The sequence below is a fragment of the Myotis yumanensis genome, unplaced genomic scaffold (genome assembly GCF_028538775.1).
Source record: "Myotis yumanensis isolate MYYU_CA2020_CCGP unplaced genomic scaffold, mMyoYum1.0.hap1 SCAF_5, whole genome shotgun sequence".
Lineage (NCBI taxonomy): Eukaryota > Metazoa > Chordata > Mammalia > Chiroptera > Vespertilionidae > Myotis > Myotis yumanensis.
In genome coordinates this window covers 102,077,017-102,146,336 of record NW_027223756.1, presented here as the reverse complement: position 1 = coordinate 102,146,336, position 69,320 = coordinate 102,077,017, and the positions used below count along the sequence as shown (strand labels likewise).

Genomic DNA, 69,320 nt, shown 5'->3' with positions numbered 1-69,320 from the left:
TGAGACCTGTCCTCTGGCACTTCCTTGATCAGCTCAGCAGGGGAAGGGAAGAGAGAAAAGTGACCTGCTCCTAAGGGCTTCCTCACGACGTGATCATTTCTTGTGCTCACAGTTCACTGGCCAGAGTGAACACATGGTCATGCCTAACTTCAAGGGGAGGGGTGGGAAGTGCAACCTCACCACGTGCCTAGGAGAAGAATCAGGTTGGAGGTGCTCGAGGCTGATGGTTTCCGCCTTGGTGAGGCAGACAGCGAGGAGGTCCTGAGGGGCCAGGCCGGAAGGGACGGCAGAGCACAACACCTCATGGGGCGGAAGGAGCCTTGCTCATCCTCCAGTGTGGTGGTGGCAGGTGCTGGAAAGGGTTCGTAGAGAAGTTCACGTGGCTTGGGCCTGGGAGGATGAGCAGTGGCTCACCTGTGCAGGGAGCTGGGGCAGGGAAAGCATCCAGAGCCAAGTGCAGAGGCCTGGAATGGCTGTGAGGTCTGCACCTTGTGCAGAATAAGCCGTGGGCTTTGAGCGGTTCAGTGGGTAACGGTGAGTCTACAAAAGTGGTCTGAGTGCAGGCCTTGGAGGATGCCAACAGAGACTCAGAGTCTGGACTTTATCCTGTAAGCAACAGGGGCAGGGATGCTTGTAAGTAGGGAAGTGACATGTTCAGAAAGTGCTCTGGAAGTTAAAGTATGGTGGCAGGTGGCATGGTTTAAGGGCATATGAGATCAAAGAGAAGTGGGCCCACTGGGAAGCCATTCATGGTCATCCAGGTGGGAGGCCTACACTGAGACAGGACAGTCTGATGCCAGAGCTGTTGGAGGAGAGTCAGGGGACTTGTTGTGAGACAGGAAGGTGAGGAGGAGGAGCAATGTGGGCCATGCTCAGCTTTCTGACCTGGTGAGTGGCTGTGTGGTGGGGAGCAAGGAGAGGACATGTGCGGGGTGGACATCCAGGTAGAGTGGTCCAGGAAGGGGTGAGATGTGTGGACAGAGCTGAGAGGAGCCTGGCCGAGCGCCTCTGACACATGAATAATAGGGTTAGGGTTAGGGCTCGTGAGGGGATGCTCGTGGTAAATGCTCACTCCAGGTGCCTGTGAAGGACCTGGGCCAGGGGCATGAGATGAACCCACCGAGGCCTCTTTACCTGAAGAAGCGCAGGGTCTGGGCTTCCTCTTTGGTCTCCCACTGCCTCTGGGTAGCTGTGGATGGACTGCTGCATCCCTCTGGCCCTCAATTTGCTCTTCTGCACAAGAATAATGTCTGCATTGTAAGTCTGTGGGAGGCACATAAAAGTTTATTCTTTTTTAACAATATGTTTTTATTGATTTTTATAGAGAGAGGAAGAGAGAGAACATCGATGTGAGAGAGGCACATTGATTAATTGCCTTCCACATGCAGAAACTAGGTGCCCTTGATTGGGAATTGAACCCGAGACCATTTGGTGCTTGGGCCGATGCTCTAACCATTGTGCCACTGGCCAGGGCCGTAGTTCCTTATTATTGCTGAGTAGTTTCTGTTGTTTGGCTACACCAAAATTTGTTTATCCATTTACCCTGTTGATGGACACTTGGCTGTTTCCTGATTTGCAAACAATCCTGCTGGGAGGAATTCCAGTCATTTGCATCATTGTTTCCCTTTATGCAATGAGTCTTTTTTGTGGCTGCTTTAAAACGGTTTCATTGTCTTTCATTTTCAGCAATTTGATGATCACATTTCTGAGCATGGATTTCTTTCTTTTTTAAAAAAACACAAAAGGTCATTTAAAAAAATATTTTATTGATTTTTTACAGAGAGGAAGGGAGAGGGATAGAGAGTTAGAAACATTGATCAGCTGCCTCTTGCATGCCCCCTACTTGGTGCCCGCAACCAAGGTACATGCCCTTGACTGGAATTGAACCCGGGACCCTTCAGTCCGCAGGCAGATGCTCTATCCACTGAGCCAAACTGGTTAGGGCTGGGCATGGATTTCTTTGGGTTTATTCTGCTTGGGGTTCACTGAGGTTCTTGAATCAGTAGATTTATGTCTTACACCAAATTTGGGAAGTTTTCACCCATGATTTATTTAAATACTCATAGTGGTACACCCTTTCTCCTCCTCTGCGTTTCCCAAGACGTGGATGTTAGACCTTTAGATGCTATCTGACAGGTCCCTGAGGCTGTTCTTTTTGTATCAGCTTTTAAAGCGCCTGCTTTGCAGATTGGATAACATCAACTGGTCTAGCTGTTAAGGTTACCGACTCTTTCTACTTTCATCTACAGGCTATTCATGAGCTCACCCAGTACATTTATTTCCTTGATCATACTTTTCAGTTATAATATTTTCATTTGGTTTATTTTTTAAAAGCTTCTTTTTATCTGTCAGATATCCTATCTTCTGTTTGTTTCAAGAATGCTTGACCTTACTTCTTGGAGCACGGTTATAGCAACTGCTTTAAAATACAATAATTCCAACATCTGGGTCATCATGAAGTTGGTGTGTTAACCATCTTTTCTTTTGCAAATAGATCACAATTTCCTGGTTCTTTGCATATCAAACAATTTTGGATCTTATCCTGGACCTTTGAAATATAATCTATCATGAGACTCTGGGTGCTGTTTAAATCTCGGGGAAATTTTTTTCTCAGCAGGCAGTTAATTGGAGTGAGGTTTAAGTTACACGTTCCAACCTGCCCTCTGTGGGTTCTGGTTCCAGCGTTGGTTCATTTTTCACAGCTGATCTGGGTTCTTGGATAACATGTCGCTCAGTTCTCAGAGCCTTTGATGCCCTGCGTGGGGTCAGGCCGGTGCATGCGCAGAGGAGTTCATATACACGTGTGATGCCTTTCTAAGCGGCCCCCTCTTCACAGTCTCCTCCATGCTCCCTGCTCCCAGGAGCCCCTAGCCCAGGGGTGGGCAAACTTTGACTCGAGGGCCACAATGGGTTCTTAAACTGGACCAGAGGGCCGGAACAAAAGCATGGATGGAGTGTTTGTGTGAACTAATATAAATTCAAAGTAAACATCATTACATAAAAGGGTACGGTCTTTTTTTTTTTAGTTTTATTCATTTCCAACGGGCCGGATCAGGCCCGTGGGCCGTAGTTTGCCCACGGCTGCCCTAGAAGGCCAGAGCTGCAGTTTCTCCTCTCTGCACACCTTCTGTGGCTACGCGGTGGGAAAAGAGAGAGAAATAGCAAAGCTGAGGCTGCAGCTTCCCGCCAGGGGAGGAAAACCAACCAGCCAGCGCAGGGGGCATTTCCACTCTCTGTCCTTTAGGGGTTCTCTTTCTGCTTCTCAGGCAAGAAAAGGAGGGCTTGTCCTGGAGCAATTTTTGTTGGCACTCGGCATGCAGTTTCAGGATTTGTGCTGCCTTTGAATTCAGACCAGGAGATAAGGGGGGCCACGCCCCCAGGAGCCCACCGCCCGATCCTGTGTGCTGTGAGTTCTGGTTTCGTCTCCAATCTGTTTGATGCTACTTATTTTTCAGAGCCCCCAGAAAGCCAAACTGTGGGTCCAGTCCCAGGGTTTCAACTGCATTCAGAGAAAGAGGAGTGGACTGTGCTGACTCCATCTTCCTTGGAACCAGAATGTCTTAATTGTTTTCACAAAGATTAAGAGACATTTAAAACTGCGTTTAAATTTTTCCCCAGTAGGAAGCTTTGTTTGAATAAACTGGTTTGCTATTGCTAGACTCAGAATATTTCAGAGTAAGTCTATCAGGTTCTGTAATCAATCCAATTGGAATTATAATGGAGTTGTCTGAACGTGGTAGGTTAATTTGAGAGCCTTGGAGAGTTCTTCAGACGACCTTTATGTCCTTTAAGAGTGTTTGGCCCTGCCAGGTGGCTCAGGTGGTTCCGCTGGTTGGAGGGTGGTTCCGTGGACCAAAAGGTTTCTCTTGAGACAATTCTCCTTGGCTTGCAGGCCACTTACTGCCTTCGCTCTGTCCTCACATTCCCTCTCCTCTATGTCTTTCCCTGGTGTCTCCCTCTGTGTCCAAATCTTCTCTTTATAAGGACACCAGTATGATCAAATTAGGGCCCACCCTCCTGGCCTTATTTGAATTTAGTCAGTTCTTTAAAAGCCCCATTTCCAATACAGTCACATTATAAGGTACTGGGCATTAGAAATGCAGCATGGATTTAGAGGTGCACAGTTCACTCTATAACACTGTGATTCTATGATCATGTCTTGAGAAACAGTAACTTAACGTTTTTTTATTCTTCCCCCACCCCCAGCTTCATTGAGGAATGAATGACGAATAAGCACTGCATGTATTTAAGGTGTGCAGTGATGCTTTGATATATGTAGACATTGTGAATTCGAAACATCGGCATTCGTGTTGCCTGTCACTACCAGAACCAATAAGTAGAGACAAAGACTGAATCGTTATGGGTGCTTTATTGAGATGGCTGGTGATCTGAGAAGACAGCCGGTCCCCTAAAGACCGTCCTACATCTCACCTCAATCAATCTTTTTTTTTTTTTTTACCTTCACCAGAGGATATTTTTCCATTGATTTTTAGAGACAGTAGAAGAGAGTGGGAAAGACAGAGAAATATTGATGTGAGAGAAACCCATCAATTGTTGCCTCCTGCATGTGCCCCGACCAGGACTCAGGCCGGGGAGGAGCCTACAACCGAGGTATGTGCCCTTGACCGGAATGGAACCCAGGACCTTTTGGTCTGCAGGCTGATGCTCTATCCACTGAGCCAAACCGGCTAGGGCTCAAAGTCAATCCTCTTTTTTTTTTTTTTATTGATTTCAGAGAGGAAGGGAGAGAGAGAGATAGAAACATCAATGATGAGAGAGAATCATTGATCAGCCACCTCCTGCAGGCCCCACACTGAGGATTGAGCCCGAAACCCGGGCATGTGTCCTTAACAAGAATCAAACCTGGGACCCTTCAGTCCATAGGCCAATGCTCTATCCACTGAGCCAAACTGGCCAGGGTTCAAAGTCAATCCTTTTTATAAGGAGCAGGAAAGTGTAGGTGAGGGGTTTGGAATTCAGGGAAAAGGCTAATAGGATAACAGCTGCAGTCCTGCCAGTTTCCTGGCGTCCCTTCCTCTGTTGACCCGTGATTCTTTATCTGTGTCCTGGGTGGGGGATGTTCTCCCCTGGAGCACAGCGGCTCAGATACCAGAGCTCCAGATGAGAATCTGTTAGGCTAATCATAAAGTTCCTCAGTATCATCATCATCATCATCATCATCATCATCATCATTATCATCGTGAATGAAAGGGGCCACATGCTGACCTGACAAGCTCAGGGGAAGCCTGCATGGCAGTTTTGCAAACTCAGAGACCTAAAGTCACCACAAAGGATGGGCTGAAATGAAACGTTAACTAAAAGCAGTTATGGTGGCAGTTACATCCTAAGCTGGTATTTTCACTGACAAGGTCAACCTTTACCTTAACTGAGCCTATCTGTCTTTTTGCCCCTATGATAACATACCCTTGAAATGACTGGGTAACTTGTAACTTCCCTTTTTCTGGACCCCTTGAGGCACAACCTAATGTACCTGGGCACCAGGACAGATACCACAGATTCCTTCATTGTTATTGTTATCATGTTAATTGTTGACTGTTGACTATCCTGCACCCACCTAAGTATGTGTCTATCATTTTCCTTTTTATCCAATCACAGGGGTTTTCCCACTTTGCCTTCTCCCGCCTCTCTAGCCTATCACCAATGGATTTCATGTGACCCACCTATGTCCCCTCCTTTGATTGCAATGTATAAAAATAGACGAGAACCCCTCATTCTCTGGAGCATTACCCCAATCCGCTGAGGTTCTGCTTCCCGGCAATTGTCAACAGTTTGGCTCAAATAAACTCACAAAATTCTTTATAGGTTTGAATGTTTTTACATTAACATCACCAACCAAACAATTGTGGGAGAAAAAAAACCAACTGCCTTCTTAAGTGTTTTAGCGACGGCAGGCTTGTGAATTAAACTGACAAGTGAAAGATTAATAGGGGAAAAGGCAGATGGATTTATTAATTGTTAATTTTACATGCATGGGGGCATCACAAGGGGCATCACAGAAGGAAATGAACATCCAAAGGAGCAGTGAGATAAGAGAGGAGAAAAGGAGGGGAAAGGCCACTTACAATAGAGCACATGCTTCCTAGGGAAGAGAAATGGGCCTTTAGGACAGAAGGGAGAGATGGGAGCTGGTGATGGCTGTTTAGGTGTGGTGCAAACTTCTCACCTGTGATGAGTCAATCTTCCCTGAGGATGAAACTCCTGTGTGTGTGTGGGAGGGGGGGGGCGGGGGAAGGATTAGGACAATCGAGGTTTTTTTTTAAATGATCTGTTTTTAAGCAGATAATGGGGTTCAGAGAAAGCCTCCACCTGCATTTTCCTATCTTCAAATGTCTTTGTTATGCCACACAGGCACATTTTGTGGCATATTTTGTGTTTCTATGCAATCATTGCTTTACCTTCTCCCAATTTTGAAATAATTTTTTTTTCATACCATAAATATATCAAATTTAAATTTACTCAAGAAATGACATTGGAAACATTTGAAACCAAATACCTGATTTGTTGGAATGTTAACTTTTCAATGCTTAATATCTTATTCACCAGTTTTTTCCAATAAAATATTTGAATCAGACTTGAGAATCTGCTTCCCTACCCTGTACTTGGGTAAAGAACTGGTTTTGGTTCCAATATTATCTGCAAATGAGCAGGAACTAGCTATTAACAGACACCGTGTTACATCTCACATGCTCAGTCTAGCTCCAAGCCCAATGGAAGCAACTGAGATCAAATTTCCCACACTGTGGGCGTGGTGACATGTTTCAAATGTCTATACTTTTCATGGTGGAATATTTGCAGCTAGTATTAGAAATCTTAAACATTATTGGCAATGCCATGTCAAGATTTATTTATAAGAACATTAATTGCAGATTTGTTGTAATAGAAAAACTGGAAGTAACTAAAAAAGATGTTGAAAATCTCTCTATATAAAAGCCTAATATGCTAAGTGTCCCACCATTGAACCGTTCAACCACTCGACCAGTAGCTATGACGTGCACTGACCATCGGGGGCAGACGCTCAGCACACAGGCATGGAAACATGGAACAGACTGATGAATCTCAGAGGGAAGGGGGAAGCGGGGAGGGCGGGAAGAGATTAACCAAAGATCATATATGCATACTAAAGGCCCAGTGCATGGACTCGTGCACCGATGGGATCCCTCAGCCTGGCCTGCAGGGATTGAACTGAAACCAGCAGTCCGACATCCCCTGAAGGGTCCTGGATTGCGAGAGGGCACAGGCCAGGCCGAGACCCCACCAGTGCATAAATCTGTGCACTGGGCCTCTAGTAATTATATAATTATACAGTGAAATACTTTACATCCATTAGTAACGGATTATGTTAGCCAGGCATCATCTATGCCCAGGAGCCCTCCTTGTTCACATGAGGGCTTTCAGGACTCCCAGATCATCCACAGGAGTGGACATTTCTTATGTTGACTCTGCTGGCCCAGAACTGGTCCCCCTTCACCTGCCCCACCCCTTTGCCTATAGCTCCTGTAAATTCTCTCAGACTACCTCCGCCTCCCCCTCTCCTCTGCTTCACCTAAAAATGCTTGTAAAACTCTGGGACGAGGAACAAGCTGTCTTTATGCCCAGACATGCTGGTTAGGTTAGACTCTATGCTCCCAATTGGTCTTTGGCTCAATAAAACCTTATTTAAGAAAGACTTCAGTCATGAAAGTTAAAGATTTTCAGTTTAACGGGGGTGATATCTCATGTGGTTTTGATTTGCATTCCCCTGATGATTAGTGATGGTGAACACCATCCCATGAACCTGTTGGCCATTTGTAAGTATTCTTTGGAGAAATGTCTATTCAAGTATTTTGCCCATTTTAAAATTGGGTTATTTGTTTTGTTATTTTTGCTTTTGTTATTAAAACATAGGAATGCCTTAAAAAATTTGGAAATTAACCCTATTTGATTTGCCATATTTTTCACTTAAAAATTTGTTAGAGGGTAAATCTCATGTTAAGTGTTCTACACACACACACACACACACACACATACATACACACACATACACACACATACACACACACACATACACACACACACACCAAAAAGACACAAAAAAACTGTCGAAGGTGATGGATATGATTATTACCTTAACTGTGGTACTGGTATCAAGAATGTATACATATGTGCAAACTTATCAAATGGTATACATTAATTACATTTAGCTTTTTGTATATGAATTATACCTCAAAAAAGCTGGAAAAAAAAAGAAAATGATCTTTGAAAATCTATTTAATGGTGTAGAAAGACATGTGCAAAGAGTACACTCCTTTTTTGAAACCAGTGGGTGCATGTGTGTGTTCACAGAGCAGATTATAAATATACATCAAAATACACATAAGAATTGTTCCTGGGTAGTAGGATTCTAGGTTAGTTCAATGCTTTTATCTTATTTGCACTCTTTTAGATTTTCAGTACCAAACACATAATAATCTATATTACAAAAAGCCTGTAGCCATGTCGCCGTAATGCCGTAACGACCTGGGTCCTGTGTCCTGCCGGTGCGGCTGGAGTCAGTCTGGGTCCCGCATCCCGCCCAGCGCGGTGGGAGTCAGTCTGGGTCCTGCCGGCACGGCGGGTCTGGGTTTCATGCAATAATGCACGCTGGGCTTCTAGTCCTATATAATAAAAGGGTAATATGCAAATTGACCCTAACGGCAGAATGACCAGAACGACCACTGGACCAGTCATTATGAGGTGCACTGACCACTTCTTGGTCTCTTGCCCTGGCCGGCAGGCTCCGATCGCCTGATGACCACCCATGGCGGAGGTGGGGCCATCAAGTGGATGGAAACAGCCGACCTCTCGGTCCCTTCCCCCTGCCATCAGGCACCGATCACCCAATGGCGAACAGGGAGCCGGAGGTGGGTGGCGGCGAGGGGCAGTGCCAGCTGCGGGCAGCTGGGGAAGATGGCCCTGATTGCAGGCCAGGCATAGGGACCATAACCGTGCATTAATTTTGTGCTCCGGGCCTCTAGTTTAACAATAAGAAAACCACATTTGATTAAATGTTTGACTTTGAAAGCACATTGTGAGATGATCATACTCTATCAGAGTAAATAGAAAGCATTGTATGTCCTTTTTAGGAAAAGTTCAGATGAGTAAAACCTAAACTTGATGGTAGGCAGGAGACCAAGTAGAAAGAACGTACATATGAGCAAGGAGCAGAGAATATCAGAGAGGACCCCTGTGGAGGATAGAAATGACCTGCATCCGGTGGGCAGGTCGGGGCGTTGCCTTTGCAAGGACTGGCATCTCTCCCACACAGCACCGAGACTCCAGCTGAAGTTGTATAGGGTGCAGCCCTGCTGTGTTCCATCAGCAGTCACAGCACTGTCGTTGCAAAGCATTTTATTTCACCAAAACCTCACTTTGCTTCTATCCGATCCATTCCACAGATGAAGCGTGGGTGGTCCAGGAAGCTGACTGATGAGCCTTCACTAGTGAAAGTGAAGTCTTCTTTTCCAGATTGGTTCACGCCAGTGTGGGCAGAGGGGGAGGGAAGGAGGCTGAAGGAACTGGACACCTTGGTGTTATCACATCTCTCATATTTAGTGACGGGGACCCAATAGGGACCCACTTACTCGAGCATTTGGGGAGTGATGAGTTTATTCGTGATTAATAAATGGTTTATTGCCGTGGTTCTCACATGTTATCAGACAACAGGGAGAACAAACTCACAGAGTTTCTGCTTCAGGAGATGTGAGGTGAGGGCTGAGAATTCACATTTCTCACCGGCTGTCAGGTGCCTCAGCTATTGGCCTGGGGCCATGCTTAGAGAATCCCTGGTCTAGCTCCTTGCTAGTCGAAGGGCCCGCAGGAGAGGCATCAGCCGCTAGCTGGTTGGAAGGCAGAATGTTGACCTAGTTTGACAGAATCAGAACCTGCATTTAACAGGACCCTCAAATGATCCGTGTGGATGTGAGAGTCTGGGCAGCAGGGCTTTGGGACAAAGGTTCTGAAAAGTGAATTAGGTGAACCCAAAACCAGGAACAGTGTGAGTGAAACTCTATAATTTTTCTCAAGCTTCTGATGAAAACATAACATTTAAGTACTTGAGGGCTCTGAGCTCTGACGATGGGTAACAGTGACTTAAATTTCATCAACCTTGGAATCCTTATTTGATAAATATATTTTAAAAAATCGACACTACTCTGGCTGCGTGGCTCAGTTGGTCTGAGCATTGTCCCACACACCAAAACGTTGTGTTTGATTCTCGGCCAGATGCATACAGGAGGCAACTCCCAGGTTTCTCTCTCCCATCGACGTTTCTCTTTCTCTCCCTTCCTTTCTCTCTAAAATCAATAAAAACATGTGCTCAGGTGAGGATTAAAAAATATTGGAGTAGATGAACACATAGTTCCTGAATTCAGCAAGTCAATTTTGTGTTGGATGAAACTGAAGAAAACCAGGCACCTGTTCTGCACGCCACTGGGTGGAAGACATAATGAGTGAGATACTTCTCTTCCCACCAGCAACGGCTCAGAGTCAGCAGCCAGCTAATCGCCTGCCTTATCTCTGCAGCCAGCTTGTGCTCTGTGGCTCTGCTGGGCGGGGCCGGGGAGGAAGTGGGGACCAGATGGGCAGATGGGTCTGTCAGGCCCTGTCCTTCCCCTTGTGACCTTAACTTTGGAAAAACAGGAAGAACAATTGTTCTGTGGCCTACCTTGAACCACATCAAGACCCTTCCATTGCCATACTCATCTCTTTCTTTGTATTCTTGTCTTTTGAAGTGTCAGACCTCTGAGGAAAGACAGTGCATATGATTGGGTTTTTATGGCTGGGGGAACACAGATTTTCTTTTTCTTCTAAAAGGCTTTCTTCTTGAGTGCTTGGAAGAGAATAAAATATTGGGAGTCTTGACATCAGATTTCTTAGGAATAGGAAAGTCCCTACCCGACATGATCCTGCAATCCTGGAATGGCCTTGAAAGCCAGGTGACTCTAGCATGTTAGACTTATTCTCCCATGCTTCAGTCTGATGTTCTCTCTCTCTCTCTCTCTCTCTCTCTCTCTCTCTCTCTCTCTCTCACACACACACACACTCACACACACACACACACTCACACACACACACACTCACACACACACTCACACACACACACACAATGAAAAAAGCATGCCTTTCTTCTCCCCTCCCCTTCAGAACGGTTCCTTCCTTCTCTAACATGCTCGTCCCCTGGCAGCCGGTGGTTGGTGGGAGCACAGTGGTCAGATGTCACATCCTGCCCCATGTTGCACCCTTGTTGCTTTGGTCAAGACGAACCAAAGTGGAGTGAAACTCAGGAGCTGAGAAACCGAGTCACTCTGAGAGGATGGGAAATTGTCTCCCGAGAGAACTCAGGTGAGTCCTGACTCTGAGCACTGCGCCCTTTGGGAGAAAGAGAACGGGGGTGGGGGGGGGGGGGTGGGGGGGGAGCGGGGGGGAGGCTGGGCTCTCACCCTTGGAAGGGTGGGACATTTGTGCTTAAGAAGGCTGGGCCGGAACACAGCATCCTCTGAGAACACAGCGACCCTCACCCGCCACTCCTTCTCTTGCCTTACGTTGGAACCATGGTAGGTTGCCAGATTTAGAAAATAAAAATACAAGGTACCAAAGCAAATTTGAATATCCAATAAATAAATATATTTTTGTATAAGCATGCCCCATGCAATATTTGGAGCATTATTGCATGGGTTATACTTATACTAAAAAAAAAAAAAATCATTGTTTATCTGAAATTCAAATTTAACTGTGTATCCTATAATCTATTTAGCAACCTAGACAATGGTCACTTGAACCTTCCTACACCTGTTTTCTCACTTGGGTATAGAGATTATCTTCCCATACATCAGCGTTAAGGAATCGGCATTAGAATAAGCAGTCTGGTTGTTGGAATTATGGATGCACAATAATGCACTCAAATGCTTTTGATTTAAGTAGTGCCTTTTAAAGACTATAATATATTTTTTTACTGATTTCAGAGAGAAAGGGATAGGGAGAGAGAGATAGTAACATCAATGATGAGAGAGAATCATTGATTGGCTGCCTCCTGCACGCCCCCAGGGGAGATGGAGCCACAACCCAGATATGAGCCCTGAATGGGAATGGAACTATGACCTCCTGGTTCAAAGGTTGATGCCCAACCACTGAGCCACATTGGCCGGGCTTAAGTAGTGCCCTTTATTGGTGACTTTTACCTCTATCATTTTCAAATGCTTTTGAAGTTGTAGAAAAGATATGGATAACAGGCATTATTCTTTTTACATCTTTCTTAACCTTAAAGAATTGTCTTCACAGCACCCCACTCCCCATCCGCTGTTCCTAATCCTTCTAGAGCAGTGGTTCTAAACCTTCCTAATGCCGCGACCCTTTAATACAGTTCCTCATGTTGTGGTGACCCCCAATTTCATTGTTACAAATTGAACATAATTAAAGCATAGTGATTAATCACAAAAACAATATGTAATTATATATGTGTTTTCCGATGGTCTTAGGTGACCCCTGTGAAAGGGTCGTTCGATCCCCAAAGGGGTCGCAACCCACAGGTTGAGAACCGCTGTTCTAGAGAGTCTAATTATGTTATGTTATTTAACAAGACTATTTTTTTAAATTGACATATAATCCTATATAGTAAAAGCCTAGTAGGCAAATCAACGGAATGACGGAATGACCGCCAGAACGACCAGTTGCATGATGTGCACTGACCACCAGGGGGCATATGCTCAACCCAGGAGCTGCCCCCAGCCCCCAGACCCCAAGCCAGCCAAGGCGGGTGCCAGCGGGGAACCCCCTGATCGCCCTGCCAGTCGCCCTGCAGAGGGAGGAGACCAGCGGCAGCGGCAGTGGGGGGCAGGGCCAGCGAGCAGATGGTGCCAGGCCGGCCAAGGCAGGTGCCAGTGGGGGCCCCACAATCTCCCCGCCGGTTGCCCCACAGATTGGCATTGATCGCCGGCCAGGCCTAGGGACCCTACCCGTGCAAGAATTTCATGCACCAGGCCTCTAGTTGATATAGAACACTATATAAGTTTAAGGTATACAGTATGTTAATTTGATACATTTGTATATTGTAATATGACTATCACCATGGCATTAGCAAACACCTCTATCACATCACATAATTATAATTTTTTCATGGTGCAAGCAATTAAGGTCTAGTCTCTTAGAAACTTTGAAGTTTATGATACAGCACTGTTGTCTGTAATCACTGCACTGTACATGAGATCTCCCAGACTTACCTTTTAGTGCAACTTTGTACCTTTAACATCTATCTCCCCATTTTCCCCTTGCCCAACCTCTCAACCACCATCCTCTCTCTGTTTCTACAGTTCACCTTCTTTAGATTTCAAATGTAAGTGAGATCACACAGTATTTGTCTCTGTGTCTGACTTATCTCACTTTCCATAATTTCCTCAAGGTCCGTTCATGTTGTTACAAGTGGCAGGATTCCCTCTTTCCCGTGGCTGAATAGTACTCCATTATATCAGGGGTGCGGAGTGTCAGCCAGGGGGCTGTATAAGGCCTGAGAAAACTTTTGGTCTGGTCCTGCCAAGGCACTAGGGGTGAGTTAATTAAATGTTTGACCAAATATAGCAGGCTAGTTTTTAAAAAATATCTTTTTTTATTGATTTCTGAGAGGAAGGGAGAGGAAGAGGGAAAGACAGAAACATCAATGAGAGAGAATCATTGACCAGCTGCCTCCTGCATGCCCCCCACTGGGGATTGAGCCCCCAACCTGGGCATGTGCCCTTGATCAGAATCGAACTCAGGACCCTTAGGCCCGAAGGCTGATGCACAATCCACTGAGCCAACTGGTTAGGGCTAGCAGGCTAATTTTTAAGTTGATAATTTTGTAAGGCCCTCGGATGATGTTATAAATATCCAAATGGCCATTGGCAGAAAAAAAGTTCCCCACCCCTGGGTTGTATAGATATGGATGAGGTAGAGATAGAGATATGTCACATCTTAATCTATGCATCTGCTGACAGATACTTCGGTTGTGACTAAAGTGTGATGAACACGTGAGTGCAGATATCTCTTTGTGATCCTGTTTTCTTTCCTTTTCTTTCTTTCTTTTTTTTTTTTTTGATAAACAGTGGAACCTTGGTTCTCAAACTTAATTCGTTCTGGAAGGCTGTTCAATCCTCTCTCTCTCTCTCTCTCTCTCTCTCTCTCACACACACACACATACACACTCTGTTTAAGTACTTGAGGTCTTTTTTAAGTACTTGAGGGATTTTTAAAAACCAAATCATTTTTTTCCCCTTAGGAAAAATGTAAATTGAATTAATTCATTCCAGACCCCAAAATGATTCCCTGTTTTAACCTTTCTTATATACAGTGCATGTCTAATGTACCGTGTTATCTGTAAACAAACACTTCTTTTCTTAAATTATCAAACCACCCTTCTTAGCCTTAATGGGATCACTTCCAGCGCTTGGTCCAGGGCTGTCTTTCAGGTCAGCAAGCAGCATCTTCCCTTTTTCACATGTCACTGCCCCCAAAATGCTGTTACCAGCGAACTGCTTTTCCTTTATCCAAATCAACAACAGTCTTCTACCTCTTCAATGGCCTATAATCATTGCTTCTTTCAGACCCCTGGCAACATTAGCACTCTTGATGGCCTCCATTTCACCAGCAACAAAAGCAAAAAATAAAACAAAAAACACAAAATATATTTTTATTGATTTCAGAGAGGAAGGAAGAGGGAGAGATAGAAACATCAATGATGAGAGAGACTCATCGATTGGCTGCCTCCTGCACGCCCCACACTGGGGATGGAGCCTGTAACCCGGGCATGTGCCCTGACTGGGGATCGAACCATGACCTCCTATGATGCCCAGCCACTGAGCCATGATGGCCTGGTAGGACTTCCTTCCTCTTTAAGACTGAAAAATAATTGATTGTATATATACCACATTTTCTATATTTATTGTCAATGAACATATGCATGGTTTCCATATCATGGCTATTGTGCATAATGCTGCAGTGGGGACACAGCATCTCTTTTTGAGATCCTGATAATGATCTCTTTGGATAAATATTAAAAAGTGGGGTTGCTGGATCATATGGTAGTTTTAATTTCTTAAGGATGCTCCGTATGTGTTTCACAGTGCCGGCGCCATTTGCATGCCTATGAACCAACTCTCCGATTTCCCCATGCCCTCCCCACACTGGTTATTATTTGTCTTTTGTGTGATAGCCATCCTACACGGTGTGAGGGGCCGCCTTGTGGTTTTGACTTGGTTTCTCAGGATTAGTGATGTTGAGCACCTTTTCATATGGCTTTGGGCACTTATGTCTTCTTGGAGATGGAGGACAGGTGACACAACTGTGCTCACGGAGTTGAGTTCAAACATGTGCTCTGATAAAAATGCTTCCCTCTCTTTAGGGTTAATATTTATGGAAAGCCTATATGAAACAGCATTTTGGGCCTCAAGAAAAAATGAAACATAGAGGAGAAACTCCAGTGGATGCTAATTTTAAACATTGAGAAGCTCCTTTAGGAGACACTGTAATTAATGGCATTTTAAAAATTGGAGATTGTATAGCCGAGAGAGAACCAAAAGGTGGCCAGTGAAGCCTCGGTGTGCAGCGTGGGGATTTAATACATGCATACATGCCAGGTCTGTGTTGTTTCCCCTCCACCACCGCAGAGTCCTTTGCAGGAGGGGCAGAGGCTACTGTGTTCTGGGTAGAAGCACAAACCATGAGCTATGGAAACAAGAGGAAGAAATGAAGGGGGTTCGGGTTGGAGTGGCGGAAAGGAAGGACACGTCTGAGGAACTGCTGTTGGGACTGTGGTGAACATGTTAGGCAGGCTTCCACGAGCAGGAAAAGATTTGCCAAACTGGAGGAACAACGTGAAAATATATGAGTTTGAAGTATATGGCGGTTCAGGGATGACAATTCAGTGGCCGATAACTGGAGCATATTGTTCAAGGATAAGTCCAATAGGAGAAGCTGAACATACAGTTTGGTGTTTGATGATGGAGAGTCTTCAAAGGCACATAGGAAGTATGTGGACATTTATGAGTTAGAGAAAGATGTAATGTGGCTTATATTGTAGGGAGAATGTCTGTCCTCACTGTGTAAGGTGGAATGACAGGGAATAATGGACAAAGTTAAGAAACTTAACATGTAACAGGTAAGAGATGGTGAAGAGCTGATGGTGAAATTCGCAGGAACGATCAAAATGGAAAAAATAAAAAAAGGGATTCCATACAACACACTGCCAATGATTCATGTTGGTGCTTGTCAGTTATTTAGATCACAGATATGGTGAGAGAAGCCTAAAACGACCGCCCCCCCGAAGTTGTGTACTCCCCGCCTTTCTCGGGGACCTCTTCATCACTGGAGAATCGTGGAATATGCTCTGATCTTGGAAGATGAAGGAGATGCTGACACTGGGAGGGGAGTGACAGATCTCAGAGAAGGTGGTACGGGAATTTCCAACTTCCTCCTGCAGCTATCAAACAAATCTCCATCAAAACTATCAGATGGAGGAAACAAAAATGATAAGAAACAGACTCAACCCAACCCATGAGTCGCTTCTCTTTTTAAAAAAAATATTACATATGTCCCCTCCCTCCCTGCCGGCCACCCAATAACCCCTTCTAGCTTGCCCCTACCCCTTCGCTCCAGGTCTTCACCCATGTCTGTGTCCATGGGTTATGCATAACTGCATTCAAGTTCATTGGTGGATCTCTTCCCACCTACCCCCACCTTCCCTCTGAGATTCGACAATCTGCTCCATGTCTCTGCCTCCGAATCTATTTTGCTCATCGGTTTATTTTGTTCATTAAATTCCACATATGAGTGAGATCATGTGATACTTGTCTTTCTCTGACTGGCTTATTTTACTTAGCGTGATACTCTTCAGGTCCCTCCATGCTGTCTCAAAGGGTAAGAGATCCTTCGTTTTTACTGCTGCATAGTATTCCATGGTGTGAATGTACCACAGCTTTTTATCCACTCATCTACTGATGGGCACTTGGGCTGTTTCCAGATCTTAGCTATTGTAAATTGTGCTGCTACAAACATACGGGTGCATACATTCTTTCTGATTGATGTTTTGGGTTTCTTAGGACATATTCCTAGAAGTTGAATCACTGGGTCAAATGGAGATTCCATATTTGATTTTTTAAGGAAACTCCATACTGTTTTTCATAGTGGCTGCACCAGTCTGCATTCCCACCAGCAGTGCACTAGGGTTCCCTTTCTCCACATCCTCGCTAGCACTTGTCATTTGTTGATTTGTTGATGGTAGTCATTCTGGCAGGTGTGAGGTGATACCTTATTGTCATTTTAATTTGCATCTCTCAGATGATCAGTGACTTTGAGCATTTTTTCATATGTCTCTTGGCCATCTGTATGTCCCCTTTGGAGAAGTGTCTATTTAGGCCCTTTGCCCATTTCTTAATTAGATTGTTTGTCTTCCTTTTGTTAAGTTATATGAGTTCCTTAAATATTTTGGATATTAACCGTTTATCAGATGTATCATTGCCAAATATGTTCTCCCATACAGAGGGCTCCCTTTTCATTTTGTTGATGGTTTCTTTTGCTGTGCAGAAGCTTTTTATTTTGATGTAGTCCCATTTGTTTATTTCTCCTTAGTTTCCTTTGCCCTAGGAGATGTATCTGTAAACATATTGCTACAAGTAATGTCTGAGATTTTGCTGCCTATGGTTTCTTCCAGGATTCATATGGTTTCATGACTTACATTTAAGTCTTTTATCCATTTTGAGTTTATTCTTCTGTATGGTGTAAGTTGGAGGTCATGTTTTATTTTTTTTTGCATGTATCTGTCCAATTTTCCCAGCAACATTTATTGAAGAGACTGTCTTGACTCCATTGTAAGCTCTTGCCTCCTTTATCAAATATTAATTGAGCATAATGGCTTGGGCTGATTTCTGGGGTCTCTGTTCTGTTCCATTGATTTGTATGCCTATTATTGTGCCAGTACCAGGCTGTTTTGATTGCAGTGGCTTTGTAGTAAAACTTGAAATCTGGTATTGCGATCCTTCCAACTTTGTTCTTCTTTCTCAAGATTCCTGTGGCTATTTGGAGTCTTTTTTGGTTCCATATAAATTTTTGGAGTATTTGTTCTAGAGCTATGAAATGTGCCATTGATATTTTAATAGGGATTGCATTGAATCTATAGTTTGCCTTGGGTAGTATGGACATTTTAATGATGTTGATTCTACCAGTCAATGAACAAAATATGTTCTTCCACTTGTTTATATCTATCTCTTTCTTATTTCACCGTCCTGTAGTTTTCTGAGTACAAGTCTTTTACCTCCTTGGTTAAGTTTATTTCTAAGTACTTTAATATTCTTATTACAATGGTAAATGGGATTGTTTGTTAGTTTCTTTTCTGAGAATTTATTATTGGTGTATAAAAATGCCATCGATTTCTGGGTGTAATTTTGTATCCTGTTACATTGCTAAACTCATTTATTAAGTCTAGTAGTTTTTTGGTGGAGTCTTTAGGGTTTTCTACGTATGATATCATGACATCTGCAAATAATGAGAATTTTAATTCTCCTTTCCAATTTGGATGCCTTTTATGTTTTCTTCTTGTCTGATCGCTGTGGCTAGGACTTCCAGTACTATGTTGAATAAGACTGGTGAAAGCAAAAATGGTTTTAGTTTTTGCCCATTGACTATGATGTTGGCGGTAGATTTGTCATATATGGCCTTTGTTATGTTGAGGTATGATCCCTCTATTCCCACTTTGCTGAGAGATTTTATCAAAAATGGGTGTTGGATTTTGTTGAATGCTTTTTCAGTGTCTACTGATATGCTCATGTGATATTTGTCTTTCAATTTGTTTATTTGTATCACATTTACTGATTTACAAATCAATTGTACCAGCCTTATGTCCCTGGAATAAATCCCACTTGGTCATGGTGTATGATATTTCTAATATATTGCTGGATTTGGTTTGCTAATACTTTGTTGAGAATTTTAGCATCTATGTTCATCAGGGATATTGGCCTGTACTTCTCTTTCTTTGTAGTGTCTTTATCTGGTTTTGGAATTAGGATCATACTGCCCTCATAAAAAGAGCTTGGAAGTGTTCCTTCCTCTTGGATTTTTTGGAATAGTTTGAGGAGTATAGGTGTAATTTGTTCTTTGAAGGTTTGGCAAAACTCCCTGTTGGAGCCATCTGGACCAGGGCTTTTGTTTGCTGGGAATTTTTTTCATTACTGTTTCCATTTCCTCAGTTGTTATTGGCCTATTCAGGTTTTATGATTCTTCCTGATTCAGTTTTGGAAGATTGTATTTTTCTAGGAATTTGTCCATTTCATCCACATTGTCCAGCTTGTTGGCATATAGTTGTTCATAGTATTTTCTTACAATCCTTTGTATTTCTGTGGTGTCAGTTGTTACATCTCTGCGTTTGTTTCTGATTTTATTTATTTGGGTCCTTTCTCTTTGTTTCTTGATGAGTCTGGCTAACAGTTCATCAATCTTGTTTATCTTTTCAAAGAACTAGCTCTTGATTTCATTGTGTTTTTTTTTGTATTTTTTTTTTAAATTTCTATGTCATTTATTTCTACTCTAATCTTTATTATTTCCTTCCTTCTACTTACTTTGGGCTTTTCTTGTTGTTCTCTTTCTAATTATTTAAGTTGTAGGATTAAATAGTTTATTATTAAATTTTGTTGTTTTTTGAGGTAGTCCTGTAGTGGTATAAACTTTCCTCTCAGGACTGCTTTTCTGTGTCCCAGAGATTTTGGATTGTTGTGTGTTCATTTGTTTCCAGGCATTGTTTGATTTCTTTTTTGAGTGCATTGGTAACCCATTCATCCTATATAATAAAAGCCTAATATGCAAATTGACAAAATGGGGGAATGATCAGTGGAACAACCAGTGGAATAACTGGTTGCTATGACACACACTGACCACCAGGGGGCAGATGCTAAATGGAGGAGCTGCCCCCAGCAGGCAGGCCCCAGGCCAACCAAGGCAGGTGCCAGTGGGGGCCCCAAATCACCCCACTGGTCACTCCACAGAGGGAGGCGACCAGAAGGGGCAGCAAGGTGATCGGGGGGCAAGGCCAGCCAGTGAGCAGGCAGCACTGCCCCCATGATTGCCCTGCCAGTCACCTCCAAGGTAGGTGCCAGCAGAGGTCCCCTGATAACCCTGCCGGTTGCCCCACAGAAGGAGGTGACCAGCAGCGGTGGTGAGGAGCGGGGCTGGCAAGTGGGCGGCACCAGGCTGGCCAAGGCGAGTGCCAGTGGGGTCCCCCAATTGCCCCATCGGTCACCTCATAGATTGGCCCTGATTGCTGACCAGGCTAGGCACCCTACCCATGCACAATTTCTCACACCGGGCCTCTAGTTGTTTAATAACATGCTATTTAGCCTCCATGTGTTTGAATGCTTTTGAATGTTTTTACTGTAATTGACTTCTAATTTTATTCCACTATGATCTGAGAAGATGCTTGATATGATTTCAATCTTCTTCAACTTATAGAGACATGTATTGTGTCCTATAATGTGGTCTATCTTTGAGAATTATCCATGAGCACTTGAGAAGAATGCATATTCTGCAGCTTTTGGGTAAAATGTTCTATAAATGTCAATTACATCAATTTGATCCAGTGTGTCATTTAGAGTCACTGTTTCATTATTAATTTTTTGTCTAGGAGATCTATCCAATGAAGTCAGCAGGGTGTTAAAGTCCCCTACTATGATTGTATTGCTTTGATCTCTCCCTTAAAGTCCTCTAGAAGTTTTTTTTTATATATATATTTAGGTGCTCCTATATTGGGTGCATATATGTTTACCAGGGTTATATCCTCTTGTTGGATCGATCCCTTTAGTATTATGTAGTGACCTTTGTTGTCTCTTGTGATGGCCTTCATTTTGAAGTCTAATTTTTCAGATATGAGTATTGCTACCTCAGCTTTTTTTTTTTTTTTTTCATTTCCATTTGCATGGAAAAAAATTATCTATTTCTTCATTTTCATCCTGTGTCTTTTGTTCTGAGGTGGGTCTCTTGTTGACACCATATAGTTGGGTCATGTTTTTGTATCCATTCAGCTACCCTATGACCTTTGATTGGAGCATTTAATCCATTTACATTTAAGGTTGTTATTGACAGGTACTTATTTATTGCCATTTTAATTCTGCATGCTTATGTTTCTCTCTCTCTCTCTCTTTCTCTTCATTACAGCAGTCCCTTTAGCATTTCATGCAGTGCTGATTTGGTGGTGGTAAACTCCTTTAGCCTTTTTTTTTTTTTGTCTGGGAAGTTCTTTATTTCACCATGTATTTTGAATGATAGCCTTGCTGGATATAGTAATCTTGGTTTCAGATCCTTGAATACTTCATGCCATTCCCTTCTGGCCTGTAGAGCTTCTGATGAGAAATCAGCTGACAGCCTTATGGGAGCTCCTTTGTAGGTAACAGTTTGCTTTTCTCTTGCTGCCTTAAGATTCTCTCTTTGTCTTTAATTTTTGGCATTTTAATTATGATGTGTCTGTGCATGGACTTGTTTGGGTTCTTTTTTTAAAAAAATATATTTTATTGATTTTTTTTTTACAGAGAGAAAGGGAGAGAGATAGAGAGTTAGAAACATCGATGAGAGAGAAACATCAATCAGCTGCCTCCTGCACACCACCTACTGGGGATGTGCCCACAACCAAGGTACATGCCCTTGATCGGAATTGAACCTGGGACCCTTCAGTCCGCAGGCCGATGCTCTATCCACTGAGCCAAACCAGTTAGGGCTGTTTGGGTTCTTCTTGCTTGGAGTTCTCTGTGCCTCCTGAACTTGTGTGACTTTTTCCTTCACCAGGTTAGGGGAGTTTTCTGTTATTATTTCTTCAAACACCTTCTCTATCCCTTGCTCACTTTCTTCTCCTTCAGTCAAACCTATTGTGCGAATATTGTTATGTTTCATGTTGTCCTACAGCTCCCTTAAGCTGTCCTCCTGTTTTTTAGTTGTTTTTTTCTTTTGGTTCTCTGATTGAGTGATTTTTTTCTACCCTGACTTCTAATTCACTGACGCTCCTCGGCTTCCCCTAATCTGCTGTGTATTCCTTGAAATGTGTTCTTTATTAGTGCTATATCATTCTTTATTTCCAACTGGTCTTTTTTCATAGTTACTATATCTTTTCTCATACTGTTGAGCATCCTTGCCATCATTAATCTGAACATTATATCTGATAAATTTCTTTATCTCCATTTCATTTAGCTCTTCTTCTGGAGAATTCTCTTGTTCTTTCATTTGGGACTTGTTTTTCTGTCTTCCCATTTTGGTTGCCTGTTTGGATTTGTGTCTATGTATTAGGTAGATCTGCTATGACTCCCAATCTCTAGTGCAGGACTATGTCAGACACTGTTTCTGACTTGTGCTGAGTACCCTGTTTGGGGCTATCAGCAATTCACACCTTGTGGCTCCCTCTGCTGGGGCTGGGTGCCTTTGGAAAGGACCAACATGTGCACCAAGGCCTGGTTTTCCTAGCCCAGGGCTCCAAATTAGATCAGAGAAAGATTTAAAGTCTCCAGAGATCTGCCTCTGCCTGCAGTCTGATTGTGATTCAGTCTTGATTAGCCTTAGGCTACCGGTTACAGGGTGCAGTGAGAGGTTTTCCAACAGGGTGAGGCAATTGCTTCTCCCCCCAGGCAAAAGCTGCCTAGATGATAAAGGTTTGCTGTAGAAAGATGTCCTCCTCAGGATGTAGGAATGACTCAGTACAGGAAACAGGGGTATTTGCCCCTAAGCTCTTAACCCCTGAGCCCACAACTCTGATTTCTGCTCTCACAGCTCCAGTCCACTCAGTCTTCCCTCTGCTGGAGCACAAACTGAGTGGCTGTGCACAGACTTTTGTGCATTGGCCCTTTAAGAAGGTGCCTGCATTTCCAGCTGTCTCTCCCTGGCAGATAGCTACTCTACTGCTTTTCACAGCCCAATGGTATGTGGGCACCTTTCTCAGTTCTGGTGCTCTGGGCTGGGGAGCCCAGCTTTGGGTTTAGACCCCACAGTCTCAGTGGCACCCCCATAGCTGAGCTATCCCCCCGGAACTTCAGCTGCTGTCTGTGGGAGCCCGGCCAGCCCTTTCACACCTCCACACTTCCTACCAGTCTTTACTCAGTCTCTACTTTTTGTTCTTGGTTACCAGGCTTCTCTCCAGCTAGTCTTCAGTTGATCATTCAGGATGGTTTTCTGTATTTAGTTGCAATTCCAGTTTGGTCCTGGGAGCATGTCAGTGTGGCTTCTACTTACTCCACCACCATTTTGGAATCTCAACATTAAAATTTTTAATTAAAAAAATGTGTGTGTGTGTGTGTGTGTGTGTGTGTGTGTCTCCTATATAATAAAAGGCTAATATGCAAATAGACTGAATGGTGGAACAACCGAACAACCAGTAGCTATGATGTGTGCTGACCACCAGGGGGCATGTGCAGAACATAGCATGCGTCGGCAGCGGGTGGCAGAGCACAGAACATGGTGAGCGCCAGCCACGGCAGGATGGTGGAGCAGGTGAGCGAGGGCACCAGACCAAGGTGGGATACTGGTCACTGTCACTGGGGTGAGTATTTGGTGGTTACTGAAAATTCTTTGCTCTCACACGCCATGGTCCTGCCAGGCACTAGCACCTGCTGCCGGCACCAGCCCTGCTTGCACCTGCTGTTGGTGCCAGAGCCACTGTTCACTTGGCTGCCGGCCCCGATCACTTGGCACTGTCAGTGGGTGTGAGCGGCGGCTGCTGGCCCTGATCACCCTTGAGGGCTTCTCCACCTCCCACTCCTTCTGAGGGGCAATCGGGGCCAGCTGCTCGCACCCGCTGATGGCGCTGGCCCCACTTGCACCTGTTGGTGGTGTTGGCCACAATTGCTCTGCGCTATCAGTGCTGTCAGCAGACAGGGGACCAGGGGCCACGGAGGGAGGGGCCAGGAGGGATCGTGGAGGATGGACTGAGACCTGCCCCTGTGCCCACAGCAGCCTCGTGGCCCACAGTTCCTTTCAAGGTGCACGAATTCTGGCGCCGGGCTCCTAAAATACATACATATATGGCACTGTGACAGACCAAATAACTAGAAAAGAACTACAAGCAGTTCCCCCACCAAAATATAAACATCTATTTAAAGTGCACATTGTGATTTGATATATGTATACATTATAAAAGATCCCCTCCACTGAGTTAATTAACACACTCACCACCTCACATATTTACCTTTTTTGTTTGTTTTGGTGAGCGCATTTAAATTCTACTCTCAGCTAATTTACATTATACAATACAGTGTTATCAGCTATATTTCATGGTTTTTCAGAAAGAAAAAACAAAACAGGGTAAGTATGCCCAGCCGGCGTGGCTCAGTTGGTTGAGTATCCTCCCATGCACCAAGAGGGCGCTGGTTCCATTCCAGGTCAGGGCACACGCCTGGATTGTGGGCTCTACCCCCAGTAGGGGGCATGCAGGAGGCAGCCAATCGATGTTGCTCTCTCATTGATGTTTCCATCTCTCTCTCCCTCTCCCTTTCTCTCTCTTTAAAAAATCAATAAAAACATATTTTTAAAAAACAGGGTAAGCAGACTTTCGATTTTATTTAACTTTTAAGTTGTCAATCTAGCAATGGCCTTAGGTTAAGAGCAATGAAACATTTCTTTCAAGTACAGTTTCAGCTTCGGAAAAGTAGAGTGGCTCACGTGATCTCTTTCTCTTGTAGGCAGGACATTACTGCACTGGAGAAAGGAAATCGAAGTCAAGATAAGAAAAGTAAGTCACTGCTTCACAATATTTGTTTTTCTAGGGGAGCTGTAAATTAAACATCCAAATTCGCTGAGATTCGGATACTCTGTCAGGATTGGAGGAGACGTGGCCTGGAGTCTTCACAGAAATGTCTTAGCCCTTCATTTTTTGCCTCACAAAACTGATTTTATTATTCTTTGTATTATAGTAGCATCTATATATAATTTCTTTCAAGCAACACTTTGTGCACTTCTATAGGAAGCAATTAATCAACATCCTGTGGATTTTAATTTCCATATTGTCATTTCAAAATAGGGCTATTTGGAATATTAGTTGGTGTTAAGTATATCTTTTTTGCTCATGCATTTACTCTGTTTGAGTTAGCATCTATGTGTAGTATTCACATGATTACTTTAAAAGGGACAACTATAAATAACAATGCTTAGTCCCTTGGGACAGGCATATCGGAAGGAAACTAACTTTTCTCATTACTGTTGCTTCAACTGTCTTCTCCTCTTACAGTCAAACTTCTTCAAAGAATTGTCTAGCCATGTCATTTGGAAATTTTCACTTTCCAATCTCTCAGCTCCACTGAGTGTACTTGATGGTCTATGAAATAAATATATTAATTTTTAAATGGTCTATGAAAGTGTATGTATATATATTTTTCCATTGATTTTTAGAGAGAGTAAAAGAGAGAGGGAAAGAAGGAAGAAATATCGACGTGAGAAAAGCACATCAATTGGTCGCCTCCTGCACATGCCCCAACCAGGGCCTGGGCCAGGGAGGAACCTGCAACTGAAGTACGTGCCCTTGACCGGATTCGAACCTGGGACCCTTTGGTCCACAGGCCAAAGCTCTATCCACTGAGCCAAACTGGCTAGGGCAATGAAATAAATATTTTTCCAATATCATCATTATCATAAATAGAATAACATACTTTTAAAAAAATCATAGTGTATTGCACATAAAATTGTTATATGAGACAATTTTTATAATTAAATTTATTGAGGTAACTTGGTTAATAACATTGTATGTTCAAGTTTACAATCATCTGTATTTTGCATTGTGTGCTCACCACCCAAAATCTAGTTTCCCTTCATCACCATATATCTGACCTCCTACACCTGCTTCATCCTCCTTCCACCCTCCTTCTCCTTTGGTAACCGCCATCATGTTTGTCTGTGTCTGTGAGTTGTTTGTTCATTTGTTGCTTTCTGTTTTATATCCTACATATGAGTGAAATCATAAGGCTCTTGTCCTTCCTGATGAAATAATTATTTGATTGTATGTAGTTGTACTAACATTGGTCGTGTTTAAAAAAAGCCAAATGCCTCTCCCCAAAGGTAACTACTACAGACATTAAAATGCAATGTTCAGTCTTAATCTCAGTGTTCAGTCTCTTTCCTTCTAGTTGTGGAATTTCCACTCAGCCAGCCTTCCTGTGGTTCTGGATGATGTCCGCTCCGTCTTTTGGTTGTATTTTTGAAGTGGTTGTGCGAGGCAGCAATCTCCGGTGTTTACCTATGCCGCCATCTTGGTTTCTCCTCTCAATGTTCAGTCTTAATCTCAATGTTCAGTCTTAAGATGCACCTACACTGAATTTATCTGAAAAATAACAAAGTCGATATTAAGAAAAAAATTGTAAATGGAAGATTATAAGAGAAGGTTTTGCGTGCCAGCAAAAGTTACTGGCGTGCCATGTTTGGCACGCGTGCCAGGGGTTGCCCACACCTGGTATAGGCAGATCTTGCTGGAAAATGTGCTACTGGTCACATGCACAGTTCCTTGTTCTTGTCCTCTCTCCCCCTTTACTCTGGGGAAATTCAGTAACCGACTGGCCACGTGCTGTTTGTTTTCTAAAAGTTGACTATGCTGAAGACGGATCACAGGCCTGTCTCCTACAGAGATCAAGCCTGCAACCCGGTATGTGCAGGGAATCGAACTGGCAGCCCTTTGGTCCAACAGGACAACACTTAACTAACTGAGCTACTCCAGCAGGGCTCTATGAGTTTGTTTCTATTTTGTTTGTTTATTTTTTTCCTGAGGTTCCACATATAAGTGAAACCATATAGTATTTGTTTTTCTCTGACTGGCTTATTTCACTTAGCATAATACACTCCAGTTTTATCCATACTATTGCAAAATGTATGATTTCCTTCTTTTTTACAGTGGAGTAGTATTCCATTATGTGAATGTACCACCGTTTTTAAAATATATATATACAAATACTAGAGGCCCGGTGCCGACATTCGTGCACACCTGGGGGGCGGGGGAGTCACTCAGCCCAGCCTGCGCCATTTTGCAGTCCAGGAGCCCTCGGGGGAACATCCAACTGACAGCTTAGGGAGCGGGCCTAAGCTGCAGGTGGACAACCTTAGCGCTGCTGTGGAGGCAGGAGAGGCTCCCACCACCGCCGCTCCCACCTCCACTGTGCTCACCAGCTGTCAGGCAGCTTCTGGCTGAGCAGCGCTCCCCCTGTGGGAGTTCCTGCGTTGAGCGTCTGCCCCCTGGTGGTCAGTCATTCCTCCCTTTGGTCAATTTGCCTATTACCCTTTTATTACATAGGATAGGTTTTTTATTGATTTCAGAAAGGTAGGGAGAGGGAGAGATAGAAACATCTCTCATCTATGATGAGAGAAAATCATTGATCAGTTGCCTCCTGCATGTCCCCTACTGGGGATTGAGCCTACAACTGGGGCATGTGCCATTGACTGAAATTGAACCCGGGACCTTTCAGTCCACAAATCAGCTAGAGCTGTACCACAGCTCTTTTATCCACTTATCTACTGATGGGCACCTGGGCTGCTTCCAAATTTTGGCCATTGAAAATAACATTTTAATGAACATATGGGTGTATATAATCTTTTGCATCAGTGGGATCACTGGGTCATGACAATTCCATTTTTAATTTTATGAGAAAACTCTATACTGCTTTCCATAGTGGTTGCACCAGTCTGTTAGGGGCAGAAATAGAATCTTGGGGGCCAGCGGCAATTATAAGAAATATTAATCATGCTCTATAACCATGACGGTTCTGTTCTGATTAGAAAAAGCACATTCTAACCTCATTGGGAGTTGTGCGCCCTGGGACATGGGAGCTAACATCCTCCTCTGAGAACTGCCTGTCATTAGGAAAGAGTTACACCCTCATGGCTGAAACAGTCTAGTTCAGGAGGCACCTGCTCCTTACAACCCCAGCCCCTTTTGCCTGTAATCTGGTCCCAGGGGGCCCAGAGGTGCCTATCCTTCTGCAACCCTCCTCCCCCAGCCCACATGATGATAATTCCGTGCCTACTTTCCCATGCCTGTAATTCCTACTTTCACCATAATCTTTGTCCTTCTACCCAATATAAGCAGCTGGCTTATGGGGAGGGCAGGGAAGATTTTTGTGGGTGACCTGCTGCTCTCCCATGCTGCCGACACTATTGGAATAAACGCTCATATATGATTCAACCCTGACTCTGCTTAATTGGCTGAATAAGTGACAGGCAGTTTGGACCCCTTGGTTGTCCAGTTACAAGCCTGCATTTCCATCAGTCTGCAGTATCTCTTCTCCTTATGGTACCCAGATGATTTGGATGTTGTTATGCTTGATGTTGTCCCAAGGGTCCCTTACACCATCTGTGTGAGCCATGTCCTGTGTGGTTCAGGGTTTGGGATCTGGAGAAGGGCCGAGAGCAAATGACAGAGATGAGACAAGAAATAATAATTTGGGTGGAGACCAAGATGGCGGCATAGGTAAACACCGGAGATCGCTGCCGCAAACAACCACTTCAAAAATACAACTAAAAGATGGAACGGACATCACCCAGAACCACAGGAAGGCTGGCTGAGGAGAGACTCTTCAACTAGAAGGAAAGACAACAGCATACCGAGGCTCAGAGGAGGCGCAGTGTGGAAAATACAAAGGTACCAAGGTGCGCGCGCAAAGCGGGCTGGTGGCTGAGGGCACGGTTGTCGTTTTCAATCAGGAGGGAGTCTCAGACTCTGAGCTCCAGATCCGGGCGAGTCTCTAGGGACTCAGACTCAAACGGGAGAGGCGGGATTGTCTGGCATCAGTTGGAACACGAGGGCAGTTTTCTCTCCGAGGTTTGCAGCGGTTGCTGGGGTTCTGAGAAGCAGAGCCTCTGGGAACGGGACTGAGAGCAGCCATAACTGCTCCCTCCGCCTGCCCTGTTGATCCCGTGCTACCCGCCTCGCCCAAGCCCTGCTCAGAGCCATTTGCCAGATAGCCTCAGGCAAAGGCTAGATTAGCACCTCTCCAGAGGACAGAAGTTTTCCCGCGGCAGACACAGGTGATTCTCACAGCCAGTCGGCCTGGTGGTCAAATCCCTCTAGTATTAACTACAACAATCAAGGCTTAACTAGAACAAGACTGCCCACAAAGACCACAAGGGGGTGCACCAAGAAAGCATAAAAAATGTGGAGACAAAAAAACATGACAGAAATGGAGGATATAGAGCTAAAAAACGCAATTTTGAGGGCTTGCAATAATGTGCTACAAGCTGCCAATAAACTTGATGAGAGCCTCACGAAATCTAATGAGACCCTCACGAAATCGAATGAGACCCTCGATGCTGTGATAAAGAACCAACTAGAAATTAAGCATACACTGACTGAAATAAAGAATATTATACAGACACCCAATAGCAGACCAGAGAAGCGCAAGAATCAAGCCAAAGATTTGAAATTCGAAGAAGCAAAAAACACCCAACTGGAAAAGCAAAATGAAAAAAGAATCCGAAAATACGAAGATAGTGTAAGGAGCCTCTGGGACAGCTTCAAGCGTACAAATATCAGAATTATAAGGGTGCCAGAAGATGAGAGAAAGCAAGATATTGAAAACCTATTTGAAGAAATAATGGCAGAAAACTTCCCCCACCTGGTGAAAGAAATGGACTTACAGGTCCAAGAAGCGCAGAGAACCCCAAACAAAAGGAATCCAAAGAGGACCACACCAAGACACATCATCATTAAAAGGCCAAGAGCAAAAGACAAAGAGAAAATCTTAAAAGCAGCAAGAGAAAGAGACTCAATTACCTACAAGGGAATACCCATACGACTGTCAGCTGATTTCTCAACAGAAACTTTGCAGGCCAGAAGGGAATGGCAAGAAATATTCAAAGTGCTGAATACCAAGAACCTACAACCAAGATTACTTTATCCAGCAAAGCTATCATTCAGAATTGAAGGTCAGATAAAGAGCTTCACAGATAAGGAAAAGCTAAAGGAGTTCATCACCACCAAACCAGTATTATATGAAATGCTGAAAGGTATCCTTTAAGAAGAGGAAGAAGAAGAAAAAGGTAAAGATACAAATTGTGAACAACAAACATGCATCTATCAACAAGTGAATCTAAGAATCAAGTGAATAAATAATCTGATGTACAGAATGAACTGGTGATTATAATGAATCAGGGACATAGAAAGGGAATGGACTGACTATTCTTGGGGGGGAAAAGGGAGTGGGAGATGTGTGAAGAGACTGGACAAAAATCGTGCACCTATGGATGAGGACAGTGGGTAGGGAATGAGGGTGGAGGGTGGGGCGGGAACTGGGAGGAGGGGAGTTATGGGGGGAAAAAAGGAGGAACAAATGTAATCTGAACAATAAAGATTTAATTTTAAAAAAAAAGATAAAATAAAATTTAAAAAAAAAAGAAATAATAATTTGGAAATATTGGGGGCCAGGCAGAAAGTCCAACACAAGGGGAAGAACTTCACTGGTGCCCAGGCCTTGCCAACTTTTTATTCAATTTTGGATACACATATAGCCCTTAGTCAGGCAGGCAATTCCGGTAACAGACAGACTATCTTAAAGGTCAGTAAATATTAGTAAAGATTTACTCTGAGACTATTTGGTCAGGAAATTGCTTGAGCTACCATTGTCTTGACTAAACAATCGGCCCTTGCCACGGCTCAAGGTTCACCAGTGTTCCGGGCTCCTTCTTTACATTTCTCTGATAGTGAAGACAATGGGTAGCTTCCAACAACCATCATCATCTCTTTAAATTGAATTTTTGCTGCTCTAATTGGGTGTTTTCTGCTACGTTGTCTTCCAAATTGCTGATTCAGTCTTTGGCTTCATCCACCCTACTGTTTATTCCTTTGTGTGTATTCTTTATTTCAGACATTGTATTCTTCATTTCTGACTGGTTCTTTTTGGGGTCCTTTTATGTCCTCTTCATGCTGTTGAAGTTCTCCCTACATTCCTTGCGCACTGGTTCTGTCTGTTCTGGGGCCTTTTGGGAGGGTCTCCAGTGCTGGTCAGTGTCTGTCACTCCCTGTGACAGGCCCTGAGCAACCTGTTTAAAAACTACCAGGGGAACCATTGCAGCTGAGATATCTCTCTGGGATCTCAGCCACCACCCATGGGAGCAAGGCCAGCCCTTTTCACGCCTCCACCCTTTCTACCACTCATCATGTGGTTTCCTCTGTAGATCCTTGGTTATAAGACTTCTGTTCAACTAGTCTTTGGTTGATTATTCAGGCTGATTGTTCTACAGTGGAACCTCGGTTCTTGAACTTAATTCATTCCAGAAAGCTGATTAAGAAGCGATTTGTTCAAAAACCAAATCATTTTTTTCCCCATTAGAAATAATGTAAATTGAATTAATCCATTCCAGACCCCCAAATGACTCCCTATTTTAACCTTTCTTGTATACAGTGCATGTCTAATGTACTGTTTAATCTATAAACACTTTAAAAAGCACATAAAATGGAAATGAAAATTTTACAAAAAGGAAATAAACTGTACAGTAAAAAAATGAAAATTTATGTACACACTAGAACTTACCCTTAATGTTGGGAGCTACTGATGGTTGAACATGGAGAAGTGGGATGGAGGGATGTTATTGTTTGGGAGAGGAGTCCCCTTCCATAAAAACATCAGGTAGATCTTTGTAGGGAGTGGCTCTAGGGTCAAGCCTCTGGCTGACCTGTGGCAGGGCCACAAACAAGTCCCGGCCTGGAGGGCAGAGCCCTCCTAGCATAATTAAGCCTGACCTTGTAGTCCTCCCTAATTCCTTCCTAAGTAGCTAATGGGCTGTGGGAGGTGCAGCAAGTGTAGCCAAAACAAGAACATTTGTATACATGTTAATCTACCCTTGTTTTAATCAGACTACAAAATAAAGCATCAGCTTGCAGCCTGGGTCTTTTGTGTCCTCATCCAGGCACGGGAGATCCACCGAGCCCCAGCTGTATTCTCTTGTCTGTCTTTTCTTTAATCCTTCACCGCCCCTCCTCAGGTTCACCTTTGGCCGTGCTGGCACAGCACAGCTCTTCTTCTGGGGTTCTTTCTCTCTTCTGTCTCTTTGCTCCACTAGAACTTGCTCCAGGCTCACTGGGCCTGTCTCACTAAAAACCTATCCAATGATTTTTGTTTTTGTCTGCATTTTAACACTTGCTTGGAGTGAAACACTGCATTGTCATTGAACAAGTTTATTGCATGGTTTGCTATTTCTTTCTCAATAAATATTTCTCAATAAATATTCACAGCACAATTTCCTGAGACATTAACAACATGAGGTTTAGTGGTAAACTGACTCATACTCATCTTTGTCACCTGAGAAGTTTTGTTCCCATTTTTTATGACTAATTTGGTCAGGAACCAAATTGTTTGAGATGGGAGACATTAGAAAATTGAAGTTTGACTGTATATTTTGGTTGTAATTCCAGTTTGCAAACGGAAAAGAAAAAAAAAGCTGGGGTAGCAATACTCATATCTGACAAAATAGATTTCAAAATAAAGGTAATCACAAGAGATAACAAAAGTCACTACATAATACTAAAGGGATCAATCAAACAAGAGGATATAACCCTAGTAAACATATAAGCACCCAATATAGGAGCACCTAAACATATCATTTTTAAAAACTTCTAGAGGACTTTAATGGAGAGATCGACAACAATAGTCATAGTAGGGGACTTTAACACTCCTCTGACTTCACTGGACAGATCTTCCAGACAAAAAATTAGCAAGGAAACAGTGACTCTAACGGACACACTGGATCAGATGGATTTAATTAACATTCATAGAACATTTTACACCAAAGCTGCAGAATATGCATTCTTCTCAAGTGCACATGGATCATTCTCAAAGATAGACCATATGTTAGTATACAAAACAAGTCTCAGATTACAAAGGAAATAATAAAGATTAGAGCAGAAATAAATGACATAGAGAGTAATAAATAAATAAATAAATAAATAAATAAATAAATAATCAATGAAACCAAGAGCTGGTTCTTTGAAAAGATAAACAAGATTGATGAACTATTAGCCAGACTCATCAAGAAACAAAGAGAAAGGACCCAAATTAAAAACAAAAGCAGAGACGTAGCAACTGACACCACAGAAATACAAAGGATTGTAAGAAAATACTATGAATAACTATTGACAACAAGCTGGACAATGTGGATGAAATGGACAAATTCCTAGAAAAATACAATCTCCCAAAACTGAATCAGGAAGAATCAGAAAACCAAAACTCCCAGCAAACAAAAGCTCTGGTCCAGATGGCTTCACAGGGGAGTTTTTCCAAGCATTCAAAGAAGAACGAACACCTGTACTTCTCAAACTATTCCAGAAAATCCAAGAGGAAGGAACGCTTCCAAGCTCTTTGTATGAGACCAGCATTATCCTAATTCCAAAACCAGATAAAGACACTACAAAGAAAGAGAAGTACAGGCCAATATCCCTGATGAACATAGATGCTAAAATCCTCAACAGAATATTAGCAAACCAAACCCAGCAATATATTAGAAATATCACAAACCATGACTAAGTGGGATTTATCCCAGGGATGTAAGGCTGGTACAGTATTCTCAAATCAATAAATATGATACATCACATAAACAAACTGAAAGACAAATATCACATGAGCATATCAATAGACACTGAAAAAGCATTCAACAAAATCCAACACCCATTTTTGATAAAATCGCTCAGCAAAGTAGAAATAGAGGGGTCATATTTCAACATAATAAAGGCCATATATGACAAATGTACAGCTAACATCATACTCAATGGGCGAAAACTAAAACTTTTTCCCCTAGGAACAGGAACAAGCCAGGGATGTCTGCTTTCACCAGTCCTTTTTGTTTTGTTTTTAAATTGATTTCAAAGAGGAAGGGAGAGGGAGAGGGAGAGGGAGAGATTGAAATATCAATGATGAGAATCACTGACCAGATGCCTCCTGTATGCCCCCTATTAGGGATTGAGCCCAAAACCCAGGCATGTGCCCTTGACTGGACTTAAACCTGGGATCCTTTAGTCCACAGGCTGATGCTCTATCCACTTAGCCAAAACGACTAGGGCTGTTTTCACCAGTCTTATTCAGCATAGTACTGGAAGTCCTAGCCACAGTGATCAGACAAGAAGAAGAAATAAAAGGCATCCAAATTGGAAAGGAGCAAGTAAAACTCTCATTATTCGCAGATGACATGATATGGTACTAGAAAACCCTAGATTTAATAAATTAATTCAGCAAAGAGAAACTTAACAAACAGTCCAATTTACCATTGCAACAAAAAAATTAATATATGTAGGAATAAACTTAACCAAGGAGTAAAAGACTTGTACCCAGAAAACTACAGGATGTTGAAAAAAGAGATAGAAGAAGATATAAACAACTGGAAGAATATACCATGTTCATGGATTGGTAGAATCAACATAATTAAAATGTCCATACTACCCAAAGCAATCTACAGATTCAAAGCAACTTAACAAAAGGAAGTCAAACAATCCAGTTAGAAAATGTGCAAAGGACCTAAATAGCTACTTCTCCAAAGGGGACATACAGATGGCCAAGAGGCATCCTGCTCTGACGCTGCACGAAGCTGGCCACTTGCTGTGCTGGCTCTGGGCTTCTTTGGAGGGACTCTTTTGTAAGCCAATGTCAGACTGCTGTCTGTGCCTGGCTCTCAGTCACCTGTGTGAAGCTACAAGGGATCCACAGTTTGTGGCTTCCTCTGCTGGGCTCGGCTGTGCACGGGAAGGACCAAGCTGCGCTCTAAGGCCAGCTTTTGCTAGCACAGGGCTTAGAGGTCTGGCAGCAAGTGTCCCAAGGCACCCAGGGTCTACCCCACTGCCTGGGCCTGCTGCCTGGCTTTTAGGCTTAGTCACTGAAAAGGCTCACCACTGAAAGGCCCTCTGGTCCAATCAGGAGGATGGGGCTATTGGGTCTCCCACGAGGGGGAGGTGTTTTCAGCTCCAGGGAAGATGGTGAGTGTGAGCCCTTGCCCCAGAGTCACACCTCTGCCTCTGTCTCGGATTTTTCCCGACCTTGCGAGCAGGGCCCCTAGGAGTCAGTGGGTGGGGCCGCTGGAGCCCAGAAGTTGGGAGGGTGTTCTTATTGGATTTCCCATGAGAGGGAAACACCAATCAGGTTCATGGGAAATTGGAGGGAATGACCTAATCCCACAGCTGGTCACTGACACCCCCTGAGTCTGCCCAGACTGCTGCGTCCCAGCCGGTGCCACTGACTCCTCAGCAGGGTTACTATTGCTCTGTGGGTGAGCAGGATTCCAGAGGGTGGGTTACTGCTTTTCCCCAGGCTGGTACTGCGCAGAGAGGACCTCTCTGCCCCAGAAAGATGGCTGCTGCGGTCCTGGAGGATGATGACTCAGAACAGGGGTCCTGGTGGCTGCCCCCCCCCTCCCCCCGTCTCCCAGAGCCACAGCCCCAGATTCTCCTCAGGTGACAGACGTGAGTCACCTGAGCCCAGGGTGAGTGGCTGCGAACAAAATTTTGTGAGTTGGCCCTTTGAGAGGGTGCCCTTGTCTCAAAGGGGCTGCACCTCTCCTTGGCATTCAGAAACCCTGCCACCTTTTACAGCTGGATGCTCTATGGGCACCTGTTCCCAGCTCTGTTGCTCTGGGCTGGGGAGCCTGGCTTGGTGTTTAGCCTTCATGCCTCTCAGGGGAACCTCTTGCTGCTGAGATATCCCTCCATAACCAGCCCTGGCACATCTCCACCCTGCCTACCATCCTCGAGGTGGCTTCTTCCGTCCGTCCTTGTTTAAAAGCCTCCTCAGCCCAGCCAGTGGTTGAGCGTCAACCTATGAACCAGGAGGTCACGGTTCATTCCCAGTCAGAGCCCATGCCCGGGGTACAGGCTCAATCCCCAGTGTGGCGCGAACAGGAGGCAGCCAATCAATGACTCTCTCTCATCGTTGATGTTTCTATCTCTTCTTCGCCCTTCCTCTCTGAAATCAATAAAAATATATTTTAAAAAATAAAAGTAAATAACTTCCCTTTTCAGATAGTCTTTAGTTAGTAATTCAGGGTGATTGTTCCCCAATTGAGTTGTATTTCCGGTTTGGTTCTGGGAGGAGCTGAGAGCCAGATCCACCGACTCCACCACATCTTTACACTACGGTGTCGGGTGAATTTCCCGCCAAAATATAAGATGGCGGTTCGCATACGCAGGTAGGTATCTTTGTGAACGGCAAACAAACAAATATTTGGTAATACGCAGTTACAATCGGCCCGAGTTTACACGTTTCCCGCACTCCACCGCAAATCTATATGAACGGAGTTAAGACGGCTCCCTCGGAGTACGCACAATTCACGCGAGCCTACTTAACTCGTTTCCCGCAATCCAAGTGTTTAAAGCGCCAGTGTCTGCTAGTTCTGCGCTGTGGATTTTACCAAAGTTCTTTGCCATATATATCAACTTTGAGGCAAGTTACTTATATTCTTTAAATTTTGGTTTCTTCATATGGAAAATCATCTTAAAATTAAAAAATACTACAACTTTAGATTCTGGTTGTGAAAATAACATTTAAAAATCAATGTCTACTTATTAGAACTATGCCTTATTTATTGAATCACAACTTTAAAGGCATGAATGCATCATATTCTCTGCTTATGTACTCCAGAAGCAATTGGATCACAGGTCAGTGTCTACATTCCGCATTCTTTTTGTAATGGCCTGTTTAAGCAGTCTTTTAGGCTGGCCTCTCCCATCCCGGTGACCACAGGTAAACTTTAATAAACCTTTTGCCACGCATATCATGGACCATTTTTGTCCATATATTAACACTCATGGCACCCTTTCTGCCTCTAAACCAAACCAGGTGATATAACTAAGACCAGATTCTCACACTTTGGGGAGTGTGTTGCTTTTAACAATTCCTGATACCAACTGTTGAAGTCAATCACAATTATTATTTTTTTAAATTAAATTTTTATTGTTCAGATTACATTTGCTCCTCTTCCCCCCCCCCCATAACTCCCCTCCTTCCAGTTCCCGCCCCACCCTCCACCCTCACTCCCCACCCACTGTCCTCATCCATAGGTGCACGATTTTTGTCCAGTCTCTTCCGGCATCTCCCATTCCCCTTTCCCCCCCAAGAATAGTCAGTCCATTCCCTTTCTATGTCCCTGATTCATTATAATCACCAGTTCATTCTGTACATCAGATTATTTATTCACTTGATTCTTAGATTCACTTGTTGATAGATGCATGTTTGTTGTTCACAATTTGTATCTTTACCTTTTTCTTCTTCCTCTTCTTAAAGGATACCTTTCAGTATTTCGTCTAATACTGGTTTAGTGGTGATGAACTCCTTTAGCTTTTCCTTATCTGTGAAGCTCTTTATCTGACCTTCAATTCTGAATGATAGCTTTGCTGGATAAAGTAATCTTGGTTGTAGGTTCTTGGTATTCAGCACTTTGAATATTTCTTGCCATTCCCTTCTGGCCTGCAAAGTTTCTGTTGAGAAATCAGCTGACAGTCGTATGGGTATTCCCTTGTAGGTAATTGAGTCTCTTTCTCTTGCTGCTTTTAAGATTCTCTCTTTGTCTTTTGCTCTTGGCCTTTTAATGATGATGTGTCTTGGTGTGGTCCTCTTTGGATTCCTTTTGTTTGGGGTTCTCTGCGCTTCTTGGACCTGTAAGTCCATTTCTTTCACCAGGTGGGGGAAGTTTTCTGCCATTATTTCTTCAAATAGGTTTTCAATATCTTGCTGTCTCTCATCTTCTGGCACCCCTATAATTCTGATATTAGTGTGCTTGAAGCTGTCCCAGAGGCTCCTTACACTATCTTCACACTTTCGGATTCTTTTTTCATTTTACTTTTCCAGTTGGGTGTTTTTTGCTTCTTCGAATTTCAAATCTTTGGTTTGATTCTTGTGCTCCTCTGGTCTGCTATTGGGTGTCTGTATAATATTCTTTATTTCAGTCCGTGTATGCTTACTTTCTAATTTCTTTATCGTAGCATCGAGGGTCTCATTAGTTTTCGTGAGGCTCTGCTCAAGTTTATTGCAAGCCCTCAAAATTGCGATTTTTAGCTCCATATCCTCCATTTCTGTCATGTTTTTTTGTCTCCGCATCTTTTATGCTTTCTTGGTGCACCCCCTTGTGGTCTTTGTGCGCAGTCTTGTTCTAGTTAAGCCTTAATTGTTGTAGTTAATACTAGAGGGATTTGACCACCAGGCCGACTGGCTGTGAGAATCAGCTGTGGGAAAACTTCTGTCCTCTGGGGAGGTGCTAATCTAGCCTTTGCCTGAGGCGATCTGGCAAATGGCTCTGCGCAGGGCTTGGGCGGGGCGGGATCAACAGGGCGGGGGGAGGGAGCAGCTATGGCTGCTCTCAGTCCGTCCCCAGGAGCTCTGCCTCTCTGTCCCAGCAACCGCTGCAAACCTCGGAGGGACCGTAGCCAGACAGTCCCGCTTCTCCCGTTTGAGTCTGGGTCCCTAGAGACTCGCCCGGATCTGTAGCCCAGAGTCTGAGACTCCCTCCTGATTGAAAACGACAACCGCGCCCTCAGCCACCAGCCCGCTTTGCGTGCGCACCACCGCACCACCGTACCTTTAAATTTTCCACACTGCGCCTCCTCTGAGCTTCGTAATGCTGTTGTTTTTCCTTCTAGTTGAAGAGTCTCTCCTCAGCCAGCCTTCCTGTGGTTCTGGTTGATGTCCGTTCCGTCTTTTAGTTGTATTTTTTAAGTGGTTGTTTGCGGCAGCGGTCTCCGGTGTTTACCTATGCCGCCATCTTCGATTCTCTCAGTCAATCACAATTATTGAATTGAATTGCAGAGTAGCCTCTGTAGTGTACTAAGGTCTTAAAAATCACAACAGGGCTACCACATTTACAAAAACAAAAAAACAAAACAAAAAAACACACACAGCAAGAGAAATTAGCATTTCAGAAAACAACATGGTGCTCTCTAATGTATTATCTCATGGCCTTGAGGAAAGAAAGGCTTTCCTTGTCATTTTATGGGATATTGTCAGAAAGATAATAAGGTTACATTAACATATTCACTTTAATATTCTTATACTCTTAAATCTTTAGATATATTCATGTTTTTTAAATAAAACAGAATACATGTGCGGTAGGCAGAATAAAAGCCCCAAAAGATGTGCGTTTGAATCTGCTTTAAAAAAATATGACAAAGGGGACATTGAGGATGTGATGACATTAAGGGTGTGAAGGTGGGTGGAGCACCCTGGATTACCCAGGTGAGCAGCGGGTAAACACAAAGTTCCGTACAAGGTGGAAGACAGATGCAGAAGAGACGGTGCCAGGGCGGCGCGGTGGGAGAAGGATCTGAACTGCCGTTGCTGGCCTTAGGTCGCTAGCACAGGGAGGCAGGATCCGAGGAATGAGTGCAACCTCTAGAAGCTGGAAAAGACGAAGAAATAGAGTCTCCCCTTTTCAGTTGAGGAAGAAAGAACTTCATTATCCAAGACCAGAGGGAGCACTTCACCTGACAAGAGAGACTTGTTGGAGGCTGGCGTCCAGCTTCACTGCAGTCCTCAGACCTCTCAGTTGTTCTCGTTCTGATTCTAAGGATCGTATTTCCCCCCAATCAATGCCCTAACTTCAGATAAGAAGTCTACTCAGAAGGTTAATTCAACTGACCTTTAGCTTCGTAATGGCAAATTCCATGTTTTTAATCAGAGACTAACTATGCTTGTTTCTAAACATTTTAACATCTTCAGCACCAACCGTGGGACCATTGGTCCTTGATTTTCTGATGCCTATCACACTGACACTTGCTCCTCCAAACTGCTGTCTCTAATGCTACAACTGAATTCTATTTCTAGGCTACATAATTTCCTCAGTGTATGATTATAAAACACTATTAAAGTCAAAACATAGTTGTTTAATTAAATTATTGCATTTATGAAGATAGGTGGTTTTATGGATATAGGTAGCATTTTATATTTGAAAGCTCTGCATTGAACATGACTTTTTATTTGTGCAGAATGATTAGTTATTAGAAATTATTAACATACTAGAGGCCCAATGCATGAACTTCATGCAAGAGTGGGCCTTCCTTTCCCCAGCTGCTGGCACCGGCTTCCCTCTGGCACTCGGGACCCAGGCTTCCCTCGCAGCCCCGGCTTCGTCTGGAAGGTTGTCCAGAAGGTCGTCTAGAAGAGTTCCAGGTTCAATTCCAGTCAAGGGCATATACCACAGTTGCAGGCTCTTCCCCGGCCCTGGTCAGGCTCATGCAGGAGGCAACCAATCGATGTGCTTCTCTCACATTGATATTTCTCTCTGTCTTTTCCTCTCTCTTCCCTTCTCTCCAAAAATCAATGGAAAAATATCCTCAGGTGAGGATTAAAAAATATATATGTAGTGGTAGAAAAGAAAAAAAAGAGGAAAAAGAAAAAATATACTACAGTGGATATCAGATTAACATATGTATAAATTGCTTCAGTATTCATATATGTAATCAACCTTCGTATTTAATCTGAAGAACTCACTCTTGTTTCAGTACCTATCTCTATAATGATTATTCATCTTAAAAATATGATTTTCCTGTGATGCTTTTATGGAAGTTATATCTTAAATTTGTAACTATAATCATTCTTCCTTCATACTTGCCATACTCTGTTTTCATAGCATGTTTGTGGGCAAAATTGTGTTACCCGCTTCCAAATTCCACTGTTCTCCAGCAGCTTTGGTGTGTACCATTTACACAGAAACGGCATTGATGCTGCTTCAGAACATATGTTCTTCCATGATCTTGTCCCAGAGCCTTGAAAGGCTCAATGTCAGGTGGGCCTCTTTACAGCTTACCGCTGCATTCTACCCTTGTCACCACTCCTCAACCCCAAACTGTGATGTCCAACATTCTTAGGTCGGTTTCTTTTTATGTTTTATCCTCTAGGTAATGAAGTTTTATCCACCTCTAATCAGGTAATAAAAATATTACATTTGTCTGATAAATGTCAAAATCCAGATGCCTTTATATAAGCATAGCTGTAGATCTTCCTTTACTTGAAATTTCTAAATGCATTGATCAATATCTTTCAAATTTTAAATAATATTCTTGAGAATTTTAATGCAGAAACAAAAATAAATTTAAAAAATTTTAAATGCTTTAACTTAGATGACTGGAAAGTTCTTGTTATAATTCTACTGAAGTCTTATTTTAATTTTCAAAACTAATATAACAAAAATAAGTTAATCAAGTAAATACACATATATAATCTGACCACTCTAAAACATCCATTCTTTTTAGCTTTCCACATTTGTTTCCAATCTTTATGTCCATGAATTAACATTTATATTTACAAACATGGTGGATAGCAACAGGCACATAAAAGAGTTTATTCCTTTTAATTCTACATCACAAGCATTATTAACTTTATTATGAAGTATCTTAATTTTTAAATTTTTCTTTCATAGTCTATGCAATTGAAAGTTTATTTAAAAATCTAAATTTTATTAATTGTATTTTATCTTATAAATATTTATAGTTATGCAACTTGATCCATTACTTGCTGAGTGTTGATTGTTGCATATACGCTATCTCCACATGTGTGATAAAGGAGGGATAGCGGTGTGCTTCCTTTGTCTTTTATTGTGTGAGGTGAGGTGAAAGCAGAGTGGGTGGTAACTGAGAGCACAATCCGCGTCGCTCAGTGAGGTCTCTAAGACATCAGGGCCTGAAGCCTTGGACACCTGAAGTGTAAGGTCTTCATCAGAGAAGAAAAGAGGAGGGTGAGAGGCTGAGTTCAAATCTGGTGGATGGCTGGATCCTTGATTTCTTTCTTCTTTGTGCCTGGCAGGAGAATGAGGACGGCGGTGGTTCCGAAGAAGTGTGCTACACAGTCATTCGTCCCCGCTCTCATCACAAGCCCTCCTTGAGTTCCAATGACAACGGCTATGAGAACATTGACTCCATCACAAAGAGAGTGAAATCGTTTAAAGAAGAAACAGAATATGCCCTCCTCAGGACGTGCATCACCAGGCGTTCGCCCTGCACCCCGGAGCATGATTATGAACTTGTGCTTCCCCACTAGACACTTCATGCCTCTTCGTCTTTCAGTAACGAAGATGGCACAGAGTGATACCTCTGCGGAAGTCTCTCTCTCAACAGTTCATAAAACATTCATGTCTGTCCTGAGTTTAGAAATGATGTCCTTTTAATATATTGCCTTGGGAAACTCTTAAACATGGTATCTCTGTGATTTGTATGAAGCCGTATACTTTGGCATAATGATATAAAGTATTCTACATCTCTTTGTTTGTAAGGTTTGAAGATATGGAGGTGGTGGGGAAACCTTCCTAGGACAATAAACATCCACAAATATACGACCTAAAACATTCAATTCCAGCCATGCTCTCCAAATTTCAAACGCCGATATTTTCCTTTCTAATCATGCATTTTAGTTTTGATGTATAAACTACTCAATAAACTTTTAAAATGTAAGACTAGTGATGAGACCCTTTATAACCTGATATTTACTTCAATTTTGTCTTTTGTATGTATTTTAACTTTTACTTGTGATAGTGTTTTAAGAATCAAGGTATTAATATTAGATTTTCTGAGAGGAGAAGCTGAGTACGCCATCTAGACTAATAAAAGAGAAACATGGTAATTAGCGTATGACTGTTACCCTTCCCATTGGCTAATCAGCATATCCTTATGCAAATTAACTGTCAGCCAAGATGGCGGCTGACAGCCATGCACTGAAGTGAACAGGGAGGCTTGCTTGCTCCAGTGACGGCAGACTCCAATGTTCCCCGCCTGAGTTGCCGGCCCCTCAGCTGCAACTCTAAGCAACTATGTTGCAAATATAGAAGCTAAACAAAACCCCAGAAACCGGCTTTCAGTCAGCTGGGCTTCAGCCAGCTGGACTGCAACATTGTATCAAATGCAGAAGGTAAAGGCCAGAAACCTGCTTTCAGCAGCGAGGCCTCAGAGCTAAAGCTGGCCCAGAATAAAAAAAAAAAGAAAAAAAGGAGCAGTTGGGAGCTTCAGTCACCCACCAGCCTGAAAACGGCCCTCAGCCCCTCAGCCAGCCTGGCCAGGAACCCCAGTGGGGACCCCCACCCTGATCCAGGACACCCTTCAGGGCAAACCAGCCAGCCCCCACCCATGCACCAGGCCTCTTTTCTATATAGTAAAAGGGCAACATGCCTCCTGGCACCGGGATCAGCGGAGGCGCGAGGCCTCCCGGCACAGGGATCAGCGTGACAGGGGGCAGCGCCCAAACCCCCTGATCGCCCTGCGGCTCTGTGTGTGACAGGGGGCGGGGCCACAACCTCCCTATCCGCCCTGCTCTGTTCGTGACAGGGGAAGGCGCCCCAACCCCCTGATCGCCCTGTGGCTCTGTGTTTGACAGGCTGCGGCACACCAACCCCCTGATCAGCCCTGCTCTGTGTGTGACAGGGTGTGGCGCCCCAACCTCCCTCCACTGGCCTTGCTCTGTATGTAACGGGGTAGAGCCATAACCTCCCCATTGGCCCTGCCCTGAGTGTGACAGGGTGCAGCGCCCCAACCTCCTGATCTGCCCTGCTCTGTGTGTGACAGGGCGCAGTGCCCCAACTCCCCTATTGGCCCTACTCTGTGAGTGACAGGGGGGAGCTCCTCAACCCCCTGATCAGCCCTGCTCTGTGCATGACAGGGGGCAGCGCCCCAACCCCCTGATCCACCCTGCTCTGTGTGTGACAGGGGGCGGTGCCCCAACTTCCCTATCGGCCCTACTCTGTGCATGACAGGGGGGAGCTCCTCAACCCCCTGATGGGCCCTGCTCTGTGCGTGACAGGGGGGAGCTCCCCAACCCCCTGATGGACCCTGCTCTGTGTGTAACAGGGTACGGATTCCCAACCCCCTGATCGACCCTGCTCTGTGAGTGACAGGGGGCAGCGCCCCAACCCCCTGATCGGCCCTGCTCTGTGCGTGACAGGGGGTGGCGCCGCAACCTCCCCATCGACCCTGCCTTGAGTGTGACAAGGGGCGGTGCCCCAACACCCCAATCGGCCCTACCCTGAGCGTGACTGAGGGTGGCATCGCAACCTCCCGATCCGCCCTGCTCTGTGCATGACAGGGGGCGGTGCCCCAACTCCCCAATCGGCCCTGCTCTGAGCCTGACCAGGGGCTGCACCTAGGGATTGAACGTGCCCTCTGCCACCCGGGAGCAGGCCTAAGCCAGCAGGTTGTTATCTCCCGAGGGGTCCCAGACTGTGAGAGGGCACAGGCTGGGCTGGGGGACCCCCCCCCCCCCCACCGAGTGCACAAATTTTTGTGCACCAGGCCTCTAGTTAATTATAAAAGAAGAAACGCATCAGGCATAGTTACCCATTGTCTTCCTTTCCAATAGTAAATAGGATGATTTTGTTCAAATATTAGCAAAAAAACAAAAGTAAACCTGTGCTGACAGCTCTGTTCACAACATACTAGGTGTTTACCTATGATTAGTAGGTAATGAATAATGAATGGGCTCTGATTTTAAATTTCAGGTACACCAATAAATAATCCATCCATTTTCATTTTCATTCCCAAGGAATTTTTAAATGATGCCAACGTCCTAATCACAACACAAAGGCTATAATTGGCAAAGCCCTGACATCCTTGTGGATAACTATCCTCCGTTTTTTTTCAAGCTAATGAAATATTTTATTGTGCATAATAAAAGTGATATATTTAAAATAACATTTCCAGACCCAGACATCTGCAGGAGTGTGTGAGGAAAAATTCCACTGGAGTATAAGTGGAACTCGATTGATAAAACCATAATCCAATCCACTCTCCAATCCGGGACCCCTTGGGGGATGTCCAACTGCTGGTTTAGGCTTGATCCTGAGGATTGGGCCTAAACCGGCAGTCGGACATCCTTCACACAATCCGGAACTGCTGGCTCTTAACTGCTCACCTGCCTGCCTGCCTGAATGCCCCTACTGGCTCCCCGCCAGCCTGATCACCCCTGGTCGCCCCCAACTGCCCCTCCCACTGGCCTCCCAATGGTCCCCCCCCTGCCAGCCTGGTCTCCCCTCACTGGCCCCACTGCTGGCCTGGTCACCCCCAACTGCCCCCACTACTGCCTGGTCGCCCCCAACTGCCCCTCCCACTGGCCTCCCAATGGTCCCCCTCCTGCCAGCCTGGTCACCCCCAACTGCCCCCACTACTGCCTGGTTGCCCCCAACTGCCCCCCCTCCTGGCTTGGTCGCCCCTCACTGCCCCCCTCTGCCAGCCTGGTCGCCCCACACAGCCTGCCCTTCAGTCATTTGGTCGTCCCTCACTAACCCCCCTGCTGGCCTGGTTGCCCCACTCAGCCTGTTCGGTCGTCCATTTGGTCATTCGTTCTGTTGCGATGGCCCCTGGCTCTTTATATATATAGATTACAGTTTGCCTTGTTATAATACACTAGAGACCTGGTACATGGATTTGTGCACCAGTGAGGTCCCTTAGCCTGTCCTGCACCCTCTCGCAACCCGGTACGGGCTGAAGCTGGCAGTCCAACATCCCCTGAGGGATGTAGTAGTGCGGGAAGCTTCAGGCAGCTTGGGAGGAGCCAGTGCCGCTCTGGTCATCCCAGCCCCACTGTGCCTGTGGCCACTGCTGCTTGGTAAGCTCACTGAGCGGCGCTCCTGCTGTGGAAGCACACTGACCACCAGGGGGCAGCTCCTGCATTGAGGGCTTGCCCCCTGGTGGTCAATGTGCATGATGGTGACCAGTAGACTGTTCGGTATTCGGTCCTTCAGTCTCTTTGTTGCTCGGTCACTCTGGCTTTTATATATATAGATCTGTGGCTTCATGATAAAATTAACTCAAGCTAATTTGCATAACACAAGAAAATGCATTTCTGAAATAAGTCTTTCATTTAATTTTAGAATCTCAAAATAGCATTAGCCCTTGGCATTGCTTTAAAAAAAGGTTCATTAAACACTAAACTAACTAAATAACTTGCTTGAAAGCTTTAAACACAGTTGGTATAGAAAATGCTTTCCCTCTCATCTCAATCTTACATATTTGGAGGAGGTAAGGGGGAAAGGCAGACAATTTCTTTAGCAGCATCTACAGCTAATCCATCGAACACCTTAAACTGGAAAGCCCATGACTGACCCCATTAAAAAGAACTGGGCAAATATCAGAAGTTACACACTTCACAAACCAAAAGACAATAATTTTAGGTTTATGGTAGTTCAAAAACTTTTAACATTAAACTAGAGGAATCATCTCTTCATTGTAAGAAAGGCATAACAGAAAGTGAAAGACATTTAAACTAAACTGATTTTCAATCCTCTTTGAACAAAAGAAATGAAAAATAATGGCTGACTAGCTAAGCTTCATGCTCTAACCAAACTAATTACAGTGATCTTTAAATGTCAATAGCCCACCTGACTGGGTAGCTTGATAGTTCAATAATTTTGCAATAATGTTTTTAAAAACACAAAGAGCCCTGGCTGGTTTGGCTCAGTGGATAGAGTGTCAGCCTGTGGACTGAAGGGTCCCGGGTTCGATTCCAGCAAGTGGCACATGCCCAGGTTGCTGGATGCTCAGTAGGGGGCATGCAGGAGGCAGCTTATCAATGATTCTCTCTCATCATTGATGTTTCTCTCTCACTCTCCCACTCCCTTCCTGTTTGAAATCAATAAAATGTATTTTAATAAATAAATAAAAACACAAAGCCGCTAAAATGATCCGATCACGCAGTGTTCATCTTATGTATTCTGCATCTCTTTGCCAAGCTTGCAGCTGAGGGCCTTGTTCCAATCAATCTTAGTGCGTGTAACTGGCAACTGTCGACATAAGGCTTTGACAGTAGTGTCCGACATGGTCTGAAAGTTCTCATTGATGGCAGTCTGGTATTCATTTTCTGAAGCTTCTACAATCTTTATAAATTCTTTTGCTGTTTGCACCTCATTAGACACTGTGAGGGAATCGTGTATATCTTTATGACTCACTAGCTGAACATTACCATCTTCATAATAATGAACCTGAAATTTCAAGATGCCAACTACTTGAGTGGTTGAAGAAGTGATTGTAAACTTCCACTCTGACCTCCAATGACCATTCCAAAAGTTTTTTGCTTGGAGCTGATGGCTCTCCGTGCATGCAGTAATGGTTTGCTGTCCATATGTTTTTCACCACATACATACAGACCCCATGCGGATAATGTTCTTTTACATAAGCTCGCAGAGCCGTTTCTACTCAGGTTCTCCATGATTCAATTGCGTTCTCTGCTTCATACGGTCCTGGATCAGTCGCTTCCTTTCTTAAGTGATCAAATTTGAAACAGATTCTGTTTTTTTGAATCCAAAAACTTTCCATTTCTCATGTCGCCATGTTTTGTTATCAATACCTGACCGTCATCACCTTCAATTTTTACTGGAGTAACTGGTCCAAGTTATATTGTGCAAATGCTTGGGCTGCTCCTTCTCTGAGAAGATTATCATTATTAAGCAGCAACTGGACATCATCAAACACCTCATTAAATTCTCTAGGAGAGGCATGCATGATGAATTTTGCTGCTTTTGAACCATAGGCACCCCATCTTGTTAGAATTGCCGTTTAAAAATTTTCACTAAACATAGATGGTCCTTTGTTCTGTTAATTAACTCTGCTATTCCTGGCTTCTGTAAACATGCTTGCTTGAATAATAGGGATGATAAGCTCAATTATCTGGTCCTGCAAGCCGCTCTGCTGGCGTAAGGGCCTGGTCCGTCCCTGGTTACTCCCATGCCAGGTGTCTTTAGTTATCTGAATTATGCTGTGCTCAAGGCTACAAGCTTCCTGCAAGATATCTACTAAGCACTCTGCCCCCATCCCAGTACATAGGGCTCTGAAAAGCCTGCAAAAGGTCCGGAAGACCCATATTTAGGAGACAAAGAAACCAGGAGGGTATAAGGCAGTGGTTCTCAACCTTTCTAATGCCGTGACCCTTTAATACAGTTCCTCATGTTGTGGTGACGCCCAACCATAAAATTATTCTCATTGCTACTTCATAACTGTAATTTTGCTACTGTTATGAATCATAATGTAAATATCTGATATGCAGGATGTATTTTCTTTGTTACAAATTGAACATAATTAAAGCATAGTGATTAATCACAAAAACAATACGTAATTATATGTGTTTTCCGATGGTCTTAGGCGACCCCTGTGAAAGGGTCATTCGACTCCCAAAGGGGTTGCGACCCACAGGTTGAGAACCACTGCTCTAAACAGAGACAGTGGAATGGATTTTTCATGTCATTCCCTTCTGGCCTGTAGTGTTTCTGTTAGAAATCAGCTGACAGCCTTGCTGCCCTTAAGATTCTCTCTTTGTCTTTAATGATTGCTGTTTTAATTATGATTACTTTTCAATGTGATTGCACAGATGTCACTTCTACACCTAATGCATCAGAAATCATTTTGCTCCATATTATCATCCAAACCCCCTATGTTTGTTCATTTAAATAGTTGTCACTAGCCCTAGCTGGTTTGGCTCAGTGGCTAGAGTGTCTGCCGGCAGACTGAAGGGTCCTGGGTTTGATTCCAATCAAGGGCATGTACCTCGATTGCAGGCTTGATCCCCTACCCCAGGTTTGGCTTGTGTGGGAGCCAACCAATCAATATGTCTCTCTCACATCAATGTTTCTCTCTCTGTCTCTCCCGCTCCCTTCCACTCTCTCTGAAAAAAATCAATGGAAAAATATCCTCGGGTGGGGATAAATAAATAAATAGTTGCCCCTAATCATTGAAGGGGCGAGGGCTAGGCCCTCCACCTTGCCCCAGGGTAAGGGCTAGGCCCTCCACCTTGCCCCAGGGTGAGGGCTAGGCCCTCCACCTTGCCCCAGGGTAAGTGCTCCATCTTACCTTGGCCACATGCTTGGCAGGGAGCTTCTTCCCGGAGGTCTAGGCCTCTGCTAGCCACACCCAGGAACAAGACACAGACTTGTGCCTGGCCAATCGGCAGAGCACAGTCCTTTCTCCTCCCCTTCCTCCAACTCCCCCTATATAACCGGTCTCCACACAGAGTTATCTCTCTCTCTGCTTCCTGTCGCTGCGTCGGCAAGATGGGGGAGCCGAGCTAGCTCGAATAAAGACTCTTATGCTTTTGCATCGGACTGGTGGCTCCCTATTGTGGTTTCTTGGGGATCCTGAAATCTGGGCACAACAATCATCAGAGAAATGCAAATTAAAACCACAATGAGGCCCTAGCTGGTTTGGCTCAGTGGATAGAGCATCAGCTTGTGGACTGAAAGGTCCTGGGTTCAATATTAGTCGAGGACACATGCCCAGGTTGTGGGTCTGATCCCCAGTAGGGGACATGTAGGAGGCAGTCGATCAATGATTCTCTGTCATCATTGATGTTTCTATCTCTCTCTACTGTGTGAACCACATCCCGTGTGGCTTAGGGTTTAGGAAATGGAGAAGGGCCGTGCGTAAATAACAGAGATGAGACAAGAAATAATAATTTGGAAATAATGGGGGGCCAGGCGGAGAGTCCAACTCAAGGGGAAGTGCCGGGAGCCGGTCCATCCTTGCTGTTTCAAGGGACCTGGCATATATGGCATATTGTTCTTAATATGTTTGCTCACCTTCTTGGCGCTATGTGTTTTAACCAAGGTCACCTCTCCGAAAAAGGTGGTTTTCCCAGGTAGGGATTTTCCCCTGAAGTTAGGGAGGGGATAAAGCTCCTTAACTAAGTGCCAGGCGGGTAGTTAATCACTTTAACTACAAACAATCATGCTTGAGCTACATAATCTTTACTCCCTGGAATGGAGATAAGAAACGCCCTAACCTTTGTAATAGAAATTGACAGGATTAAAATCGGCTGGTATAAATACGGATGTAACAAGACAATAAACATCAGCTCCTCATCAGATCCTCATCAGATCCTAACCAGAACCTAGCCAGAGAACATGGCAAAAGATCCTGGACAGAACCTGGCTACAGAACTTCACTGGAGAACCTAGACAGAACATAGCAGGAGAACCTGGACAGAACCTAGAAACAGAACCTAGAGACAGAACCTAGCAAGAAAACATGGCAAAAGATCCTGGACAGAACCTGGCTACAGAACTTGCCTGGAGGACCTAGACAGAACATGGTTGGAGACCCTGGCTAAAGAACCTGGCGACCGAACCTGGCTAGAGAACCCAACTCTGCTGATGAACTGAACACTGCCTTCATGTCATTCCTTCTTCGCCGACTCCGTCCACACCTTGGGGAACCCCTGGACCCGCTGGGGTTGGACCCCAGCAGGGAAGGACTTCACTGGTGCCCAGGCCTTGCCAAACTTTTATTCAGTTTTGGATGCACATCTAGCCCTTAGTCTGGCAGGTAATTGCGGTAACAGACAGACTATCTTAAAGGTCAATAAATATTAGAAAGATTTACTCTGAGACTATTTGGTCAGGAAATTGCTTGAGCTACCATTGTCTCGACTAAACAATCGGTGCATAGCTCTGGCCCTTGCCAGGGCTCCAGGTTCACCAGCATTCCGGGTTCCTTGTTCACACTTCTCTGATAGTGAAAACAATAGGTAGTGAGAGAACCAAGATGGTGGCATAAGGTACAGACCTGTGCCTACTGCCTCCCACAACAACAATTAGACTACCAACTATAAAAGAAACAGTTGTCATTCAGAACCATGGGAAAGCTGGCCCAGTGGAAGCTCTACAACTGGAAGGAAAGAAAGAAGAGCATTGAGACTGAGTAGGTTGTGCAGAGGCTCCAAGAACGGAGGTACGGAATCGTGCGCCAGGCTGGCTGCAACTGGATGCACGGTTTTATTCAATCAGAAGGGGATGCAGACTCTCAAATCCACTGAGCGTGTTTGGGGCGGGATCCTATGGTCCCAGACCCCTACAGGGAGAAGCGGGACAGCTTTCCAACGACCCGGAGAGCGAGAGTGGCTGTCTCGCGGAAATGCTCGCCAGCACTCAGGGACGCGAGTCGCTGAGTTGCGGAGAGGCGAATAGATGCGGAGACACCATTGCCCTTGGCCCCACCCTGGTGATTCCCGGGGACCCTGCTCTACTCAAATTACATCCCCAACCAAGCTGTGCTAGTGGCACAAAGAGAACCACCAGCGCTTTTGCAGCTCAGCCCAGCAGAATGCAGATTTCAACTCCTCGCCTTAATAAGGGATACAATAAAGAAGCAGACTCAGGTTCAGAGGAAGCCGGAGCCAGACACGGCTGGGCCGGCGATGTGGAACCGCTGTACCAGCAAACGCACAGGCAGGCCCACCAGATCCAGTCTCACATGGGACGCTGGAAGACGGAAGACAGGCAGTCTGTGCACTTGGTAGAAAATGAAATCCAAGCAAGCATACCAGATATTCAGCCACCAGGAACGCCTGGAGATTTTGTCCAGCAAGGAGCCGCCCAACAAAGGACAGAATGCCAAACTTCGTGTTGCTGAGATGACCCCCGTGAGGCCGAGGCGGCCCCTGCGAGGCTGGGACAGCCCCAGTGAGGCTGAGGCGGCCCTGGCAAGGCTGGGATGGCCTCAGTGGGGGTGGGACGGCCACGGTGGGGTTGAGACACCGCGGTGAGGTTAAACAGCCCCGGTGAGGTTGTTTAAGAAACATTATAGACTGATGAACAAAAATGGATACAGAGGCAGAGCAGCATTGAGCAGAATGTCAAACTACAGTGGGAACCCTGGGGAGGGTTGGGGGGTGTAGGAGATCATGGGTCAAAACAGCCTATGTGAGTTTGAGACGGCCCATGTGAGGCTGGGACAGCCCCGGTGAGGCTGAGACGGCCCCAGTGAAATAGAGACGGCCCCAGTGAGGTCAAGACGGCCCCAGTGGGGTCGAAACAGCCCCGGTGAGGTCGAGGCGGCCCTGGTGAGGTTGAACAGGCACTGGTGAGGTAGAGACAGCCCCAGTGAGGTCAAGACAGCCCCGGTGGGGTCGAAACGGCCCCAGTGAGGTTGAATCAGCCCCGGTGAGGCTGAATTGGCCCTGGTGAGGTTGAGACGGCACTGGTGAGGTCAAGAAGGCCCCGGTGAGGCTGAGACGGTCCCGGTGAGGTTGAATCGGCCCCGGTGAGACTGAAACAACCCCGGTGAGGTCCAAACGGCCCATGTGAGGTTGAGACGGCCCATGTGAGGCTGTGACAGCCCCGATGAGGCTGGGACAGCCCCGGTGAGGCTGAGATGGCCCCGGTGAGATTGAATTGGCACTGGTGAGGTAGAGACGGCCCCAGTGAGGTCAAGATGGCCCCGGTGGGGTCGAAACGGCCCCAGTGAGGTTGAATGGGCCCCGGTGAGGCTGAAACAGCCCCAGTGAGGCTGAGACAGCCCCAGTGAGCCTGCAACGGCCCCGGTGGGGTTGAAATGGCCCCGGTGAGGTTGAAACGGCCCCTGTGAGGTTGAGGCGGCCCCGGTGAGGTTGAAACGGCCCCTGTGAGGTTGAGGCGGCCCCTGTGAGGCTGAAACGGCCCCCGTGAGGCTGGGACGGCCCCTGTGAGGTGGGGACAGCCTCTGTGAGACTGAGACGGCCCCTGGGAAGCTGATAAAAATACCAAATGAACTCACTCATTTATGGATAATAAGAAACATTATAGACTGATGAACAAAAATGGATACAGAGGCAGAGCAGCATTGAGCAGAATGTCAAACTACAGTGGGAACCCTGGGAAGGGTTGGGGGGTGTAGGAGATCAACCGAAGGACTTATATACATGCATATGAGAATAACTAATGGACACAAGACACTGCGGGGTGGGGGAAGCTGGGGGAATGTCAAGGGGGAGAAAAAAGGAGATATGTGTAATACTCCTTGTAATACTTTAAGAAATAAAAAAAACAATAGGTAGCTTTCAACACTCTACCTCTCCCTTCCTCTCTGAAATCAATAAAAATTATATTTAAAAAAAAACCCACAATGAGATAGCACCTTACACCTGTCAGAATGGTTAGCATCAATAAATCGAGAAATAAATGTTGGTGATGTTAGGTGGCCCAGAAAGCGGCGTAAAGAACAAAGAGAACCAAACAGTTAAAGAGTAGGGAAGGGGAGAGAGTTTGATGCTGCGTTCTCGGATGAGACCCACCAGCCCAAAGGTGGGGCCAGTGAATTCTCACCAACAGGGAGGGAGGGGCTTCTTTTTTATAAAGGTGTTCAGTGAGGGGTGGGAGGTATGAGCTGAGGAAGCTCACGCTGCAGGGGGGTGGGCAGGGTATTCAGGAAGAAGTCAGTATCTGTGTGGGGGTTGTGTGGATTCCAGGGAGGGGCCAGTATCTGTGTCTGGCACGCTGATCTGTTAGAAATTCCAGGGAGGGTCCATTATCTCATTACACGTCTGCATGTATCCGATCCTGGGCTCTCTCTGACTTAACAGGTGAGGATGTCCACTAGTGGTGAAATTGTAAGTTAGTGGAGTCACTGTGGAAAAGAGTATGGAGATTCCTCAAAAAACTAAAAATAAAACTATCATATGACCCAGCAATTCCACTTCTGGGTGTTTATTTAAAAATGGAAAACACTAATTTGAAAAGATATATGCACCCCTGTGTTCATTGCAAAATTATTTACAATAACCAAGATATGGGAGCAGCCTAGGGGTTCATGGGTAGACAAGTGGGTAAAGAAGCTGTGGTACATATATACAATGGAATATTACACCCTTACAGAAACACCTAGAATAATGTTGTTTTATTTTAATATATTTTTTTATTGATCTCAGAGAGGAAGGAAGAGGGAGAGAGAGATAGAAATATCAATGATGAGAGAGAATCATTGACCGGCTGCCTCCTGCACGCTCCCCACTGGGGATCGAGCCCACAACCCGGGAATGTGCCCTTGACCGGAATCAAACCCGGGACCTTTCGGTTCGCAGGCTGTCACAATCCACTGAGCCAAACCGGCTAGGGCTAGAATAATGTTTGAACACATATATGGGCAAAGAAAATGACAAAAAAAGAATTAACCATCATAACATCCAATTTTTGATAGGATAGTGGGGGGAAATACCATTCATAAAGAAAATAATTTTTAAACCATGCACTTTATCACTGAAATAGGATAACAAAAATATTTTCCCAGTTTTACTGAGGCATAATTGACATACAACTTTATATAACTTTTCGTAATTTAAGGTGTATAACATAGTGAATATATATAAAACAAAAAAAGTTTCATTAAACATATCCATCACATAATGTCCTCAAGGTTCATCCATGTGGTAGGAGCTGTCAGCCTTTTTAAGGCTGAATAATCTTCCATCATGTGAATGGAACACATTGTGTATATCCATCATCCATTGATGGACACAGGTTGTTGCCCTGTTTGGTGACTGTAAATCATGCTGCTGTGAACATGGGGTACAGGTATCTGTTGAGTCTCTCTTTTCCAGTCTTGGGGTGTACACCTAGGGATGGATTTCCTGGGTCATATGGAAATTCTATGTTGAATTTTTTGTGGAATGGACAGATTGTTTTCCTTGGTGGCTGCACCAGTAATGCACAAGGGTTCCAAAGTCTCCACATCCCCGTCAACATTGTTCATTGTCTGCATTTTTTATAGAAGTCATGCTAATGGGCTTAGGAGATGGCTCATGGTGGTTTTGATTTGCATTTCCTTAATGACTACGATGTTGAGCTACACACAGCTTTTAGAGTGAGTTTGTCCTGAGCTAGAATCACTCACCGGGTTTCCTTGGGGCACAGTTCAGGTTCCCAACCCCTGTCATTCTACAGATTCTTTTTTTGTTAAGTAGGTTTGTGCCTGGCTGGCATGGCTTGGTGGTTGAGCATCAACCTATGAACCTGAGGTCACGGTTTGATTCCTGGTCAGAGCACATGCCTGGGTTGCAGGCTTGATCTCCAGTGGGGAATGTGCAGGAGGCAACCGATCAATGATTCTCTCTCATCATTGAGGTTTCTATCTCTCTCTCCTTCTCCCTTCTTCTCTAAAATCAATAATACAAAAATATTTTTTAAAAAAGTAGGTTTGAAATATATAACAAGATCTCCCTGATTGTAATGGTGAAAAAAGAAAAAACAAAGCAGACTTAGAGCTATTCTAATTCTATCATTCTATGTGACCGCTTAAAGTTTTAAATTCATGTTTAAAACTTAAAACAGTGGTATTTCAAAAAGAAAGAAAAATTCACAGTGTAATATTTTTGTTGGGTAAGCACAACATTTGATTCATACATGAAATATTTCACTGAGTTTACTAGCCTTAAAATTTGTTTTAAATATTCTTCTTCAATTGTTAACTGCTTTTCTTACTTTTTTTTATTTTGAAAGAACATCAGAGTCTCGTGGACACTTCAACCCCTCCCCGCCCCCAGCTTTCCCCAATGGTGACATCTCACATCACTACAGTACATGGTCAAATGGAGGAACTGGCATTGGCACAATATGTGTGTATAGGTCAATGTCATTTTAGCTTATTTTACAGCTCAAGAAGTTTTACATATGAATACACCCACATAACCACTTCTCAGATCAAAATATAAGCCATTTCTAGCACACAGAAAACTCCACATACTCCCTCCTGGTCAACCCAACCACCACTTCAATTAACCCTGATTCTGAGTCGCCATCAAACTTTAGTTCTGGCTGTTCTCAAAATTCGTGTCCTATCCAATCCTACTGTATGTACACTCTACATCCGGCTCCTTGGCTCCTTTGCGAGATCTATCCACATTGTTGCATGTGTCTGTAGTTCACTTTTTCACTATAATATAGTATTCCACTATATGAATGGCTAAGATTATTTTTCAGTTACCTATTAGTGGCCACTTGGGTTTCTAGTTTGGGACTTCTGAGAATTTTTAGTTTCCTCCTTGATACTATTTATACTCTTTGGATAACAGCATGGACTGTGGAGGTAGACTGTCTAGGTCAAGCAAGTCAAACTCGCAGCCCACAACGAATATTTTGTAGTCCAGCCAATATAACGGTATGTAAGTAATGTTTTAATAAAAATTTCGTAACTTAATTTTTACAATATCCTGTTATACATAATTTTATTAATAACAAACTACAATGTTCACTAATGACTGATTACTATAATCGTGTTGCATTCATTTCCCTTACACGCAGGCGCACCATTTCTCTCCACTAATAATAGCAGCGACTGCCACGTCATTAGTCTTGGACTGACTTGTTTGGTGTGCACAACAGGAAATATTTCACTTTCGGAGAACAAGAAAAATAGGTTTATTTGCGTTACACTTATTAATTTGTGCAGTTATTCAGTGTCTGATAAGTTAATGTCCAAGAAAAAATATGAATTTTTATTAAAATGTTCTATTACTTTATGTTAACGTTGACTCATTTATTTCAGCCCTTTGTATTCAGCATGTCTCTATGGAAATAAACCTGCGTTTCTATGAAAATTGAAGCTTTTGGTTTTTTTGCAGCCCACATACACTTACACCTTGTTTCTTTGGCCTTTGAGTTTGACAGGCTTGCTCTAGACCACCGGTTCTCAACCTGTGGGTCGCAACCCCTTTGGCGGTCAAACGACCTTTTCACAGGGGTCGCCTAAGACCATCCTGCGTATCAGATATTTACATTACGATTCATAACAGTAGCAACATTACAGTTATGAAGTAGCAACGAAAATAATTTTATGGTTGGGTCACAACATGAGGAACTGTATTTAAAGGGCCAGAAGGTTGAGAACTGCTCTAGACCATGTCCCACAGGCCTTAATAAGTTTGAGCCCAGTTGCCTAGTCAGCCATCTGCTCATGAACGCTCCCTGCATTGGTGTCCTCCTTGCCCTGCTCCCTTCCCACTCCTCTACTGGTGCTTCTTGGAATCACCTCCTAGAATCTAGATCAACCTAGATCTAAACCAAGTCCTTATCTCCGGCTCTGCTTCTGGGGAAATCCAGGTCCAGTTGCTAGGGATTTGCCTTCTATCTCAAAACGTCCTTGGCTATTCTTGTGTAATGTCTTTTCTTTTTAATATATTTTTATTGATTTCAGAGAGGGAGAGAGAGACAGAAACATCAATGATGAGAGAGAATCATTGATCAGCTGCCTCCTATATACCCGCTAATGAGGATCAAGCCCACAACCCAGGCATGTGCCCTGACCGTGAATCAAACTGTGACCTCCTGGTTCACAGGTTGATGCTCAACCACTGAGCCACACCAGCTGGGCTATTCTTGTGTAATATCTTTTAAAGATTATTTTTAAAAAATTGCTACAGCTTAACCTGGCCAGCTGGCTCAGTTGGTTGGAGCGTCATCCCATACACCAAAAGCTTGGGGGTTTGATTCCCAGTCAGGGTACATGCCTGGATTGTGAGGGCATCTATGAGGGGCAGTTGATTAATGTTTCTCACATCAATGTTTTTCTCTCCCTTCTTCTCTCTCTAAAAATCAATGAAGACCTATCCTCAGGTGAGGATTTAAAAAAATTACCACAGCTTAAATGTTTTTGAATGAGTAATCCATACACACAGAACCAAAACATATTAGTCTGCTAGTGTACAGAAAAACTAAAGCTCCTTCCCCATGGTCCTAGCCCAAAATGTTACCCTCCCTAGATGCAGCCTCTATGTTCCAAATAATCCACTTGTCAAGCTCATTTTAAAATATGCTTGACAATCTTTCAATAACATGTTTAAAAATCTCTTTGTGAGAAGGCGGAGCACAGGATTTTTAGGGCAGTGAAACTTCTCTATGTGACATGATAATGGTGAACACATGTCATTGTTATTGGGAAGCTCCTGAGTTGGAGGGGGAGAGCTGTTCCCTCCTCAGTTCTTGTCAGTCTCATTAGAAAATTTTCAGACCAGTGACACCAGTGTTGAAGCAAAGCAAGCAAATTTGTTAAGGAAGCAGAGCAAGCAAATTTATTAAGAAAGCAAGGCATGCAAATTTATTAAAAACTAGAGGCCTGATGCACAAAATTCTTGCAAGGGTTTGGCCCTCACAGCCGAGGGGGCTTGCCTCAGTCCTCGCAGCCCAGCTTCATCTGGAAGGTCGTCCAGTCTAATTGGCATATTACTCTTTTATTATTATAGATACACTCGGCATAAAGCACAAGTGGGCACCCAGCTAATCTGAGCACACACCTGGTGGGGTTCAAGCGGTTTTATACCCTTCTTCCTTTAGGGCAGCAGATTAGGTTTGAAAGTCATCCTTTCACTTTGTTGTGGCTTTTCTTGGGATGTTTGTATTACAGGCCTGGTCATCTTGTTTGGCAAGTTCCAAGATTTCTTTGTCCAGTGGTGAAATAAAACTCCCCATCTTTCCCCCTCCCTGCTCCTGCCTCAGCAGTTCCAGGGTGATTTAAGCTATGTGTTCTCTGATTGGGGAGGAGAGGTATTAACCATTTTCTCTCAAGTGTCCTTGGCTGGGGAGGATAAGGGCTTGCTGTTTACAAGCTGGCTGCAAGCTGCCCGGACTGTTTGGCCTTGTTTAGTTTTCTTGTCTCAGTTTCCCTGTTCCACCCGACCTGGTTTACTGGTCTGTCTCATCAGGATGCATTTGTCCAAACCCACAGAAGGTACCAGCAGGAGGGAGCCCGGTGTGAACTGTGGGTTCTGGGTGATAGTGACGTGTCAGTGTGAGTGCATCCATTATAACCGAGGCACCGCTCTGGGGGGTGTTCATAGTGGGGCCTGTGCCTGTGCGGGTGCAGAGGGTACGTGAGAACCCCCGTCCTTTCTACTCAATTTTGCTATGAATCAAAAACCACTTGAAAACATCAAGTCGATTTAACATGACCGACCTGGTTTTCCTCACAGAACGATTCCAGTGTAGAGGCAATGAAGACAGTGGACATCACCAGGGAATCATGGCGTTGGGCGCTGCCATGCACAGTGTGGCTTTCACAGGAGACGTGGGACCTGGGCAGAGCCTCAAAGAGTCTCGCCCCGGAGAACAGCTCTTCATTTCCTGGCCGCCTTTGTCCGACGCCGCACACTGTTGTGCTCCCTATTAGAAGGGCTTCTCCCTGGACGTGGGGACTCGCCTCACAGGAATAGAGCCGTGTGTCTCAACCTTTTCCCCATTTTCATCCCTAACCAAGTGACCTTTATAAATATTTTCCCTAATCGTCCCCCTATATTAAGTATTAAGAAATAAGATTTTGTTGAGTAGAGCTGGAGATTATTTTGTTAAACGACATAAGCCAGTCAGAGAAAGACAGCTATCACATGATCTCACTATTATGTGAAATCTAATGAACAAACTAAACTGACAAACAAAATAGGGGACATCTGTAATATTCTCAACAATAAAAATAAATTAATTAAATATGCTCAAAAGAAAAATGCAGCTGAAGTTCTGATGGGCTGACCAGTAGCCCCTGAACGGGGGATGAATAGACGACTCCGACACTGGTTCACTGTGGGGAGAGGGCTAAGGGGTGGCCTGGCTCAAGGGTCCAAGCAGCCCTGACCGCCTGCCTCGTTAGCCTTTTATTACAGTTTTTGTCTTTAGATACAATCAGTAGGGTGTGTAATCTTGGGAGGACACATGTTTACATTGTCCTCTAGGCAAGGGCATCCAGGGATTAAGCATATGGATTCCAGTAAGCACATAGGGGTCTGCACCTGCACAGACTTGTATGGAAAAGTCAAGGAATAATTAGGGGTGCTGCCTTCGACACTCCCCTAAGTCTCCCCCAAGTCAGAATTCCGATAAACAGGACAGGCAGCCTTCCATACACTTCCCTTTTCTCAGAAGGTCCTCCTTACAAACTTCCCAACCAAGTCTCCTGTGCTCCCCAACAAAGTACCAAAAAGGGAAATGAAGTCTGTAGTTTAGTTAACAGCATTGTACCAATATCAATTTCCTCATTTTGACACATGTATGACGGCAATGTAAGGCGTTAACATCAGAGTAAGCTGAGTAAAGGGTACACAGAACTCTGCTACCACTGCAATTCATCTATAAATCTGAAATTGTTTCAAACTAAAGTGTTTGAAAAAGATTCAAAGAATTTATTTAGGCCAAAACCGGTTTGGCTCAGTGGATAGAGCGTCGGCCTGCGGACTGAAAGGTCTCAGGTTCGATTCCGGTCAAGGGCATGTACTTGGGTTGCGGGCACATCCCCAGTAGGAGATGTGCAGGAGGCGGCTGATCGATGTTTCTCTCTCATCGATGTTTCTAACTCTCTATCTCTCTCCCTTCCTCTCTGTAAAAAATCAATAAAAAAATATATTTAAAAAAAAAAGAATTTATTTAGGACTCCAGTTACATGAGACACACAGAATAGTCACATTCATAGAGACAGGGAGCATGGTGGGTACTGGAGCTATGGGGTTGGGGGGCTGGGAGACCTGGGGTGATGGAATAGGTCTGGAAATGGGTGGTGGGGGTGGTCACACACATGTACTTAACGTACTTAATGCCACTGAACGGTGCCTTTAAAATGATTAATATAGCAATTGTTATGTCTTGTGTATTTCACCACAATAAAACAACTCTTAAAAATCTATTTAGGATTTTTATCAAGATGGTATTGAATTTATAACTTAATCTGGGAAGGATTAAACTCTTTAAAACACTGAGTATTCTCTTGGTTAACTCGTGTTGTGTCTTGATTTGTTTGATTGTTGCTGGAAAGGGGACCTGCCCCTTGCTGGGTCTGCCTGGGGCCAGCTGGGACTGTGAGGGTTCTTGACTTCATGCAGGAAAAATTTCACAACAGGAGTCCAGGTGACGATGAGGGAGCGTTTATTAACGCTGGGGGCAGTGAGACAAAGGGCTTAGCGTAGAAGGAGCAACAGAGAGCCCAGGCTGGGCGGCCCTGGCTCTCTGGGAAGTCAGAGAAAAGGGGGTCTGGGGGTCAGGTTCAGGGTTTAGCCTGTTGCTCCCCAGGTTGAAAGTCCCTTAGAGTTTAGGGGACGCAGGCCTACGGGGGAAGAGGAGGGAAAGGGAGTGGCAGGGGCTGCTCCCCGAGGAAGAGCACGGGCTGGTCCGTCGTCTTTTCTTTTTGAATCCTCACTCCAGGGTATTTTTCCATTGATATTTGGAGCGGAAGAGAGAGGGAAAGACAGAGAGAAGCATCCATGGGAGAGAAGCACATCGATTGGTCGCCTCCTGCACATGCCCTGACCGGGTCGGGGGCAGGAGAGGAGCCTGCAACCGAGGTATGTGCCCTTGACTGGAATCGAACCCAGGACCCTTAGGTCCCCAGGCCGATGCTCTGTCCACTGAGCCAAACCAGCTAGGGCTTTTGTCTTGAGGCTTTACCTCTTTCATGCAGGTGAGAATCTTAGGGGAGGTTTCAGGGGAGGGTTTCAGCAGCACAGTCACCAGTTTCCTAGGCGTGCTCCTCCAGGCATCCCAGCTGGTCCCAGTCGCCCACCAGGTTTTGCTGCTTTTCTGGGTCAGGAGCTGAAATACAGCTGGGGCCTCAACGTTATTTCTAGGGAGGTGACTTTCTGCAGCTGCTGTAAATCACTGTCAGTTCGTCCAGCTCTCTGCCTCAGTTTCCCTATTCCACTTGTCCTGGCTTACTGGTCTGTGTCAAGATCTTAGTTGGGTTTAATAGGTTTACTCTTTTTACAATTATTCTTTAATTTTCTAGGGTTTTCTTCTATCGGGAAGAGGATTTGCTCTCTCTCTCTCTCTCTTTAAATCCTCACTCAAGGATATGTTTTTATTGATTTTTAGAGAGAAACGAAGGGAGAGAGAGAGAGAGAGAGGGAGAGAGAGAGAGACAGAGAGAGAGAGAGAGAGAGAGAGAGATCAGTTGCTTCTCGTACTCACCTCAACCTGGGATCGAACCTGAAACCTTTTGGTTCACGGGACGATGCTCCAACCAACTGAGCCACCCAGCCAGAGCTGTTCCTTCTCTCATTTTGAGATGCTTATTGCGAGAAAGCTGGTCCCTAATCCTGCTGCATCCATCATTAGTCCAACAGTGAAGCCTCTAGAATTTTCTAAGTAGGTGACCATGGCTTTGAAATACTGTCGACTTTGACTCTTTCCAATATTTATAGGCCTTATTTCTTTTTCTTATTGTCTTGGCAAAGTAACAGGATGGACATCTTTAATTTGTTCTTAGTTTTACCAAAACTTGTTCTCAGAATTCACTATTCATCAACATGTTTGCGGTTTCCTGGAAATGACCACTTATCAAATTAAGGAAGTTTTATCCGGGTTTTTGTTTACTAGGCATTTTATTCTTGTGTTTATCTTTCCTCTAATGAAGAATGAGTATTGGGTATTCATATTTCAAAATTAATATGGAGGAACAAAAACAAGTTGTGTAAGGGCGTGGACCACGCGGCAGCATTTGTGTAAAGCCTCGGGCATGCAACCAGCCCAATGTATCGCTTAAAGGGTACATAGTCACGGATGTTTAATGTGATAAACATCAAGTTTGGGGGGCAGTTGTCTCGGGGGTGAAGGAGACAAATAGGATAGAGGTACATGGGGCTCCCATGACCTGTTACGGTTTATGACTTTTCCTGGGGCCTGGCCTCTGTGATGGTGTCAGAACTTGACCAAGCTGAGTGAAAGTTGTGGGCTTTCACGGGCTTTTTCCTACAGACATTTTTGCATGCATAATTTTTTCACAATAAAAAAGCAAACACCAAATTAACTGCGACAACCCAAACATAACGTACCCCTTGCACTGACCTGAGTCCCCTGCTGAGTCGCAAGCCCCCAGCCTCTGGAGAGAATAGAAGTCATAGAGCGCCCTTGGCCTCGGGGCTAAATCCTGCGACTTTGCCTTCTTCCTACATTAGTCCAAACCCCTGTCCCCACTCCTAAGTCCTGGTGCCATCTAACCCCCAGCCCCAGGCGCTGCTCCCAGCTGCTCTGAGGAGTCCTGCTCCCTCCCCACTCCCCCTGTTTACATGTGTTGATATCTTGTTGGGAAACCCTCTCATCACCCATACGTTGTGTCCATCACCACAATAAAACAACTCAGTCTGAAGTGGAACCTCAGTTCTAGAACTTAATTCATTCCAGAAGGCTGTTCGAGAAGCGGTTTGTTCAAAAACCTAATCATTGTTTCTCATTAGAAATAATGTAAATTAAATTAATCTGACCAAAACCGGTTTGGCTCAGTGGATAGAGCGTCGGCCTGCGGACTGAAGGGTCCCGGGTTCGATTCCGGTCAAGGGCAAGTACCTGGGTTGCGGGCACATCCCCAGTGGGGGATGTGCAGGAGGCAACTGATCGATGTTTCTCTCTCATCGATGTTTCTGACTCTCTATCTCTCTCCCTTCCTCTCTGTAAAAAATCAATAAAATATATTTTTTAAAATTAATTAATTAATTAATTAATCTGTTGCAGACCCCCAAATGATTCCCTGTTTTAACCTTTCTTATATACCAGGGGTGGGCAACCTTTTTGTGAGTGCGTGCCAAAACCAGCAAAATCTCTGACTCAAAATTCTTCTCCGTTACAACCCTAATTTTTTTGAGAACATGTTACGCCTACTTGATATCTCTTAAGGTGTACGTATGTGAAGGACCTTGAAGAAATAATAAAATTCATTCAAGCGACAAAAACACAGTATATGATGATGAAAAATACATTTATTTTTTAATGTATACATGTACACTGATAGTCCGACAGAAAACTTTATGACTCCGTTTGATATTATCAGTGGGACTTTTGCTGCTGCATCACTGATGACAGAGATTTTACATCAGGTTTATATTTCGTGACCTTCAGAGATATGCACGAGCTACTACTTTCATCCATCAGGCTACTCCTATTACGAGACTTAACAAAATTCATCACTGAGAACAAAGATTCACAAGCGTATGTGGATGAAACCAAAACACTGGTCGGATCTAGGAAGGCAGGGAGAGTTAAGGCAGAGGCATAGAAATTGCTCTTCCCCTCTCTTGTCAATCCATGTCTATGGTCTTTAAGATAACTTGTTCTGTAAAATTATTTATTTATCTAAGATGCACCTACACTGAATTTATCTGAAAAATAAAAAAGTCGATATTAAGAAAAAAACTGTAAATGGAAGATTGTAAAAGAGGGTTTCGCGTGCCAGCAAAAGTTACTGGCGTGCCATGTTTGGCACGCGTGCCAGGGGTTGCCCACCCCTGTTATATACAGTGTATATTGAATGTACAGTGTTATTTGTAAACAAATACTTCTCTTCTTAAAATATCGAACCACCCCTTCTAGCCTTAATGGGATCACTTCCAGCGCTCGGTCCAGGGCTGTCTTTCAGGACAGCATGCACCATTTTCCCTTTTTCACATGTCACTGCCCCCAAAATGCTGTTACCAGCGAACTGCTTTTCCTTTATCGAAATCAACAACAGTCTTCTACCTCTTCAATGGCCTGTGATCATTGCTTCTTTCAGACCCCTGGCAACATTAGCACTCCTGATGGCCGCTTTATGTTTTAAAATTGTGCTAATGGTTCATTTCACCATCAGCAAACACACACACACACAACCAAAACACGTACATACACAAATAATTCACAGCACAATTTCCTGAGATGTTAACAACGGGAGTTTTACTGGTAAGCTGACTCACACTGTGCATTCTCTCCCTTGCTTGTGGCCTGAGAGACACTTTTTTGTCCTGCTGAGGCATCAACCTGAAAGGGTTGTCAGGTTGAGAACTGAAGTTTCTTCAACAACCAAGGCTTTTTTTTTCCATGAGCAACTTGGTCGAGAACCAAATTGTTTGAGATGGACTATAACTATAATCCTACTTCTCTGGCATTGCCTCCTCCAGGAAGCCCTCCCAGACTTTCCAGGCTGAGTTAGATGCCTCCAGGGGGCCTCATAGTCCCCTGTGCTTCCCAGACTCATCACATTGTGTTAAATTCCCAAGTCACAAGTTTCCCACCACCACCCAAAACGGGTCTCCCTTCCCAGTGATGGGCCGTGACTAGAGGTGAGAGGTCTGTAGCCATCCTCACACCTGGGACCTCCTTTCCCCTTTCATTTGACCTAATTCTGTGCAAGAGGCATGAGGCAGGCAGCTTTCTAATTGCCTCACTAGGCTGGACAGCTCTGCCTGGCTCCCCACCATTGCTTCAGTTCCAGGCATATTCAAAGGAGACCCTCTACCTGCCTCCTTGCCTCACTGTACTCTCTGCCTGGTAGACCCTTACTTTTCCTGTCAACAATATACATGCCCTTGATGACCCAATTCCAATGCTCGCTCTTCCGGAAAGCGTCCCATGACCCCCAAGCGCATTTGCTCTTTCTCCTCCATAAGGGCTGATAAATCAATTCCATCTGGGTTCTTTCCCAAGAGCACATTCTGATGAGCCTGTGCAATCCTTGTGGTTTTCCATTTCCTCCCACCACACCCTCCAGAGCACTGCTGTCCTCCAGAGCCTCTGCCCCCAGCAAAGCCTGCTGCTAAGTCAGCTGTCGGGCCTGTTGACTCCAGCTCCGCTTCTGATGACGAGGGCAAGATGGGTCTTGTGTCTTGGAACAAAGGGACTTTAGGAAGAGGAGCAGGACCTTCCCGTTTGGTGGAAGATAACCTTTCTCAGCCCTGCATTGTCCTGTGAGCACTGCTGACCCTTAATATCCAATCTCTCTTCCTCTCTGTGCAGTGGCCATCCACTAGCTGCGTGGTTAAGCACACGTAGTTATGTGGTTGTGTGTGTGTGTGTGCACGTGTGTGTGAATTTACATAAATGCCACAGTGCCATGAATCTCAAATGGTTTCTGCTTCTTGAAACCCCAGGTTACTGATATCTAGACACGCCACTGCCTGTACAACTAGTTTACTACTAGTTTACTCAGAGTGCGTGCACACCAAGATCTACTTACTCCTTGATGACCAATCAAAAGCTCCATAAAGAGCCTTGGCCTGTGTGTTCAGTGGTTAGAACACCTGCTGAACACCAGAGTCTCGGATTCGATTCTGGTCAAGGGCAGGTCCCTGGGTTTACAGGTTTGATCCCCAACCAGCAGGCAGGATGCAACCAATTGATGTGTCTCTATAGGTGTTCTCTCTCTCTCTCTCTCTCTCTCTCTCTCCTTCCCTTCCACTCTCTCTAAAAAATATTAATGAAAAAATGCTCTTGAGTGAGGATTAACCACAAAAAAAAGCACCATAAAGTGGAAAGACCAGCCACCACACGGGAAATGATGATTGCATCTGTATTTATAATACTTACGGAACTTCTATAAATTTAATAAGAAAAAATAAACAAACCATCTCTTACAAAAAGATAGCGGACACAGACAGATTACAGGAAGAGTGAGCAGAGAGTGAGTCAGGAGTCGCGGTGAGATCTGAGAAGCAGCAGAAAGTGTGTAAAGGCCTTTGCTTTAACCAAGGGGAATAAAAAGTGAGTGAGAGAAGGGGAGGGACATGAAAGACAATATATTAAAAAGGAAGGAATTAAGGATTTCACTTAATAAATTAGTTTTTAGAAAGCAAAAATAAACCAAAAGAAGGTAGGAGTAGGGATATTTTTTTTAAATAAAAGGTGAGATAATTGAAGAAAAATAGCAAAATCACCAGGTTTGAAGAGCTTTTATACGTATTAACTCATATAAGTTCGCAATAATACAAAGAGGTGCTAGTGTAATATTATTCCTATTTTATAGATGGGAAACTGAGGTGCAAGAAGAAGGATTGTTTTTTTATTCTCCTAGGATTATATAGCTCGTAATTAGTATAGCTGGGTTTTAACCCAGGCAGTTTGACCCTTAACTAGTAAGCAATACCATATCTTTAAACCAAAAATAGTAAAAGAATAAATGAAACCTTTTTCTTTTTTAAGAAAAAGTACTCACAAATGGGATATCCTTGAGATAAGCCTGGAATGAGAAGGAAAATACAGCAGTAATTAGAAATTAAGAAAACAGTGTGTGTGCCTGCATGACAATAAACGTAAAGATCGGCTTCTTAACAAAGCATGACGCAATCAAAAGAGAGGTTTTCAAAATGTGGCTTAATGTACTCATCAGTTTTTGTTGTCTTTTTGATGTTTTGACTAAGAAATTGTTTCTATCCCCATATTCTTCCTAACGTTTCGCTTTTCAAATATTTAGGTTTAGGTCCAGCTGGGCAGGGGTGGGCTATCTTACTTGCCATTACAAGGCCAAGAGCTTTAACAGAGCACATAGTAGGTGCTCTGTAAATACTGGTTAAATGAATTAATGAGAGGCCATAGTAGGCTCTAAATGAATATCTGTTAAATAAGTTAGCGAGGGGCTGCTGTGTGCGAGCCCTGAGGAGAGGCGTGCCCGTGGTGCTCTTGCCCAGTGCAGCACAGCCCATAAATACTTGTGCTGGAGCAGCTCCAAGGTCCACCAACAGGTGGATGTGTAATCAAACGGGTACAGCCACACAGACAAATTCTACTCGGCAATAAAAAGGAATGAGGTATCAATAGCTATGCTGAGCAGAAAATGCAAACTAATCTAATGACAGAAAGCAGACCAGTGGTGACTGGAGGATAATGAGGATATCCTATATAATAAAGAGCTAATATGCAAATTGTTGTCACCCCTCATGCCGGGGGGGTCCTGAGGCCGTGCCCCCCACCTGGCAGGGCTTGATGGGGGACCTGAGGCCACACCCCCTGCCCTGCAGGGCTTGACGGGGGTGGGGCCAGTTGGGTCTGGTTCTCGAGTGATTTTGAGGCACATGCGGGTGGGCAGGGACTTGACTCTGGGTCCTGCGGTGTGCCCCAGACTCTGACAGGAGGAAGATTTTCATATACATTTTACTAATTTTCTTTCATCTCTGACACTTCTATTATAGAGAAAGGGCAAATAGCAATCTATCTACACTAATAAAAGACAAACATGCAAATTGACCATACCTTCGCTACACCTTAAGCCACGCCCACCACCCAATCAGAGCGATCATATGCAAATTAACCCAACCAAGATAGCAACCGGCAGCCACGGAGCTGGAGCAAGCAGGAGGCTTGATTGCTCCAGTGATGGAGGAAGCCAAGCTTCACGCCTGCCGCGGCCGGCTGGCTCTGAGCTCCCTCAAGGCAACAAAGTTTCAATTATAGAAGGTAAATAAACCCCAGATAACTGCTTTCAGCCGGCCATGGCCACGGAGCTGGAGCGAGCAGGAGGCTTGGGTTGCCCCTGGCGATGGAGGAAGCCAAGCTTTCCACCCACCCTGGCTGGCTCTGAGCTCCACTCAAGGATACAAAGTTTCAATTATAGAAGGTAAATAAATCTCAGAATAAAAAAAAAGAAAAAAAGGAGAGGCTGGGAACTTATGTCACGTGAGGGCTTGGCCAGCCTAAAAATGGCCCTCAGCCCCTCACCCAGACTGGCCAGGCACCCCAGTGGGGACCCCCCACCCTAAAGGGGGTGTGGCCAGCCTGCAAACAGCCATTAGCCCCTCACCCAGGCTGGCCAGGCACCCCAGTGGGGACCCCCACCCTGATCTGGGACACCCTTCAGGGCAAACCAGCCAGCCCCCAGGCCTCTATCCTATATAATAAAAGGGTAATATGCAAATTGACCCTAACAGCAGAACAACTGGGACTGACTGGTCACTATGACACACACTGACCACCAGGGGGCAGATGCTCAATGCAGGAGCTGCCCCCTGGTGGTCAGTGCACTCCCACAAGGGGAGCTCTGCTCAGCCACAAGCCAGGCTGATGGCTGCCAGCACAGTGGTGGTGGCGGGAGCCTCTCCCGCCTCCTCAGCAGCACTAAGGATGTCCGACTGCAGCTTAGGTCTGCTTCCTACTGGTAAGTGGACATCCCCCAAGGGCTGCCAGGCTGCCAGAGGGATGTCTGACTGGCAGCTTGAGCCCAATCCCCCAGGGAGCGGGCCTAAGCCAGCAGGTGGACATCCTCCAAGGGGTCCCACACTGCAAGAGGGCATAGGCCGGGCTGAGGGACCCCCCCCCCCGCCGAGTGCACAAATTTTTGTGCACCTGGCCTCTAGTATATCTATAAAAGCCTAAGCGACCATTCGATCAATGGACCATTTGACCAGTAGTTAAGATGCACACTGACCACCAGGGGGAAGATGCTCCAACCAGTAGGTTAACTTGCTGCTGGGGTCCAGTCAATCAGGAGTGGGAGAGATGGGCCGGACATTCCCTGGAGCCCTCCCACGGTCCCTTCCCGGCCCCGATCGTGCACCAGTGTGAGAGACCAAACTGGTGCATGAATCCATGCACTGGGCCTCTAGAATTAAAATATTTCCTCTAATTAATTTCCTTTTAATGTGCATGAATTTCATGCACTGGGCCACTAGTAGTAAATATTTCATAATACATTTACATCTGCCTTCTTCAAGGCCACAGGAACATAATAGAGTCAACAAATACTTTATTGGTGGTGAAGATGAAGAAACTGGGTACCCTGCCCTGACTGGTTTGGCTCAGTGGATAGAGCATCAGCCTGCGGACTGAAGGGTCCCAGGTTCGATTCCGGTCAAGGGCACCAAAAAATAAAATAAAAATAAAACAAAGAAACTGGGTACCCAGAGACCACATCGTCTACCTGAGGTTACCATCTGACTCCTCATTGA

General features: G+C 44.6%; 1 protein-coding gene and 1 pseudogene across 3 annotated transcripts; one reads left to right on the top strand and one right to left on the bottom strand.

Annotated features, from left to right (window-relative positions):
- Positions 1-11,129: 11,129 nt before the first annotated feature.
- On the top strand, positions 11,130-42,350 carry GCSAML (germinal center associated signaling and motility like). Of its 3 annotated transcripts, none has more exons than XM_070414151.1 (4): positions 11,291-11,379; positions 24,702-24,751; positions 40,856-40,884; positions 41,760-42,350. In XM_070414151.1, exons 1-4 carry the CDS (start codon positions 11,351-11,353, stop codon positions 41,991-41,993), a joined length of 342 nt encoding a protein of 113 aa, XP_070270252.1. In that variant the 5' UTR covers positions 11,291-11,350; the 3' UTR covers positions 41,994-42,350. The 3 variants fall into 3 exon arrangements, with proteins under 3 accessions (XP_070270250.1, XP_070270252.1, XP_070270249.1); XM_070414148.1 differs by lacking the exon at positions 40,856-40,884 and adding an exon at positions 23,426-23,514; XM_070414149.1 differs by lacking the exon at positions 40,856-40,884 and having other exon boundaries at positions 11,130-11,379.
- Positions 42,351-46,638: 4,288 nt separating this feature from the next.
- On the bottom strand, positions 46,639-54,608 carry LOC139011533 (F-actin-capping protein subunit alpha-2-like; annotated as a pseudogene).
- Positions 54,609-69,320: the final 14,712 nt, after the last annotated feature.

Coding starts and splice junctions, on each gene's coding strand:
- GCSAML (XM_070414148.1), top strand. CDS start 11,351: ATGGGAAATTGTCTCCCGAGAGAACTCAG. Junction 11,380..23,425: donor TGTCTCCCGAGAGAACTCAG/GTGAGTCCTGAC, acceptor GCTGACCACCAG/GGGGCATGTGCAGAACATAG. Junction 24,752..41,759: donor TCGAAGTCAAGATAAGAAAA/GTAAGTCACTGC, acceptor TGTGCCTGGCAG/GAGAATGAGGACGGCGGTGG.